Source organism: Mustela lutreola, chromosome 9 (genome assembly GCF_030435805.1).
Source record: "Mustela lutreola isolate mMusLut2 chromosome 9, mMusLut2.pri, whole genome shotgun sequence".
NCBI lineage: Eukaryota > Metazoa > Chordata > Mammalia > Carnivora > Mustelidae > Mustela > Mustela lutreola.
This window is the reverse complement of record NC_081298.1, coordinates 3,086,229-3,140,025: the sequence shown is the minus strand read 5'-3', so window position 1 is coordinate 3,140,025 and position 53,797 is coordinate 3,086,229. Positions and strand designations below refer to the sequence as shown.

The 53,797-nt window shown below is 51.1% G+C and overlaps 1 protein-coding gene and 1 non-coding gene across 2 annotated transcripts; both read left to right on the top strand.

Moving 5' to 3' along the window:
- Positions 1 to 3,119: 3,119 nt before the first annotated feature.
- Positions 3,120 to 29,799, top strand: CDH26 (cadherin 26). The gene is given in 14 exon segments (XM_059133446.1): positions 3,120 to 3,181; positions 7,596 to 7,636; positions 8,094 to 8,188; positions 9,482 to 9,586; positions 11,175 to 11,336; positions 16,070 to 16,217; positions 17,930 to 17,981; positions 17,983 to 18,092; positions 18,287 to 18,422; positions 20,259 to 20,439; positions 21,732 to 21,989; positions 25,006 to 25,153; positions 26,363 to 26,602; positions 29,600 to 29,799. Coding segments are annotated over 14 exon segments (1,938 nt in total).
- On the top strand, positions 13,849 to 13,954 carry LOC131808716 (U6 spliceosomal RNA). The gene has a single exon (XR_009344919.1). It is a non-coding gene; the product is annotated as a U6 spliceosomal RNA (small nuclear RNA).
- Positions 29,800 to 53,797: the final 23,998 nt, after the last annotated feature.

The window sequence follows — 53,797 nt, the reverse complement described above, 5'->3', positions numbered from 1 at the left end:
AAGACTAAAAGACAAGGGCCACACTTTCTCCTCGGCCCGCGTGGCTACCCCAGCAGCAACGAGGGGCAGACACGATGGTCCCTTAAAGCAAATCAGGAAAGACGCGAGTGAGGAGGGGTGTTATGGTCCCGGGAGACCCACCCTTCAGCCCTCACACAGGTCAGGTATTGGGGTCCAGGGGTTAGGGGCACACCAGGAGGCATGAGGCTCAGGGTGCACTTCATAATAACTTGGGGTTTTCAGTGCTACCGTCAGATTCACTTTCTGACTTTTCCCCATGAACATCATGTTACAAAAATTTTCAAACATCCAGAGAAGTTGGAAGACTTGTACAGTGAACGCCCACACGCTCGCTGTGTAGACGGCAGCGCTCACAGCTTGTTCTCTGCCTTGTCCCCCAACCTGCCTGCCTCCTGCTCCGGGCACCTGCTCCCTCCCGTCCACACCTGTCTTTGCTCCCTCTCTAGCCCTCCTGAGGCCTTGTCCTGCATTTCTTCCGAGGAGGGGTGGTTATTCTGTCTGGCAGGGCCAGGACGGAAGACACAGCCCTGCCCTGGGGCTTCTGTTCTGTTTTGCTCCTTAACTCTGCTTGAGACTATTCTGAGAAATTAAACTTTTCTTGTGACTTCGAAGAAACAGGACCTTGAATTCAGAAACCCTTGCGGGGAAGGTACAGTTTACAGGAGTGGGCAGACATGGACAAGTCTATCCGGGGTGGGGGGCGACCAGGAGCCGTTTAATTTTTCTGGCATGTGAGTTTCCAAGCTGCCGTTTGAATCCCTCCCTTCCCTCGTGGGCGTTTCCCCGAGGTCCCTCAGCTACGGAAGCCGGTCCTGTTCACAGTGGCTCCTGGGGGGGCAGTGGGGGCTTGGCCTCCCACCTGCCCCAGCGCAGAGACGAGGCCGCCTCCGCGTCTCCCTCCCCGGGGCTCTCCTTCCTCCAGCTCCGCCAGGGGAGAGGGAGGACCTGTGTCTCCCGTCTCACAGGCTGCCCACACTTTCACCAAGGGTGGTGCACGCTTGTGCAGAAGGTGTCCAGGGGCCACACCTGCGTCTGCCCCCACCTCCCCGCACGGGGAGGCGGGAAGAGGGGTCACACCACAACAAACCCTTTGACATGTACTTGACCAGCATGGGAAGCTCTGTCTCCCGGCCTGCCGGACGGAGGCAGCGTTGGGCCCTTTTCCTGCACCCTCTCAAGGGCCCTGCTGTCCACCCTGGCACCCAACTCCTTGTGTGGGCCGGTCCACCAGACCACTGTCCAGGCAGAGCCAGAATGAGGCTCCAGGTGCCCAGCCTGGCAGTCACTCCCACTCATTACCCTAGAAAAATCCAACCCACCGACTTCCCAAAATGGAAAGAAAGTTTCCCATTCTTCCCCAGTGTGTGGGGTCAGGGGGTGGGCAGGGCAGCTCCTGCAAGTCAGGGGAACAGAGGATCAGAAAGCAGCCGACCCCGAGCCCCAAGACCCCTTACGTCCATGGCCGCCGTGGCAGAGGGCCAGCTGGGCAAGGGGGTGACAGAACCCATTCCACCATGGCTTGTGGGTCCTGAAGTATCTGGTCTTATTTGCTGGGTCTCATCTTAGAGCGTCCTGCGTGTGACGCTTCTCGTCTTCAGTTAAGGTCCTACTCACCGATGCCTGGGCCAGCAGGAACTTTCTGTGCCGGGTGCTTCTCCCTGCTGAGATGGAGAAGCAGTGCGTTCAAGCTGCCTTTACCCTGAAAAACGACCCTGAGCGGGAGCCTGGCGTGGGCAGGAGCCTGCCCTGTCCTGGATGATGCCTGACAAAGTCAGTCCTTAAAGTCAGTCCTCGGCAGCACTCCCAGTGTGCGTGTTGTGATGGGGAATCCCGGGAGGGGGAGGCGGTCCGGCCAGGTGAGGCTGTGAGTCTGGGGCCTTAGCGCTCATTCCTCCCTTTCCAGTACCTGCACCTGCGTTCCGTCCCTCAGGTCCCGAGCGTCTGGGAGCTGCCACCTTGTGGCTGCGAGGCATCAGTGCGTGTCACTAGACTCTGCAGTCACAGAGGTTCAGGACCCAAGGGGAAGGTGGGCGCCTTCTGGTTCACCCTCCCCTGAGCCATGCCCCGAGGCAGAGGGAGCCCAGCGCCACTCTGTCCCCAGCCAGAGAAGGGCGGCCTTCGGGGAAGCCGACATCTTGCTCGATTACTTTTCAGCGTTTGAGGATGTTGAAAATGGGGCTGTTTCTGATCATGAAAAGACCCAGTTCTTTCAGCGGCAAGAAATGTAGAAGTGGAGCCCCCCACTCGCATCCCCAGCCCCCTCCCGTCTCCGGAGGCGGCGCGCTGCCCTCCCCAGCACGGCCCCGGGACGGCTGCCCTCCCTGCATCTTCCTTTTCCTCCACAACGTTCCCCAGGGGTTAGCTCATCTGATCTGTAAAGCCCGGATGAACGATGCTAACTTGATCAAACTTTCCGTAGACCGCCATGGAATAGAAATACCCAGTTTGAAAACAGGCGTGAAGTTGTCCAATAGATCATTATTATTCCACTTCTATTTGGGCATGAAAAATAGAGACCTTAAAATTACATTGGAAATTACTCTTTCCAATAATAAGCTACTGATTCGGATTACGACGATGATCTCCTCAAACGACAACACCCAGGGGCATCTCACAGAGCCGTGAACGCCCAGGAAGGAAGGCTTCCCTCTCCACTTGCCCAAGAACTCTCCGCTGTGAAACAAGGTGGTGTGGTGACAGGCTATGACGTCCAGGTGGTCAGGTTAACGGGTCTCCGATTTTGTATTAAAGGGCCAGCTGTTGGTCTGGACCGGGCCGCTTAGTATCTGAACCCGGCCAGTCCACCCCCGATGGTGGTCTGGGCTCACCACTGACCTTGGTTCTCAACGTTGGCTTGACGTGGACTCTTCTCAGGAGCTGTCGCACTCCGGAGGCCCGGCCACCTCCCCCAGAGGTTCAGACAGAGCTGATCTGAGGGGCGGCTCTGGCCTTACTGCTTTAACTCATTAAGCCTCACTTGTTAAACCTTATTTTCTTTGCCAGGAAGTGGAGCTGATGTTTGCTCTCCCTGTCCTGGTGAAGGACGAGGGGGGCTTGGCCGGCGTGTCCGTGTGTCGGTGTCCTTCTGGTCTGGCGACATGCCTCTGGTGCCCACGCTGCGCCTGTTCACGGCTCTGGGTCGGATGCAGCGGATGGGACAGTAAACCAAGTGGGGGCACCCTGTGTGTGACCCACATGCTCCCGTGGGGCTCTGCTTCTGACGCGAGGGCCATGCTTGGCAGTCTTGCTTGGCATTGGGAGAGTTTTCTCGGTCCCCTTTGGCACTTCCAGTGGCGAATGTCCTCAGGCGGGCAATACTCTCACTTTATCTCCCAGCCTTGTCCAGTCCTGTCAATAGTCCCTTTTAATACTCAAAGCCTGTCCCCCTACTTCCCTTGCTCCTGCCCTTGCCCCTAACTGGTGCTTGCCAGAACACGCAGGTCGTTTCCTCTTCCCTGTTGGATTAGCAGAGCCCAGCCGGGCAGAGTCGTGTCTGAGGGTGTGCTGAGGGGGGGCCCGCAGTGGGGAGTGGACCGGGGGTGGTTATTTCAGCGTTTGGTGAAAGCAGCTTTAGACTGATTCCAGGGAAGCGAGACAGAGGACAACAGCTCTGGAGTCAGGAATCAGGTGTTTCCAGCTATCCCCGTCCTGGACCCTCAACAGGGCAAAGCGCTTTCTGCCCAGTCTCTTGCTGAAATGGCTCTGAAGAACCCATTCCTTCCCGCTCCTTTTGTTTGGCCACAGAGCTGCCTTACAACCGCCTCTGACATCCAGAACGGGTGCCCACGGGGCCTCCTCTGAGCTCCGCATTTAGCACCAGGCCCCATCCTGCTGGAGTGCTCTTCTATCTACAACAGTTTTCCTCTGAGACCCCACCTCTTTGCCGTCCGGGAGACATAGAGCAAGTGACAAAATTGTGGCTTCCCTTTAGGTTTTCATCTTGGATCCAGATTCGGTGATAGGCCGTGGAAGGGGAGTCCTGCCCTGATCGTAGGGCAATTTCTGGTCCTGAGGATTCCTGAGTCCTCTGCTCTGGGCTGTGGCAGGCTTCCAAGATCAGAGAGGAGGGAGGGTTTGAGACCATGAAATCGGACAGTGAGCAAAGTCTCTTATGTCGTCGTTGCTATTTTTTAACCTGGGAAATTCTAAATCGACTTATTTTTAAAAAACTGTCAGCACCGATGTTCTACCTGGTTAATTTACGAAGCATCCATCCAAGAACAACAGTTAGTGGGGTGCAGAAGGTGAGAGATGGTGTGGTCGGGGGGTGGGGGAGGGCATGGAGCCGGGCACTCGGCGGGGACAGAGCAGGCTGGCTCTGTCCTGAGAGCCCTGGGGACCCAGAGAAATGATGAGGTCTGCACTTCTAAAGATCACCGGAGCTTCTGTATAGAGAACATACCTGGGCAGTTGATTAACCTCCTAGGGCTGCCGTGGCCGAGAGCCACACACTGGATAGCTTGGGACACCGGAAACGCACAGCGTGGCGTCATTGCTCACCATACCACACTGCATACTTGGATGTTGCTGAGAGAGTAGATCTTTAAAGTTTTCATCACAAGAAAACTAAATCTGTAACTTTGTGTGTTGACAGATGTTAAGTAGACTTATTGTGGTTGATCATTTTGCAATTCTGTACACATACCAAATCACGATGTTGCACACCTTACAGCAAATACAATGGCAAACACCAATTATAACTCTATTTCAAAAAATCCTCCTTGAATGAAAATTTGCAATAAAAAATGAAATATTTTCAGGACAGAATTATTTCCATGTGGACCTTGTAGTTCCTTAGCATCTGCTACAGACACAAAGCCCTCCTGGACCTGGGTTATTTCTCTCCAACGACGTCTTGGCTACTCGACCAGGGCAGCCTGCACTGTCCTGGTCCCATGTCCCCACGCCTAGCACTGCCTGTCAGATGATGTGTGCATGACCCTTGCAACCAGATGCCCGCCTGGCCTGTAACATTAGGGGGACACTGCGGTCAGAGACGTCCAGCCGCAAAGAAGTTTTCTCCCCTCACTTTACAGAAACCTTACTACACCGTTTGGATGGCATCCTCTTTGGACCAACTACCTAAACTTGGCAGGGATGGGAAATAAAATAAGCACACTTACAAAGTCATTTTGGCATATATAACCTTTTACTGTTCTACTTGCAACAGCCAGACGTGATTGCCTGATTTGCAAGACGTGCGTGGAGGGGGAGACGTGAAACACACAGAGCGTCAGGTGTGCAAAGCTCGGAACCCGCACTCTCATGTGGCTGTTGGCTGAGCTATTCAGGCGCTGGCAGAGTGAAAGCACAGAAGCTTGTGTGTGGAAAGTGTCCTTGAAGGCCTCATTTACAGAAGGGGAAACTGAGGCCAGCAATGAGGAGAAATCTTGATATATTCCTTGTAGAGGGCTGGGCTCACCTGGGGGAATAGATCTGTGCTGGAAACGGAATGACTTTCTTCATTCTTTTGCAAAAACTGCAATTTTCTCCATTTTAAAATCACATACCTGGTTAGACCCTTTCTTTAAAACCACTGACATGAATCAAAAAGCATTCAATGTCTGAATAAATCGATGTTTGAGATTTTGGAGCTCCAAGACTTTAAAAATTCTTTTCCTTTAAGTGAATAGAGATGTAGCCTGTAGCAGGAAACAAATACCATCACCGTCTTGACGTTAATGAAACAGGACTAGCTGGTGATGTCCACCCCCCACCAGGAGGGTGACGGGCCACAGGGGAAGGACACACGAGGTATGTGTGTTCATTTTCTGTGAAACCGCTAACACCCAGTCCATCGGGCACCGTGTGCCCTACAGCAAGGACGGACCCTTATGGGTGAAAAATGACCAGGACCAAGGGGGGTCCCTCACCCTGTCCCGGAGACTGAGGCCTGGTCCTAGAGTAGCTGGGGTCTGATTGTTTGCTCTCAGCACGCCTTCACACACATCATATCACTGGGAGCCCAAAGAGCTCCTGCTGGCGTGGGATATATTTACTACGAGTTACCAGAAATTAAGACTGGGACGTTGTAAGTTTTTCTCAGTTCGTTAAAGATGATACTGAACCCAGTACATGTGAGTGGATGCCACATGCTTTTATGAGAAATAACCATATTTTTAAAGAAATTCTGTTTAGCGTGTAGAGTGGCACTGTTTTATATTCTCGCAAATCTCTTGTTCTAAAAGAGGAAGGCCGGATTCCGCTCTCCGAGTCTGCTCTCAGTCTGTTGTAAATGTCATTTAGTTAAAGGACGTGAAGAAATTCTGGTCTCACACATGTATGTGTACGGAAAGGGAGGAATATTTGAATGACCTTGAGCAGATACCTGTGGATATCCTTCTTTGATAATACACCAAAGCTTGACAAGTGGCATGTTTGAACAATCTGAACACATCTTCATAAACCTTCCGTGCTCTGTTACATCAAAACCAGCGGCCTGTCTGTCTCGCGTTTTGGATGATCCTTCCCTGTGCATGACTTCGAAACGTCGTGTGTTAATCAGCAGGAAACTCTCGGTTCGTGGAGTTGCACAGATCTTCTAAGTGTTGACAGGTTTCATTCCACAAAATCAGAAAATCACTCATTAATATCTCCACGGATATCACCAGAAACATCTGGAAGTTCTGGGAAGCAGTCAAGCCCATGGTAGCAGACGTAAGTTTTCCAACATTCTAAATTTTGACTAGAAAGTTTCCCTTCTGTCACTGGCAACATGACTCCCCGCACAGTCCCTCTTGAAGCGATAGGCTCACTCGTTTACCGTCGAAGCACCATCTGCAAGTGCCCAATCCTGAGCGACACAGTCCGGCAGTCAGTCTTTCAAGGAAAATGCTGTCCCATAAAAACGTGGGCCGTTCAGCCGGCGACTCCAGCCAGCACCCCGCTGCTTCCGCTGAGACTCTGCCCCAGGGGCCACCTGGGCTTTCACGCGCACGTCTCACCTAGTCCCGCACAGTCCTGCAGACGCGCATCCTGGCGGCACAGGACAGTAACGCTGGTGGCCTTTACTGCTTCATCGGTTCTCAGGGGACGTCAGCAATCGAGTCAGGTCACCCATTACTTCATTCCTAAACGCAACAGGCTTTTCCTTCCCTTCTTCCTGCACCTGTGTGGAGATGAGGACACAGGGATGCCTGCGGCTCTGGCGCTGCTGCCTTCCTTGGGGCTGAGGCCCCAGCCATCTGTCCCATCTGTGCAGATGTCATAGAGGAAAATCAGCACAGGACGCTGGTGTGAGGAGGCAAGCCAGTGGCCTTGCAGACTCTGGTGGCGTCAGGCCTCCCGGCTGACCCCACTCAGAAAGCTGCTGCTCCCCAGAAATTACCTCTCCGCGCGGGGATGTTTGTGACCGCGGCATTTCTGTTTAAGCTAAAACAAAGAACAAGTAATCCAGATAACCAGCCCCCCGGGAGGGGGCGGGGGTGAGTCAAGGAACTGTCCCCTGTCCGGGTGCTGAAAGGCTACCCCCATAGTGAAACGGGAGAACGAGAGCCACAGGCGTCAACACACCCGCACAAGCTCGTTGCGTGTCCTTGTGACACACTCTGCACTGCCTGTCTCTATTCCCACAGTGTCGCCGTGTCCGTGCGGCTGTCCTGGGGCGTGTTGAGACGTAAATAATACATAATTCTCGATGTAGATCACCATGTAAGTGAAAAGTACTGAGTTTTATTGTTTTATTGATTATGATACGATAAAATCTAAAAATAAGGAAAAAATAAAAGAGGAAACGGGAAAAAAAGCCCAGTTGCTTCTCTCCACCAGTTAACGCCCGGTGCTATTCCGCACTTGCCGTAAGCTCACCGTGCTCACGGCCGGCACAGTCTGCTCTCCCCCTGTGCTGCGTACAGTTGAGTTAGGTGTCCCTGATGTCGGCCAGACTCTGTGAGAATTCTTTTGGTTAGTTCTCCTGCAGACGCTCAGGAAAAGCAGTAAGTGTGACCTGAGATGTCAAGAGCAAGAAGTTATATTTATCCATTAAGGTTTTCTCTCTCTCTCTCTCTCTCTCTCTCTTTTCTCATTGGAGAAGATTTTGTGTCTTCAGGCAGTTTCTACATGAGTCTGATAAGTGTATCCCTTACTAATTCATGCCCTTTGTATTTTTAAGGTCAACAGCGTCAACAGCGTCCAACAGGAAGAGGGTGATCTTACAGATGGAAGAAATGTGGGGTTTGGAAGTCACCGTCTTCATAAACTAAGTGAGATCACACTTGACTCAGAGATTTGATCGCAGTTTCAAGGTTTTTAGTTCTTGGTCGATGTTCAGTTTGCAGAAAATAAATTAGTAACCAGATGTGGCCTTTTGGAATCTTGAGGGACTGCTAGGGAGTTGTAGTGGATGCTTTTATGGCTCCTAGAATATGAAGAATCTGCGAACATCAGACACCAGCTGCACGGCACTGTCCCAGAGCTTCCTCCTCACTGTTTTCCTCTTTATGGAGTTAAAATATATGGGATTGACATCATCCAGTGTGTGGACTTTGGACAGGCCAGGGGGACAACCATGTTTGTTAGGAGCTCAGGCCACCTTACGAATACTTCCTTCCTGTGGTTCTTATCAGCAACTCATTTTCTAATTAAATACAGTTGACCTTTGAACAACATGGGTTCAAAGTGCGTGGTCCACTCATATGCTGATTTATTATAGGACAGGGCTAGTGCGTGAATGTATTTTCTATCCTTATGGACTTTCTTAACGACGTTGTCTTTTTTGTAGCTGACGTTATGCTAAGAATACGGTATATAATACACAAACGTACAGAGCATGTGCTAACCAACCGCTCGTGTTATCGGTAAGGCTTCAGGTCAACAGTAGGCTGTTAGTTAAGTTTGGGGAGAGTCAAAGTTTCTACGATGATTTTTGGGTACCCCTGGGGGCAGTGCCCCAGCCCCGCATTGTTTCAAGAGTCAACTACAATTTTTGAAAAGGCTCACATGTTTGTAGATAAAAATTAATATGTAGATTAAAATTTAATTTTAAATTAAAATTAAAGCAGCTTTGCTTGCAGTGAGTAGTCAGTTAAACCCTGTGGTCCCTCCCCTGACAGTCTCTGAGCCCAACGTCTGAGTCTGAGTCTCTCCCTGTTGGAAGGGAGAGTAGTTGATGAAGAGACGTTGAAGGCCTATCACCCCTGAACAGAGACGTCCCCAGTGACTATTTCGGAAAGACAGAGGGCAAAAGGAGGGAGGGCCTTGCTCGTCCATTCAGCGGCTGAGGGCGTGTCTGCCATTGGGCAGGCGCTGGCACACGGCAGGCAATGAGTTTAAATGTGATCTTTAATACGATCTCAGGATCCGTGTAAAATCAGGGGGTGGCCCACAGTCTAGAAACGCCTCCACGGTTGTCAAGAGAACCGGCATTTTAAATTTCTAAGCATTGGAGGCGGCTGTGAGGACGCCCGTCTGTGCTTGTCACATCACCTCGCCGTCATCCTCATGGTCGTCACTGTAATTTTAGGGAGAGAGCCACCGGCCCCTACGGCGATCCAAGAGAAGACGGATTATTACCACCCTGGAGCTGGACGAGGAAGATCAAGGACCCTTTCCCAAACTTGTTGCGGAGGTGAGGAGGGCCCCCCGCCCCCTCTGTAGGCATGCCTCCCCTTGTCAGGAGGAACGAGTGTTGAAGAGCTACGTGCGAGGGAGGCTGGGGAGTGCAGTGGGCAGAGGAAGGCCGCACTGGCTTCTAGAACCTGCTCTACCTCCACCCGGCCGGGGCGCTTCGGGCAGGTCCCCGCATGTGAGCGTGCGCTAGCGCATCAGTCCCGTGGGACGAGGGCTGCTTCCCTCCAGCCTGCCGGCCTGCTTTCTTTGGCCCACGCCAATGTATTATTTAAAAATAAGGAGCCCGCAGTGACCAGAGACTGGGAGGTGGTGGGAAAAGGGAGATTTGAGAAACTAAAGAGAAAGCAAAACGCCGTGACTGCCAGGGCCTTTGGTAAGATGACGAGCGCTCCGGACGCGGATGGTGGCGGCCACGCGACAGCATGAGTGCGCTTGGTCCCGCCCGACTGCGTGCTTCAGGATGATGAAGGTGGAAAATACCATGTTGTGTGTATTTTACCACAATGACATGGAACTGGTAGGAAGATTGTACTAGAAATTCTGTACTTCGAGAGGCTTTCCGACAGTCCGAAGGTCTGCCCACAGGGAGCCTACGCTCCACACGGCAGCGACGGGATGGGCTTGAGTTTCCCACGGTCCCCCCGCTCCCTGCTGTCTCCCTCCGTCTGAGGTCGAAGCCATCATGCGACCATCTTGGGATGCCAGAATATTCGCACGTGGCCCATGTCATTCTTGCCGTGACACGCCTGACCCTGTGGACCCGTGAATTACACGCTGAGTGACTCGGTCCCGACAGCACTGACATCCTACGATTTCTGGAGAAAGAAATTAAAATAACTCCTATTTTTGCAGCATTTATAAAAATAGTAGATGCCTGCTATAAAAAAAAAAAAAAAAGAATGTTTTCAAGACTCAATGGCTCAGACTCTCCACTCCCAAGAGTTCAGGGGACGCTGTGGGCTCATACCGCAGGCGCCCCACACCCCTGCTGCGGGAGCCCCACCTCCTCGCTCTTTCTCACCGTGCGGTCAACGAGAGGACCTACCTTGTGGGGCTGTTTTAAGGATTAAACAGGCGAGGGCACGAAAGGCACAGAGTCTGCTGGCTCATTCTAAGCCCTTTCTCCATGTTAGCCACACGAGTGCTCCCCCCTCCCTGAAAGAATCACTCCTGTTAACCCCTTCCAGAGAGTTCTCTAGAGTCACACTGAGGGGAGTCCACCTTGACAAGACGGGATCGCTCTATGTGTATCACTCTGCAACTTGTCCTTCTGGTTTACCCGTGAGACACAGCCCCCTTTCTGGGGCAGAGTGTTAAGTCCTGACGGCTGGGGGCCCTGCCCCGTGGAGGGGTTACTGCGCTGGGATTCTTCCCTAGGGAGGGACACGTGCGTTCTTCCCACTGGCCCACTGTGACAAACCTCACGCCTGCCTCTTCGCACGTCTCTCTGTTTCCTTCAGATAAACTCTCAGGTGAGCAATTTCGAGGCGTGGGGCTTACCAGATGCCTGAGTCCCGGCCTTCGTAGTTGGTGTGCCTTGTGGTTTTTTCTCATTCTCTTTTCTCCCATTACTTTTTCCCTTGCAGCTGTTCAACGATATGTCATACATCATGTCATTACTGTATTTAATCAGTGGACCTGGTGTGGACGTGCACCCGGAGATTGGTTTGTTCTCTATAGAAGATCACAGGAACAGAAAAGTGTACGTTCACCGCCCTGTCGACTGGGAGACTACGCCGTATTTCAAGGTACCTGACATCTGATACATTCTCAGCTTGGGCTTACGGTAAAGCTGTGGCAGGACCGGTATACTCGGCAGGCCTTAGTTAAGCCGCCCATGGGCCATGTCACGGGAGCCTGCCCATGATGCCATGGCCGCTTTACAGCACGGATGGGCCGAACAGGCTGATTTTGCAACGTCCTTTTAAAGTTCTGGACGCTGGGATGAGGTATGGGAACTGACCCAGATCTTCCTTCTAATGACTGGATTCCCAGCACGATCAGACTCGCAAGGAAGACAGAAAAACAGGCTGATGAGCAGAGTTGCTGGCTGCGAAGAGTGGGCTAAGTGGGGGTCATGGAGACACCACCCAGGCCAGGCCCTCCAGCTCAGCCACCTGCCTCTGCAGAAGGATGCTTGCTACCGGCTCTCGGCCGTGCGTAAAGCCAGCGTGTATTAGAAGCGAAGTCGGCCCAAGGGTGGGCAAAAGGGCCTTCCCAGTAGCACTGCTGTGCTCCTGGGGCACAAGAATGAGCCAAAACACAAAAAGCTTGTGTTTGGGAGGTGGGGGTGGGGCGGGGAGGGGCTCACTTCTTGATAATTCCGTAAGCCTGTGAGAACGCCGCGCCGGCCTCCAAGCACTGCCGCAAGATGCGACGCGGCCGGAAGAGGGGGGAGTCTGAGTCGCTGGGCACAATCTCACCCGTTTATATCAGAACATGCTCAGTTTCTTCGGATACAAACACACGCAGCTAAATCTTCCATATTCCTCGAGATCCCCGGCGGCGCTTCACACTGACACACTCCTCGCCGCCTCCTTGCTCCGACACGTACAAGGGGCCTCGTCCAGTGTGTTTGCCTGTTCTCCTGTGTGCTCATCTGTGGCCAAGAGCACCTGACCTGCCCTGTCATATTGGTGGTCGTACGCCCCGCCTGCGCCCCCCCAACGCCACCACACTGCGGTGTATGTATGGCGCTACATCCCAGGATGTAAATCTTAAGTCTGTAACAAATGCTGAAAACCCTTTCCAAGTGCAGACGACGTCCGTGACCTTTCCTTTCCCCGCTGCAATTCTGAGTCCCCGGAAATTCTGAGCGTCTTGTCAAAGAATAAACAGCACTTGGGCCTCCCAGGCGTCCCAGAGAACTGACGGTCTCCGATGTGGCTTTTAGGATCATAAATGGACTATAAGATAATAAACACAAAACAAACAGGCGGCACTTATTTTTCAGTGGAAGCCTTGCAGCTGGCACCGTGTCAGAGCCAGAAGTCCACGTGATTCTGGAGCCGAGTTGCCAGCGCGGCCATAAATTATACAGGAGCCTGCGGAGATGGTGTGCAAGAAGCCAATTTGCTTGCACAGAAATTTAAAAATGTATGTTGCATTCCCTGGAACAGACCAGTTCAGTGGTCTTGAGGGGACAGGAGACAGCTAACCGCGGAGAGCCTGGGGTCCCGGCCACTGTTGCAGGAGAGCTGTGGGGACCACCATGGTGGAGGCTGATGAGGGGAAGCCAACAAGTCTGCAGGAAAGAGGCCCAGGGAGGTCGGTGCGGCAGAGACCCCGTGGGCTCTGGGGAAAGGGGCAGGCTGCTGCCTGAGGCTGGTGGGGCCGAGACCCCCGGCACCTGAAGCTGCCTGCTCTGGGCTCTGGGTGGCTGTGGACTTGATGCAGCCAAGTCCACAGCTACTTGGACTTGAATCTGGACTGCGCCGAGTGTGGACACCCATGGAACCTCCCCATGGCACGCAGTAGGGCGCCAACAATGCCTCCCTCCGGGGCTTTTACAAGGAAGGGAGGAAGGGGTTGGCGGAGGAGCTCGGTCCTGGGCTTCACTGAAGCTGCTTCCCTGGAATAAACCCCATGCTTGCTCCGTGTCCCCTAGCAGACAGCCCTCGAGGAAGCACTGTTCCCAGAGCAGACCGTCCTCCACCTGGAGAATGACTCCGCGTGCGTGGTGTCCCTCTTGCTCATTCCTTTTTCTGGGACTCTGAATTCCGGCCTCAGCGCTGACCCCCCACAGTCTTTTCACCTTTCTATAAATAAAACCACTGTTAATCCGAGAGCAGCAGAGACTCAGCGGCAAGTCGCATCAGATTTACTTTAGCATGTAAACCACATGTATTATGTATGTTCTATCATATATCACATATTTTGTGTATATATTATTATGTATTTATATTATATTATGTGTATGTATGATATATAATGTGCATAACACATGTAATATATAATGTACATAATATATGTAATATATAATACAGATATTGTGGTGACAACATATAACAATTATGGAGGGTCCCAATATATAATATGTAACATCTGTTATATATACCGGGTGGCTCAGTGGGTGAAGAGTCTGACTCCTGATTTTGGCTCAGGTCGTGATCTCGGGGTCCTGGGATGGAGCCCTGCGCGGGCTCCGCTCTCAGTGGGGCATCTACTTGAGGCATTTCTTCTTCTCCCTTTGCCTCTCCCTGCCTGGCTCTCTCTCTCTCAAATAAATAGATAAATCATTTTTTGGAAAATATATATATGGTGCTCACTTCGGTGGCACGTAGACTAGAACTGGAATGGTCCAGAGAAGATTACCATCGCCCCTTGGAAGGATGGCAGGCAAATTTGCGAGGTGTTCCTTATTTAGAAAAACAAAAATAAATCATACATATGGTTGCCCCCTTTTTATTTTATAAGTAGGGACTTTTTAAAATTAATACTTTCTTTTTAGAGCTGTTTTGGGTTGCCGGAAGAGGAGAGTGGAGAGTACAGAGCACCTGCTCCCCCTCTGCCGCACCCCACAGGTCCCCTTCTCACTAACGTGGCGCATCGCTGCTGTACTTTTACAACACATATCACACATATCACATATATTTACGATACACTCCCATTAGGGCTCACTTCCGGTGCCGCCCACGCTATGCATTTGGACAAATTGTATATGACACATATACACCCTTATAGTACAACACAGAGTATTTTCACTGCCCTCACAGTTCCCCCAGCCTCTCCATTATCCATCCACCCCTCTTTCCCGCGCCCCCGGCAACCCTGATCCTTTTGCTGTCTCCCTATTTTGCCTTGTCCAGGATGTCACATGGTTGGAGTCACACGGGGTGTATACAGCCTGCTCAGACCTGCTTCCCTCACTTAGCAGGGTGCACTGAAGAGTCCCGCAGGTCCTGTTAGGGCGGGATAACGCTCCACCATCTGGAGGCTCGGCAGCTTGTCCAGTCACCAACTGAAGGACATCTCGGTTGCCTCCGTGTTTGATGATTATGCATAAAGCCACTTTAGACATCTGTGTGCGGGTTTTTGTGTGGTCGTAAGTTTTCAACGCTTTTGCATAAATATCAAGGAACATGATTGCTGGTTTGCACGGTTAGAGGATGTTTTGTTTTGTAAGAAACCGCCAAAGGAATAAGGAATTATTTGCCATCTGTATATCTTTGGGAAAAAAGATTTTTGTCTGTTCAAATCCTTTGCCTATTTTTAACATTTGAAAATCAATTTTAGCAAGGTCCCAGGAAATAAAGTTAATATATAAAAATCAATTGTATTTGTATATACCAGTGACAAATAATTGGAAGTCAATGTTTTAAAAACAGTATCATTTATAATATCACCAAAACAAATGAAGTGCTTAGACCTAAATCTAAAATCTGTGTAGGATCTGTTTACTCAAAGCTATAAAACACAAATGAAAGAAACCAAGGAAGACCTAGTTGAATGAAAAAACAGACTGTATTTATGGATTGAAAGATTGAGTAATAAAGGCATAATTCTTCCCAAATTTATCTGTAAGTTCTCTAGACTACTCGAAAGACTAGCAGACCTTTGCATCGATCTCAACAAGCTGATACCAAACTGTATATGGGAAGGCAACCAGCTTTTGGTTGTGTTGACTTTGTTTTGCTCTTCTGAATCTTACTGATATCTGTGTTCATCTTTATTATTTCCTTCTTTCTATTTGAGTCTAATTCGCTCCTTTTAAAACGATTTATTTATTTATTTTAGAGAGAGAGACAAAGAGACAGAGAGACAGGAGGGGCAGAGAGAGAGAGAATCCCAAGCAGACTCCCGGCTGTGCACGAGCCCCACACAGGGCTGGGTGCCTTGACCCTGAGATCTCGACCTGAGCCAAAATCAAGAGTCTGATGCCTAACCGACTGAGTCACCCAGGCGACCCAATTTCCTCTTTTTTTTTTTTTTTTCTTTTTAAGTTCGTAAGAAACCGAAGTGAGAAGCCCATAGTGTAGCTTTGAGACCTTTTGAGAGGAAAGACTTCTCAAGGCATGTTTGAGACAAGTGGACCCTCCTTCTTCAAGCCCAGAAGTGACATCACTAACCACTCCACAACCCACCATATGTCAACAGCTGGGCTGGTTCCTTTCAGTTCCCTTTCCCCAGAAGTTCTAATGTCTGCTCGCCACGGCGTCTCTGCAGTATTGTTCAGTGTCTGTACTTCTCACCACGGCACCAACAGCAGAAACTGAGGCTCCTGAACAAGGTGGTTATGTTTACCTGGGTAGAAAGACTGAGATTAGAACCCGATCACAACTAATATTTCCTGAGCGCCTCGTCCGTGCCAGCACTGTGCTCAGTCCCCGGGGTCATGTGGTGAGGGACAGCAGTGAGGTCTCTGGCCCCAGAAACTTTGCAGCTCGTGCAGGAGAGGACGCAGAACATGTGAGGACATTAACACGTACCGGGCCATCAAGTAAACGATCCCACAGCATCAATTCCGCTCTCTGCTTCCCAGGTTTACTTTGACGTTGTGGATCACCTTACAGGAAAGCTCTTGGATAACTCCTTGGTTTTCAACATTAGGATCCGTGATGTGAATGATCACGCAGCCCAGTTCTCTGAGAAGGAATTCAACATCAGTGTGAAGGAGAATCACATGGCAGGTGCGTGAGACCAGACGCGAGGGCTTCCTCTCCCCGAGGGTCCTCTCTGGTCCCCCTGCGTCGATGCTGGTGTGGTGCCCGATCTTCCTTGTCTTTTGGGAGAAATGTCACTGTTCAGAACACATCCCAAAGGTGGCAGGCTCTGGTTTTGAGCAGAATGCTTGGAGGTCTGTAAGAGTTGTATTGTATTGGCAATAAAATGAGATGGAAATTGTGTCTGTTGCAAGAGCTGGTATGTGAAGGCTGGTCTCAAATAAGTCAGATGCACTGAGGGAGAAAGGCAGAGTGGAACGGTGCCTTCCTGGACAGCTCTGTAAACTTCTCTCCTGGAAAATGGCAATGAGATGACATCTCAAGTTTCTGAGCTGCAGAGTCTGTGAGTCTTTAAATCCAAACCAGTCTCACTAGAATGTGCATCTACTTTCATAACAGAAAAGCATTATTTATTTCACAAAAGAGGCTTCAGAAAATTTGGAAAAATTCCAAGAAATTAAGACAGAACTAGAGAGCATATTTAATACTTCCAATTAGAGGTAAGTCCCATCCATGTTTTAGTTTATATTCTTTCAGTATTTTTCTTTGAATTTTATATGTGTGTGTGTGTACACACACTATATATTTATCTACGTGTATATATTCTCTGATTTTAGATATAATTAATTATGCATTTTTCATCTTTATCATAGTGCAAAATGTATATGAATATATATGAAATATTTACAAATGTGCGGATGTTTTTTCATACTTGTATAGTTACGAATTTTCTTTTCTAAACAGGCAAATTTACTGTTTGTAACCTAACCGTGTACCCCCTCGGCATCTGATTATGTAATATTTTATTTCATGGATGTGCTTAAGGTTTTTTAACTAATCTCCTGTTGTTAGACATGGATGCACTATTTCCACTTTTTGTTATCTTCACGAAATATGCTTTAGTGAACATCTTTGAGCTAAATCTGTGTCCACTGAAGCATGATTCACTGGCCATAATTTAGAGGAGTAGAGTGGCTGGTTCTGACTGCGCACACAATTTCAGGGTTCCGCTTTCCTCGCCCACCAGCAACATCTGAGGGCACCTGGCACACGGCTCGTCTTTGGTCATTAAATGCTCGCACGTTTATCCACTTCTGTTTGGGTGCTTGTCATTTTTCTTCTTGATTTTAACCTTCTCATTCGGTATTAAAAGTGTTTATGTCTGCCATATATATTTTAAATATGTTTTCCTGGTTTATCATTTTGTCTACATAGTTCTTTTTGGCACAGACTTTAAAATCTGTCAATGCTCTCCCTATGTCTTCTGCATTTGCAATCATAATTAGAAGGTTCTTGTGACTACTTAGGGGCGCCCGGGTGGCTCAGTCGGGGAAGCGTCTGCTTTCAGCTCAGGTCATGATCCCAGGGACCTGGGTCTGAGTCCCATGTTGGGCTCCCTGCTCAGCTGGGGTCTGCTTCTCCCTCTCCCTCTATGTGCACTCTTTCTCTCTCTCTCTCTCTCAAGTAAATAAACAAAATCTTTTAAAAAAGAGAAAGTTCTTTTGACTATTCGAATATCCCTCTTTATTTTTTTATAGCATATCCACAGTTTGATTTTATATTTAAATATTTAACCCATTCTGGGGGATGTCTCAATGTCATTTAGCGAAGAAGCATCATTCCATTGGTTTGTCAGGCTGCTTTTGGTCGATAGTAAACGTTAAAACAATTCTTTCCAGGTCAACCTACCTTCAAGATGTTAACAGTTGATTCGGATGAAGAAAATACTCCACTCTCAAGTCCATTACTTCCTTATTTCTCAAACGCCGTCGCTGAAAGAAAGCAGCTTCCAGACTGACCCGATTGGCAGAGAAATGCAGCTGTCAGGGTGCTGAGATTATGAGCTTATGTGGAATTTGTGATTTTGGAAAAATGAGATGTGTTCTTGATCTTGGAGCCTGGGTTTAAGATTTATGTTTATAGTGGAAAACCCTCTGTGGCTGGCGTTGCTATTGAATCTGCGATACTGCATTATTACTTCGTTAATAGCTCCCTTTGCTGTAGTGCGGGCTGCCCTGTTCCTGTCCTTCCCACCTAGACTGCTTCGCGGTTTACACTGCGTGTTGGAGCGAAGGATTCGGGAGAACCTCCCTTGACGTCCACGGCCACGGTTCACGTGAACGTGCAAGAAGGCAGCAACCACCAGCCCACGTTCACCCGGGAGAACATACGGTACCTGGACGGCCCAAGATGCCAGATCCCCGACCCCGAGTCCCCGGCTCAGCTCCGCTGAGGGAATTCTCCGTAGCCCCCAGGATACAGGTCGCTCTCCAAGATCACTCAAACTAGACGGAGGCGTCCCCCATCCCGATAGAGAATCATTGAGTAACGGACTTGTGAGCTCACGTGTCCTTTTACTGTTTTGAGCCGAACGCTGTGCTTGGAGCGGTCCCGTGCGTGCTTTTGTCTGGGACTGCCGGGATTTGCACGCGGTGTCTGTCTTACAGACGGGGACGCCGAGGCACCGGGGAGAGAAGGACTCCGTGCTCGCGTGGCAGGGAAGTCTCTCAGGTCCGCACTACTGACCGGGGACGGGGAGTTCATGGTCGCGGGGTCAGGGTCGGCTGCCCGGAGCTCTGCAGGACGTTGGGCAGCAACCCTGCCCTCTGCCCACGAGACACGAGATGCCGGGGGCACCTCCCAGGCACAAGAGCCCAGAATGTCTGCTGCCATTGCCCGGCATCCCCTGGAGGGCAGGCCTGCCGCTGGGGTGAGAAGCTAGACCTGAGCTTTTCATACAACATCTGGAGTTCTGGAATAGTGAAGATTTTTATATCAGGCTCCACACGGGATTTCGCATGCTGCCAATCCCCGTGTGTGAAGAAAGCACTGGAACCCATTGTTGCAGATCATTTGGAAATGCTGCATCCCTTGAGATAGGCAAGATTGCTAAAAACACTCAGGACTGGTTTCCTAGTTCATGTTTTTTGCTCTTTCATTTGCATTTTTTAAAAGAAAAATATCCATTTTACTTCTTTCTCCTGACCTCTCTCAGTGAGACCTTTCCCAACGACCGAGTTCAGTCTCTAACGCAACATCCCACTCACAGTCCCCACCCAATGCACGCACGCGAACGCGCGCGCACACACACACACACACACACACACTCATCTGCTCCCTGGGGATGGAGTTTTGAGGATCCCGCTCACACACCTAAGATAGAATCTGGCACGTTGGAGCCTTTGTTGAATATTGATAAATGCTACCAACAATTATTTTCAAAAAGTATCATTTGAAAAAACATGTAAAATCTGTACACCCCACCCATGGGGTGCCTTGGTGGCTCAGTCAGTTAAGGGTCCAACTCATAATCTCAGTTCATGTCTTGATCTCAGGGTCGTGAGTTTGAGCCCCACACGGGGCTCCATGCTGGGTGTGGAGCTTACTTTAAAAAAAATAAAATCTTAAAAAAATTATACAGAAAAGCTGAAACGTTTTCAAATGAAAACACTTTGCCAAGCACTTACAGAATAACTGAAACATATTGAAACTTGTTTTGAAATCCTTCTCTGGCTTAGTAAAAAGCTCTGCTCTCAAGACCGAGGGTGGGGAAAACAAGCCCTGTTTCCACGTATGTGTCAACGAGAAATTATCTTGTCACCGAGAGGACTAACAAACTACAGATCTACATATGTTAGAAAAATGACTGTCCTCATCTAAGCCACCATCAGAGTTCTATTTGAGAAGAGCTAGGTTTTTTTAGCAGCATAAACTTGGGTGTCTGTGATGATGTTAAAGATTCTTGGGAAAACTGCATCGAGTTGGAGTTCAGAGGACTTTGAAAGCTGCTCAGCTACAGACACGAGTCACCGGGAGAAGGAAGAGAGGCTTGTGGTGTGGGCGAGATCAGGTGGCGCTTCAGATCGCTCGAGATCAAGTTCCAGAGCAAGGGAAGTAACATTTCCACGTTCCTGGGCGGAGGGCTTACGTTTTCTTTCCTGCTTCCTTTTTCAATTGTGTGTCTCTGCCTCCACGGTGCAGGCATGGTGGTAGCCTCCCCCAGTACAGGATTCAGATTTCCGAAGGCCGCACAAGCCCGAGTGTGTTACGTCCCCCGGTCCGAGATGGGGACTTGCTGTTTATGTCAGCCTGGAGAGGAAGATGTCACATACTGAATGGCAACGAAGAGGGACATTTTGACATTCTGACTGACCCCGAGATCAATGAAGGGATCTTAAATGTGATCAAGGTAAGGCCGTCGGGGGTTGATGGGGGGGGCGCCCCTGCCAGGCAGCTGCAGTGCCGGGGCCCGTCTTCGCAGGAGTCCCGGGAGCGAGGTGGGAGCTGGTGCTGGGGGACGCCTGCTGGGTGCCAAGCACGTGAGCTGGGGAGTGCTGTGTATGAGGTGGCGCCCAGTGAGGAGGGCAGGCTGGGTCCGGACCACCAGCTGCTCCAGGCCCTTCGTGGCTCCTCTCACCAAAATAATACCAATACTGAAAATGACTTTTGACACAGTGCCAAGTTCTTCAACATTTAATTTTTTCTGTTTGAGGCAAAATGGATATATATATATATATATATATATATATATATATATATTTAAGTAGGCAAAATAGATATATATAGATTCAAATAAAAAATTTTAAGACACTTTCTCTCATCCAGAGAGTTCATGTTTTTCCTTTGGAGTCTAAAAGTCCTTACAAGGTATACTTGGGCCCCTACAAGTCCTGTGGGCTCCTGGCGCTTTGCCTGGTGTGCCTGAGGACAAGCTGGCCCCTCAGAAAAGTAGTATTTTCTCCTTTCACCAACAAGGAACCAAAGCCCAGAGAGGTTGGGTTGTTTTCACAAAGTCACACAGCTGGAGGAGGTGTTCTGACTAAGGTAGTCACTCCACTGCTCTTAGTTAGACCCTGGAGTGACCGGTGCTCCTGGGTTGGGTGGGCGAGTCAACCTGGGATCAGGTTCAAAGACAGGCCTGGGTCAGAGGGTCAGGGGCGAGGTCTGGGCTCCTGCCTGTCGGAGGAACAGGGTGCTGGGCGACGCCCGTGGACCCCAACAGTGCTGTGAACAGCAAGGCTCAGGGGAGCTCCGTGCCAGATGCCGGGACGGAATATCTCACATATTCTTAGCTGTTCAGTCCTTTTAAGTCACTGCCCCCTCTGCACCCTGAGCAACTGTGATCATTAATTTCTGTATTTCCTTAAGCTCCTGTGGTTTTTTTTTTTTTCTTTTTTTTTGCAGCCGAGTTGCCACATTAATGTTTCATTAGGTTATGGTTTTTGTTGCATTTTTCATTACTCTCTGATGGATGGTGGCTCTTTTCAACCCAGAGAGGGGGAGGAAAATAAAACCCCAAAAAACAGAACTCTGTAAGTGATTTGAAAATGGGCCGGCAACTGCCTTTTGATCATTACCAGAGACAGCGTCAATAATACATGAAACGCAAAGCCACAAGCTTGAGTGTGCGCGGCCCCGTGCGGAGCGCCCTCCCCAGGGAAGCAGCAGGTGCTCACCAAACCCTGTCTCTGGGTCCCGCAGCCCTTGGATTATGAAACACGCCCTGCACGAAGCCTCGTCATCGCCGTGGAGAACGAGGAGCTGCTTTTCCCCCGCGAGGGGGCCGGGTCTGGGGGCCCGGGGTGGGGGGTGGCGGCCAGCACCACTGTGAGCATGCAGGTGACGGACGCCAACGACCCGCCAGCCTTTCACCCCCGGAGCTTTGTCATCGGTGAGGTCGATGGCGCCGGGCCTGGAATTCAGCGGGGAGTTTTCAATGCTGCAGATCCAGACAGGGCGGCCGGCCCGGTAAGGTGAGAAGAGAGGAATGAGGAGGGGGTCGTTTCAGTGGAACCAGCCAGGTACCTGCGGGCGTTCCTGATGGACGCCTGCCCTGTGGCGGGTGGGTAAGGTTGACGCCACCAGTTATGAAAACACCAGAAGCCACCAGGAGAAGGCCCGCTGGCCCACGTTCAGAGCCTCCTTCCTTCTGTAGCTGCCTCTGATCCCTGCCCCCCACACAGGGGAGCTCATGCATTCATGTCCCCTTGCACTTAGCACATATTGCTTTTATATGGTTTCCTTGTACTAAAATAATTTATGTGTTTCTAGGTCCCTTTTTACCAAAGGGCAGCCACCTGGCTTCTGGACAACAGAAGTTTTGTTTTCTTTCTTTCTGTCTGTCTTCTTCTTCTTTTTTTTTTTTTTTTAAATTTAATTGTGGTAAAATATATTTAACAAAAAGTTTACCATTCTAGCCATTTTTAAGTGTATAGTTCAGGGGCGTTAAGCACATTCATATTGTGCAGTCATTCCCACTGTCTGTCTCCAGAACTTCTTGGTCTTATAAAACTGAAACTGTCCCCATGAAACAAGACCCCCCCCATTTCTCTTCCCCAGGCATTGGCAACCACCATGCTCGTTTCTGTCTCTGTCGACCTGATTACTCGAAGTGCTTTGCAGAAGAGAACCGTACAGTATTTGTCTTTCTGTGATCATGTATTTCACTGAGCGTGGCGTCCTCCAGGCTCGTCCACGTGGTAGTGTGCTACAGACGCAGACCTTCCTTCCTTTTCAAGGCTGAATAATATGCCGTGGTCTGCACAGCCCGCACTGTGCTCACCCCCTCACCTGAGGGCGCACACCTGGGTTGCACTGTGTTTTGCCACAGACTTGCCATAATCCCTAGGAAGACAGCAGAGTGGGAAGCACCAGGACTGTCTCTCCACTCAGACCACTGCACTGGAAGAATCTGTCTCACGTACCTAGTTTGCAACTCTGGAGTCTGTTGAAGGCTTGCAGCTGCCAGAGAAACGCTTGGATGGTAAATTGCAGTTAATTTTGGTCAATTATGGCTCTGAGCACAATAGTAGCAATGCATCCCTACCCTCAGCTGGTGGCCGGCAGCTGTGCACCTGTTCCTGGAATGGCCCAACGTAGTTTGCAGGAGCCAGAGTGGGCAAAAACCCTCCGTCCTGAAATACCAGGGATGTGTGCACTGCTCACTGTCTGCTGCTTTCATTCCCAGAGGTGCAAAGAGGAAGGCAGCCATTGGTTGCGCCCCTCCCCCAATGTGGCAGACCCCCTCCCCCACCAGCTGAAGTGTCTTCAGGGATTGGGCGGACAGGTGCCATCACTTTCCTCTCTCCCTTGTTTGCTTTCTCCTATTTCGGGAGCCAGACACTGAAATCTTGGACATTCCACAACCACCACATGTATGAGGAAAATCAGAGAGTGGCCAGCGTGCCCAGGGAAAGGGTCAGGAAAGGCCTGAGAGGACACTGAGTTGAGAGGCTGATCCTCAGCGCAGAGACATCTTGTGATGGTCCAATGAACAAACAAAAATAAAATAAAAACGATAAGGAAAAACAAAAAACCCTGGGAAGGGGGAGAATCTGATCCTCAGTGGTCCCACATGAGAGCCAAATGCCCAGTGTTCAAGGAAAAAAACAACCCAAAAACCACAAGGCACACAACGAAACAGGAAAGTAAAGCCCATTCAAAGGAAAAACAAGAGATCATCAGAAACCGTCCCTGAAAAATACATGATGGCAGATCGGTTAGATGAAGGCTTTCAAACAACAGCCTTAAAAATGCTCAAAGACCTAAAGGGGGATGTGAAGAAAGCCCGGAAATGGTGTGTGAATGAAACGGAAAAGCAGTAAGGAGACAGAACACCTAACAAGAAAGGAGAAGGGTGATGAAGGGTTCACTGTCAGAATTACTTCACACGTAAATGGATTAAACTCTTTAATCAAAAGACAGAGACTGGCAGGATTTTATACATTCCAATCTATGCCTTCTGCAAGAGACTCACTTGAAGATCCAAATACACAAACAGGTCACCTGACACCATATGCAAAAACGAGCTCAAAACGGACCCAACTGTAAGACCAAAACCATTAAACCATTTGAGGGAAGCACAGGGCAACGGCGTCATGACACGGGGCTTGGCAATGAGTTCCTGGATGTGGCACCAAAGACAGACAATGAAGGACAAAAATGTCAAATTGGATCTCATGAAAATCCAAACATTTTGTGCATGAAAAGACACTTTTATGGAGTACAAAAGCAACCCATAGGATGGGAGAAAATATTTGCAAGTCCTATAACTGAGAAGGGGCTAATTCCGGAATATATCGAGAGCTCCTGAGAGTGGACACAGAACACAGGACTTGAACAGACGCTTCTCCAACCAGCACACGAGAGATGCGCAACAGCACTAGGCAGCAGGGAGATGCAAATCAAAGTCCAGCTCACACCCATTTAGGACGGAGACTACCAAAAAACTGGAAATCAAGTGTGGGCAAGGATGTGGAGAGGCTGGAACCGCTGCTCATGGTTGGCGGGGATATAAGTTGGTGCAGCCACTGTGGGAAACAGTATGGTAGTTCCTCAAAAAAATTCAAGGTAGGACACCCTGAGATCCATCATGTCCGCTGCTGGGTATGGACACGCCCAAAGAAGTGAAAGCAGGGGCTCAGAGAGATAGTTGTACGCCCCTGTTCTAGCTGCATTATTCCCGATAGCTATAATGCCAAAGCCACCTAAGCGTCCACCGAAGGATGAACGGATAAGCCCAACGTGGTATAAACGTGTGACAGAATGTTATTCAGCCCTGAAAAGCGAGGACGGTCTTCAGTACGCCACAACGGGGTTGAGCCTGTAGGCGTTGTGCTAAGTGAAATAAGCCGGCCGCAGAAAGACAAATTCTGTATGATTTCACTTACAATTTCCCATTTTGCTTATGATAGGATCTGTGTCTGCTGTGATACATTGCAATTTGCCTTTTGATGTGACTTTTTAATTTTAAAAGTTGCATGTGTTTCCTTCTTACGACCCAGCCAGTTGGGTGACCGTTGATGAGCTCTCGGGAACAGTTACCACCACGCAGCAAATCCACCGAGAACCCCCTAATGTAAATCACAGCTTTTACATAATCATCGTGCAGGCTGTTGACGATGGTAAGTGTTTACCCCAAATCAGGGGAGGCGGACGTGTGTTTCCTTGCTTCCCGAGGGGAGATGACACTAGTGAGAGTCTTTCCCCACAACGGGGAAAAATAAATAAAATAAACCTTTTTAGCACTATGCATCCATCCTGGCAACTACTCTTCATGATCATTTTTGAAATGGCAAAGCAAGGACCAGTGCCCTGGGGAGAGGGGCAGGATGCATTCAGAAGAGACGATGTAGGCAGCCAGGAAGCTGCCAGCAGACCCGATGTCCGTTTCATCCCTCCATAAAACAACTTTGTAGCTCTTCCTCAAAGTTGGTTAGCACAGTTTCCCTGTCCTTGGAATGGCTGATCAGCTCTGGTCAATGTGACTGTGTGGGACAAATTTGTCGTAAACCGGGGTGCGCAGCGCTCTGAGCGGGTTACAACCCTTTTCTTTATGATCTCCCAAGGCTGGACTTCGAAAGCTGCCCAAGCACAGAGTTGAATAAACTGCGACTCTCAAATAACTTTAATCATTGTGTTTAAGGAGTCTCTGAGTTGCAGCCCAGGGTTTAAGGGAAATGTCGGTGTAGGTCCATTTGCATGAGGTTGTGGATGACGTGTGTAGGTGGTGTACACGGATATATATAGATGATGTGGTAGATGCTGCAGCAGAATGTTGGTTAGGAAGATGCGAAGTCTGTGTTCCTAATCAGTCTGAGGTAGGCAGACGGCAAGGGGGTGTCCATCTTCCAGGGACCAGAAGGAGCAATGTGGTGGGGGTCCAGAGGACCCACTGCCCAGTGTCCCCTAATGGTTAACACATTGCAAGACTGTAGTGTCTGCTGACAACAGGGACTCAGACATGGACACAGCCAAAAGCCAAACATCTCCATCTCCATGTCACACCCATTTCCCTCCTGCCCCGCTCCCTTCTTTACAGCCGGCACGACTCACCGGGAAACACGAATGAGTCCATTTTCTACCTGGTTCTACAAATGATCTGAGGTGGCAAGTGTTTTGTTAAGGGACCCTTCCCAGATACTCTGAATTTTCAGAAAAGCAGGAGAACAGAGCAAGCACCTAGGGGAGAGCCTATGACCTTGAAAAGGAAGTGGTTTCAGTGCAATGGCTCCTTTCCTGGGAGGATGACGTTGCCCATTCTCCGGGGGCATGTGCGCATCGAGAGGTCTCTCTAAATTAACAAGCAACCCCTCCTGGAATTCCATTTCCAGGCCTCCCGCCGCAGACCGGGACGGGGACCCAGATGCTTTTCCTGTCTGCCGTCTGCGACAACGGCCCCGCTCTCCATCCCCATTCCCGATACGTGGAGGTCTGCGAGTCTGCGCTGAGTGAGACCCTCCTTCTCCAGGCCGAGGAAGCCGACCTGGAGCCCTATGCCGACCCCTTTACGTTTGAATTGGACAATTCGTGGGAAAGAGCAGGAGACACATGGAAGCTGGGGGAAAATCGGGGTGAGTATTTGTATTGGTTGGGGATAAAGCACTGAAAATAACCTGACTCAAACCGACCCAGGAAAGGAATAATGATGATAACAACAACAACAACAACAATAATAATAAATCAGCTTTTGTAACTGACGGAGATGCCAGCCAAGCCTGTGTTCTCTCAGAGCTGGGCCTGGGTGCTCGAGGAATGTCCCTGGAAGATGTTTGTCCTGTGGCTCTGCCTTTCCCTGGGTCCCTTCATTTCCAGGCAGGCTCTCCTCTGGGTGGCAGGTGGCTTCTGGGAGTCCCCGGGACTCACCCGAGTGTGTGGCAAAGGTATTTATATCACTGTGTGGCTTTGGTCAGCTGCCCCATCAGTTATTGTGGGTTGGGGTTGGGAAGGCAGATCTGCTGATTGGCTGCTTCTTGTTGGGCTCTGGGCTTCGCATGTCCTGACCTGCATGGGCTGAGAGTTCAGGAACTGGGGGCTCTCCCAAAGAAGACCTGGGGTGCTGTTCCCAGGAGCAGCCAAGGGCATCTGCTGTCAACATTCTCCTTGGAGCCGCTATCAGTGTGTCCGTAGAATGTACCTTATTTTGTAGATGGAACTGTGAGCTCCTGTTTACAGCTCCCAGACCCAGAGTGTGTCGTAAACCATTGAACTTTGCCCCAAACAAGCTCTGACCTTTGCCCTCAGCTTCTGGAAGATGAGCTCTAGGCCTTTGGGATGTCTTGCCTGAAAGGAATGCCTCCGTTTACCTTGGGCTTGTGCCCACCAGATACAGACATAATTTAGGGTGGGGGCTCTGGGTCCTGTGGGCAGCCACAGATCTCCAGCAACACTGGGGACCGAGGTCAGCCGTTGCATGGCCAGGCAGATTCACACGACCGAGTCTGGCTGAAGACCCTGCACGCAAGGCTCAGGGGAGCTCCCCTGGCTGGCAGCGCTCCACGCGTGCGGTCACTCACTGACCTGGGAGGTCCGTCCTGACTGCTGGAGAACGGAGAGCTCAGAGTCTGGTGCTGCTCTGGATTCTGCCCCACGTGCTTCTTCCCTTGGCCAGTTTTAATCCATATCCTGTTGCTGTGCTGGATCATAACTGGGACCACACAGCCTTCAGGGAGTCCTATGGTCCTTCCAGAGCACTTTCAAACCTGAGCACAGTCTTGAGAACCCGTGGACTAGGAGCTGGTCTCAGGCATACATGAGGGTGGTGTTGGTGCCTTTTCCCTCCAACTTTGGACTCGGCTAACTTCTGTACAGAGCCGTGGCGCTCGGGAGGGACTTAGTCCATCTCTGTTGAGTAGATAAGCAAGTGAGCAAATCAACTCGCGCAGCATCCACTTCCCTTCTGTGGGTCGGTCCGTGGAACTTTAAATGTTGAGAAGCCTCCTGCCCGGTAATTACTCAGTTCATCAGAGACAAGCAGGGACTTTCCAGAAGCCGACTGTCCATGCAAGGGTCTGTTCCTGTCCCGGCAGAGGCACGTATGTGGAGCCCTCAGTTGTGGTCACAGGAACTGGGCTCCTCATGGGCGCCCTGGCCCCTGCCTGTGCCGCGCTCATGATGCTGGCGGGTCAGGGGTCTGTGGGTGCTGGCCTGGGGATGCGGCTCCTCTCCCCAGCCTCCCAGCAGAGCACAGTCCTCTGGGGCAGGGAGCCGGCATGGCAGAGACCAGTGGGACACCTCGAGAATGACCCCTCGGCTCAGCAGAGTCTCAGACTCAGATCAGACGTCCCCAACCTGGTCGGACACACTGACTGCCTGGTGAAAGCAGCTTCTAGGAATTTAGTAGGTAGCAGTTTACTGAATGAATGAATGAATGAACCAACCCAGGAAAATAATAATAATAATAATAGTAATAATAATAATAAATTGGCTTTTGTAACTGAGGGAGATGCCAGCTAAGCCTGTGTTCTAGCAGAGCTGGGTCTCAGTGCTCAAGGGACGTCCCTTGAATAAGCCCCATGAATGAACACTGTGGTTTGTAGAAATAGTGGGGGCAGTGATGGACAGATACCTGGACTCCTGGACTTGGAGGACACGAATGAGCAAGCTCGGTTCTCAAAGAAATGACAGGATTTTATCGGTCATGTGGTATTGATTAATTCAACCAATAGTTACCCGGCGCTGACGTCTGCCCCAACCCTCACTGTCATATAGTTACGGAGATGACCACCACCCACTTGACATTGTCTGTTCATGGCTGAGCTCCGAGTCATCAGAACAAGGTCCTGTTCACACCCATGTTGAGCACGAGATGCCCGGTTCATTTTCCTGCTCTGTCCCATTGTAGCCACTCTGCTGTGCCCGCTGTGATGCTGTTTTGTGTCCGAAGTCAGGTCTGGAAGCTCCGAGGATGGCCAGCAGACTCTGATCACGTATAATGATGAGAGCAAACCCATTTCAACGCTGGTAGTGGAAACCAGCGCGTTGTGTTTCCGGACGGTGATGTCTGTCAACCCCGGGCCTGTTTTTCCACCCGCCGAGCCCCCGTTACTTCGTCATACTCCCTCATATTCGAGTAGCAAACAGGAAAAAGATCCCCATGAAAACTGTCCAACTCAACTGAACTGAACTGTTATTTTAGGTCATAATGAGGGCGTGATTCTGCCCCCGCCCAGGCGATGTTTGGCAATGTCTAGAGACCGTTTGGGTGGAGGCTTGGCTGGGGTGGGAAGACACTGCTTTGGCTTCCAGTGGAAGCAGAGAGGCTCAGGGAGCTGCCGAGAGCCCCACTGTGCCCGGGGCGGCCGCACCACAGAGAAGGGTCTGGCCCAATGTGCCCAGAGTGCTAAGGGGGGAAGCCTTGCTTAGGAGGAGATGGTGCCCACCAGCGGACTTGCTCTAGATGGACGCGTGTCAGGCTCGCTAAGGAAATGCGGAGCCCGCCCCACCTCCCTTGGCCGGCGGAGGCTGGACACAGAGCTCGCTGGTCGGGCAGGGACAAGACCCAGACTCTGCTGCCCATTAGCTTCCTCTTTTTGAGCGAGTCTCACCCCGACATCCTGACCTGCCCCCAGAGAGGATAAAACTCAGCCAGCAGATGGGCTGTGCACCAAAGACGACGCGCCCAGGGAAGCTCCCGCCCTCCTCCGGACACAAGGTGGTCAGTGGGTACCTGAAGGCTGTCAGGCCGCTCCTGCTGACGCTGACCTTGCCACGTGTCCTCACGGCAGCCCTGGGCTGGGGTCAGCCGGGCAACCAGAGGCAGGCACCGTGAGCTCTCCTGCTGTCTTCACCCGGAACCAAGCGTAGCTGGTTCAAACACTGAAAGCCAAAGAAATGTCCAAAGGGAGCACCGTCTTTCCTGCACGGAGGGTGCAGGGCCCACCTTGCTGCTGCCTTAGATCTCGAGCCACGATTTTCTCCCCGAAGGACGAGATATGTTGTTCTAAGATGCCTTTGAGAAGAGACAGTGCAGTTGGTGTGGTGTTAGGCTGCAGTAGGCAGACAGGGAGGTCCTCTAGAGAGTGCCCGCGGATGGGAGACGCCAGGGGTTGATGACACCCTTGGGTCCTTCTCGCATTTTCTCTTTCTTCCTGGCACGACGGAAGGGAAGTGACCGCCTTGGGCCACGGTAGGGGCGTGCGTGCCTGTGCGCCCACGCAGGCCTGCGTGGAGCCCTCCCCGGTGTGGGGTCGAGGAGGCAGGAGGTCTGGTCCGAACTCTCCAGACTGCTGGACCCCCAGAAGAAGCCCCATCCCCGCAGTGACAGCCGCACTTCACTGTTCTGATTCGTTTGTGTCGTTCTGAGGAGACCGTCTGGACAGACTGTCTGGACAAACAGCCGCGCTCCGTGAGCCCTGGGAAGCTTCACTCTGCTCAGACGCTCAGTCATCCAGGGACAGGGACAAGGCACCTGGGCCCGGGCTGAGCTCAGCCTCCTGTGTGGGGTCGTGGTTGAGGCAGCCGAGCCTGGAGGAACCCACTGGGGACATGGCCTCCCTGAGCAGCGTCCGTGGGCACAGCTGCAGCAGAAGAGGTCGTGAGGATGCCCGGTGCTGTTCTCGTCGTCCAGGCACCCACTGGCTGTGTCCTGGGGCCGAGGGTGTGGAAGGGAAGCCTGGTCCTTGCAGGGTGAGGGCCAGCAGGCTGGGGGCCCCTGTCAAGATCAAGGACCAGCAGTCAGAGGGACAAGACAGCCTTCCCGTGTCCCCTCCTTGTCCCAAAATGTCCCCTTGTCTCCTACTCGTAGCTCAGGACGTGTCCCTGCTTCTACCATCATATCTTTGGGGCTCTGAGACCTGGGATCCAGAAAACCTGGGTTTGGACTCCAAAACTGTGGCTTATCAGACAGAGAAGCTAACAAACCCTTGGTTTTCACATATAAAGAGAGCTTAATAATGCACGTGCTCTCTCTGTCAGGTTTACTGGACAATTTAATCAACTAATACGAAATCTTTAGCACAGGCAAGGGCATTGCCAGGCACAGAGTGAACGTGGCTGCCGATATTACTGTTATTAATGATACTTACTAGTTTATGTCTTTGGAGCCACGGGTAAGTCAGGCCATTTCCAAGTGTACACGCCTCTGCAGGCATCCGTCTCACGTGAACACTCCACGCGCACACACACGCACACCCAGGGGCCTTCTGCGCTTGTGGCAGGACTCACCTCCTCCAAGATGCTGCTGCTGACCCCACCACTCTGTCGTGTCCACGAGACAGCATAGACGACCCCTCGGAGAAGAGGAACCCAGCCCCAGCAACGCCTGGGCCCTCGGGGATGTGTGCTCACTGAGGAATGAACAAGACAGTACACAGCACCGCCCGACCCCGGGGGCCCGCGAAAGCGTGGCCCCAGCCTCGGCAGCTGTTGAGCCGTAGATTCTGAGACCCTCTCAAGAGCGGGGTCTTGTCCCCATCACATCCATGGGACACGGAACGAGAAACTCCACCTCCTGACCAGCGGTGCCAAAGGAGCCCAGATTCTGGGCGGAATAGGTGTATTTTCCCGGCTGTGGATGTTTTCTGTGATGGTGTGGAGACCTGTGATGTCATTTCTTGGTCTCTGCTTTCATTTCTGCTGTCTGTGATTTCAACTTGGTCATTATTCTTTCCGTGTGTGTCCCACAGGGAAGGCCAGATGTCAAGGACCAGGCACCAGTCCTGGTGCTCGATGCCACATGAGGCCGGGGCCGAGCTGGGCACTAAGGTGAGCACGGCCTGTTTGCTGCTTGGGTTTAGACAGAAAGGTGGCTTTGTGAGGGGGTTCCCACAGCAGAGAACAGCACCCCCCAACGCACACGAGGTTCCTGGGCAAGCCCGCTCCGCGCCTGCCTGCGCCCAGCCTCACCTGCTGAGCTGTGAGCCCCATGACTCCGTGTAGCCCAAAAGGACAACAGCATCGGATGCCCCGGGACCCCAATCTCAGCCTGGCCGGTCACTGTCGTGACTTTCTACTGTGTGCTATGTCCCCAGGGCTAGGGTACTTTTTACAGTATCTCTTTCTCTAAATCAACCTCAGTCCAAATAAAGTACATTTCTTTAGATAGGGCATTCTGTATTTCAACAGCAAACAAACAAACAAACAAAAAACAGTTTTGGGGCACCTGGGCGGCTCAGTGGGTTAAAGCCTCTGCCTTCGGCTCAGGTTGTGGTCTTGGGGTCCTGGGATCAAGCCCCGCACTCTCTGCTCGGCAGGGAGCCTGCTTGCTCCCCCCTCTCTCTGTCTGCCTGCTGCTCTGCCTACCTGTGATCTCTGTCTGTCAAATAAATAAATAAAATCTTAAAAAAAAAAAGTTTCACTGGTATGAAGAGCAGAGAGGGAAGAGAAAAACAGACACAAGAGAAATAAAGCCCAGGAGCTCTGGCTAGGGAAAGCCACCTGCCACAGGCACAGGGTCCCGGAGGAAGGCAGAGATAGGAAAGCCATGCTGGTTCAGACGCCCGGGCCCCCGTGCCCTCAGCATGTGGGTGAGGAGTCGGAAGGGGAGTCATTTTCTTACCATGCAATTTAGTGCCATTTAAGCCTGTGTTCCCAAACTGGTTAAACCTTCCCTTCTCTACGGGCAAGATGACCCCGCTGCGGAAAACAGCGACTTAATCCAGGGCTGCCATAAATTACAGAGCAGGTGCCTGGCCGGGGGTGAGCCGGGGCAGGTCCCGCAGGCATTCCGCCCACCAATCCGTGCTGGAGGAGGGCCGCCCTTTCTCTCCAGTGAGGACACGGTGTGCGCTGGGCTGGGGGTACTTCCTCTCTGGCTGGTCTGTCAGCCTCCAGAGGCCCGAACAATCGCTCCCGAGAAGCATGCGAACAGCTCTGCTTTACTGAGTGTGTCCTGGGGGTGTGCACCCCGCAAGGACCATCCCGCGGACACTTCACCAGAGCCCCTGGGGGATGGTAGTCCGCTTTCTCCATCTCCATCTGCGGGGGATGAAGCCAAGGCCTCGGTTCCCGTCTCTCCGGGCGTCTGTTCCCTGCGCTGTGCCCCGCTCGCAGAAATTGCTCCGGTGGCTCCTGGTTAGCCATGCCCCCACGGCGCATCCCCCCCAAGTGAGGGCGGCCTGCCTTACTGGCTAACCTGTTTTAAAACCTGCTCGAAGCATGGAGTCTCTTCAACCGTGGTTAAAATCTGTTGCCTGCTTTATTCTCTTTGAAATTCTGCTTCGTTATCGAAAGGCCTCATAAACTAGGACACCCGAAGCAGAAATGGCCGATAGCCCCATCCTTCACTCGTCTGCTCACTGGCCTGGTCTCACGCACGCGCTACCCCGTGCTCAGACTTCTACAGTGTGGCAGGGGGGGTCGCTGGAGCCTCCTCCTACAGTCACTGCTGGCCACGCGCTTTGTTTCCAGAGTCTCCGGGTGCATCTCCCCGCCTCCCCTCTTCCACTCGCATTCTCCCTCCCGTCTTTAGCGCCAGCGTCGATGGGCAGAGGAGCGTAGGGCAAGGGGAAGGGGCAGAAGGACACACACACATTATCTTCTGAGTAAGTCAGCATCTTCCCCAGGATCTACAGGACACGCTACCACCGGCAGCGAGAGCACTGGACCAGGAGTACTTGGTCTCAGGGACCCCAGGGCATTACAGAAGTTCACTTTCTCTTGCCATAAGCCCCCTAATGGTTGACAGTTGGTTCCCTTGAGGAGTGGCCCTTCTAGAAGATTCTGTGATACCAGTAGAACAAATACGAGTCAATGAAAACCTCATTTATCTAATTAGCTAAGGTTATTGTTGGTTGTTAAAACGTTATTTGACAGTCCCGATCACATATGGTGCTTTTTAGAACGCCCACGAATGAATACATTTTTCATGTCCATCTGAGGGTGTCTGGGTCATCTGGAAGGTTCCAAGCACATTGCTTTGGCCCCGCATTTCAGTCCCATCTTTGGTCGCAAAAGCCCAGTAAGGTCCACTTGGTGCCGTGGGCAACCCTGAGCCCTGACGCCCTCCTGCATCATGTCTTCATACACTCTTTGCACAAATTCTAGAACTATCGCTATGCTTTTAAAAGTGATTTTTCTGGGGGATGCCTGACTGACTCTGTCGGTAACGCGTGAGACTCTTGATCTCAGGACCACGTTCAGTTCCTACGTTGGCTGTGGATCTTACTTTAAAAAGTAAAATAAAACAAAATCTTTAAAAAGTAAAATGATTTTTTTCTGAAATAATTTGGCTTGTAAGAAGTTGTAAAAATAGGTCAGACTCCCTGTGTACCCTTCACACAGCTCCCCCCGAGGATAACGTAACCATAACACTTGATCAAAACCAGAAAACCCACTTTGGTGTAACACAATTAAGAGAGGTTTCAAATAGAGACATTATTTGTACTGCCCCAGAATAAGCAGGTACTACTTTAGCAAAAAATGTACTTTTTGGGGACAACTACTAAAAGAGATATTCAAGGTTCAAAAAAAGCTACAATGTTTGTGATGAAACCTCTAAAAAAGAATTCAAGATCTCTATAATTTCATTACCTTTCGTCGGGCTGTGTTTGAGCTAAGATAAAAATGTGGTGTTCTTTTCTGCACAAAGATGATGTCATGAACCCACCTTTGAAAGGGTTTGTGCATTCATAAATGTGTCCCTTTGGCCCTGGTAGGGCCGCCGTTGTGGGCACAGATAGACCCGGGCAGTCACATGGGGCCCTGTGCTGGTTTACAGCTCTGTGGTCACCGTCTTGAAAGTCTTAATATTTGGGCAAGTGGTCTCACATGTTTAAATTTTGCTCTGGGTCCTGCAAATTATGTTGCTGGTTTTGGGTCCTAGGGATCACGAATGTACCTCATTCACAAATGTTGAGGCTGTGCCCATGGCACCAAGTGAGCCTTACTGGGCTTTTGGGACCAAAGATGGGACTTGAAAATCTCCTATTTTCAAACTCCATCCCCATCAAGCAACCGAAAAGCTTTCCCATGGATTTTTTTCTACGGTTGGCTATGCTCACTAGAATCATGATTCCTTTAGTGCAGAAATTAAAAGCACTATGATGGCAAGAATTTCTAGTCATATGTCTGCATCCTTGGGTGATTTATATAAAACCCATAGCATTTCTATCCTTATTACTTTGTTTTACTTATTTATGTATTTTTCATCCTCTTTAAATTAACGGGTTGTGACATGCTTTTTGGGCCAAGAGGAGTGAGAAACAAGTATTCTACTCTTGTAAGTACAGATGAAGGTGTTACTATGGAAAGGGTTGCCCTACCCTGCTAACAACTGTGGGAAGCCCTGAAAATTAGAAATTTGAAAAAATATGCCCAACATAAAAATAAAGTAAAAGGAGGCGTGAGTGTGGAAAAATGAATGATAAGTCATTCGAAACCACACATCTAGACTTGGAAGCAGAGGGTTTTTAGTCCCTCGCAAATTCCTTTTGCTGCTGAGTCACTAAGAACTTGGCCAAGGCCTGAACAGTCCTCAGTGTTCTTCGCAAGTTTACAGGAGTTTGGAGCTAACGGGGCCCCAGAGACCCTCTGGTCCATTTTGTTCCTCAACCTTTTTTAGTAGCCAGATTCTTCTGTCACATGAGATCCTGGGAAGAGCGCCATTATAAGTACAACAATAAGAGCTGCTTCTTATTAGTATCTGTTTTGAGCCCAGAGACATAATATACACCCACCACCAAAGCCCTCAGTAGAATCAGGGGTTCCCCTGGAAATAAAACAGAAGTCGATGTGGTGGATGCAGTTCGCAAAATCATTTTATCTTAGCACCTAATCCCCTGCCACACATTGTTGTAAATCGGTTGTTAAAATATCAAGAAAATTCGGATTTCTGCCAAGGAACAGTTTCAAATGTGAAATTTTTAGGTAGCTCCACTTATAATACCAAGATTTCCTTTGATTTAGCAAACAGGAGATGGAAAATTCCTTGAATTCATTTCATAAAAGCAAATTATGAAGTTTTTCCTGCTATTAACAAGTTGGGGGGGACTCAATTAAAAAGATGTAAACCATTTTCCACTATATTAAAAGCCTGCTGGCTGGTTCCACTCTGCCTCCCTTCACCCCCAAAAGTCACGGCAATGAAAGGTCCGGCGATGACACTTGCAGGGCCTCCCCCTCTCCCAACACACACACAGGAGAGGTGTGCACACGGTCCTTGGCCTGACTCCTCCCCTGCACGGCTCTGTCGGGAGGCAGCAAGGGTACGGACCTGGGGAGCCGGAAGGGGGCTCCTCAGTGGTGCTGGCACTTGGCTTATTTGCTTCGCAGGTTTTCTAGGACACTGTGGTGCCCAGATGATGCCTGGACTCCAGGGCCCGGAAGGTGGCAGAAACCCTGGGTCAGGGGGGAAGGGCATCCCTTTGCCCATGCGTCAGCTGTGGGTTCGGCTCCTGCCTCTGACTTGAGGCTCCCTGACCCTGTTCTGTGAGGTCCGGGTCAGGTGGTCCTTCTGCTGGCCCTTCCCCTTGGCTGTTAGAATGATGCCCCACATGGCACCGTGGCCCCAGGAACGCGAGCCTGGCCCTCTGCAGTCACAGCCTGGGGCCTCCCCCGTGTCAGGCCCCAGAGTGGGGGCTGCAGGTCTCCATGAGGGCCCGAGGCCGCAGGGAGTCCGGTCGCTCCCCAGCCCTGCAGACAAGAGCACAGACACTCTCCAAGTCTAGAGGCAAAGCCACACTGTCCAGCCCCTTGTGGGAAGCGCCCCCCCAACCCTGCAGCCTGTGGCCGCAGAGCAGTGTCTGCCCGTTTCTCCCTAAGCTGACGCAGCGCTGAGGGCAAGGTCGTGTCACCCGACTGTGCGACACGTGGCGGCGGAAAACCGGCCGCCAGAGCAGGGAACGTGGGCTCAGGGTCGTTGCTCCAGGTGGTCAGCGACAAGGACGGAGACCCAAGGCCGGGCTTGGCGCGCTCATGGCGGACCCCGGCTCCTCGAACGCCCAGCCCCATCTCGGAAGGACACGTAGACCCCCTCGACCCCCCCACTGGTGAAGGAGCCCTGAACAGCGCGCTGCCCGCCAGGGCACCGACGCATGGAGCAGCCGCGCAGATAGCGCCGACCCGCGCTCACACGGGGCTGCGCCGCGCGGACTGTGTGGACGCGGACGAGGGCCCACACCCAGCGGGGAAGCCCTGTCCCCCTCCACCCGCCTGCCCGAGGAGAAAAGCGCAGAGGAAAGGCCCGGCTCTTTGTCCCCCGAGACTTCCAGCGTCGGGGCGGGGGCCTGTGCTGGGCCCCGGACCTCCCGCCTCTGGAGTCGCTGACTCTGTGGTCGGCCTCGGGGGTCTGCAGCCGAGCCCACAGCCGCAGCTCGGCGCTTCCCCCCAGCTCCGCGCGCCCCGGGTCCCTCGGGGATCACGGACTCGGCTGGGGCGGAGGCACCTGTGGGTCCCGTAGGGCCGCGGCCAGAGCCCGCGCGCGACCTCTCCTCCTCCCGCCCGCACCCCTGCGTCCCCGCCCGCACCCCCTGCGTCCCCGACACGCGGTAAGCGCAGCTCCCGAGCGAGCAGACGCCCGCGGGGCCTACCTGTGTACACGCAGGGCTCAACGCCGAGCTTCGGAGGGCCTCCTGGGGTCCGAGGAAGCTGGGGACAGCGGGCGGGGAGCTCGGCGACACGGGTGCTCCCCAGGGCTCCTCCACTTTGGCCTTTGGCCGACTTTCCGCCATCTCCCTCCTCCTGGCTCTCTGGGCCCTCCGGTTCTGCTCGTCCTCGGGCCCTCGGTGAGCTCAGCCCCTTGGGATGGCCGGTGGGCGACAGCCGGGAACGCTCTGGCCATGCCCGCCCCACCAATGCTTCCTGCGTCCCTCAGACCAGAAAAAGCCAGAAAAGTCCTCACGGAGAAATGACCTGGGTCCTGAAGGATGAGCAGGAGTTTGCTCAGAGGAGGCTGGCAGGTGGCGGCGGTCATTCGAGGGGAAGGGACAGCGGGTGCACGTGCCAGGAGGGGACACGCCAGGGCGGGGTGAGGGAGGGGTCACCCGTGAGCACCACAGGCGGGAGAGGGCGGGAGCAGGGCGAGGTGGCCGTCCTCCCTCCCAGAAAGCAGCTGCCAGGTCGAGGTCGGGGCTGTCTCCCCTCAGCTGGGGGCCCTTCGTTTCTGGTAGAAACGTCTGTGACAGCAGGGACGGTGACAGCGGGGGACGGAAAACGGCCGCCTTACACCGCATTGGGGGTCGCACCAGTGGGGCCTGGAGAGGATGGGTCTGGTGTGGAAGGACCCAGCACTTCCTCCTCTTTCCCTGGCTTTTCTTCAGAAGCTCCGTGGCCTGGACGCGCTCGCAGGTGACACTGGGGACGCGCCGCACATCTACGCTGAGCAGGGAGAGTGTGAAGGAGCAGAAAGCCTCAGCTCTCTTGCCTTCTCAGAGCCCGACTGGGACCCCTGGGCTTCACAGGCTGCTGCACGTAAGGAAACGCATTCTGAGTCAGGCGGTCCTTCCTAAAAAAGCGTATTTGGGGGAAGTGGACTAATTCGTGGAAGGTAATCACTGTTCAAGGACCTTCTTCTCCCCCACCCTCCTCTTTCTCCTTCTTAAATCCCTCCTCGCCCTAACACAAGGGCCTGGATTAAGTGCTCTGATAGTTTCAGATAGGTCATGCTTTTTTTTTTAATGTGAATTTGTAGAGAAATCTTTATTTAATACTTTAATTTAATACTTTGTTTCTATTAGCAGCCCTGCTCTGAGGGGAAATAAAATGATAACTTATAGATTACACAGCAATTTGGTAACAACAGGTAATACTGGGGAAAATGAAAATGGATTACTTTTAGTAATTATGTACATTTCTCTAATTATGATTCTGCTTCAGTTTAAGTAAGAAAATAGATGCATAGGGAAATGTCTTTTGTAATATTTGTAATCAGTTTTTTAGTAGTTGTCAAGAAATAAATATTGATTCCTTTTCACTTTTGAGTAAATAAATATAAGACAAATTATAATGTGTAACACTTTATTTTATTTTATTTTATTTTATTTATTTGACACAGAGAGAGAGATCACAAGCAGGCAGAGCAGCAGGCAGAGAGAGAGGGGGAAGCAGGCTCCCTGATGAGCAGAGAGCCCAAAGCGGGTCCTGATTCCAGGACCCCAAGATCATGGCCGGAGCTGAAGGCAGAAGCCCAACCCACTGAGCCACCCAGGCTCAGTGTTACACCCAATGTGTAACACTTTAAAAGTAATACACACTGTAACACACGAATGGACACAATGTAACTTGTATTTATTATGAACATGAAAGAATTTAGTAACCATTTAATGAATAAATTCCAATTAGATTTTATCTTTAAACAAAACCCAAACTTTAACCAGGTTTTTACTTATACCCACTTACTGCTAGTTTAAGTCTGTGTGTGGTGGGGAGAGGAGCTTCTTTTAAATTTTTTTTAGGACGCCTGGGTGGCTCAGTTGTTATGCGTCTGCCTTCGGCTCAGGTCATGATCCAAGGGTCCTGGGATCGAGACCCACATCCGGCTCCCTGCTCAGCAGAAGCCTGCTTCTCCCTCTCTCACTCCCCCTGCTTATGTTCCCTCTCTCTCTGTGTCTCTCTGTAAAATAAATAAATAAATAATCTTAAAGAAAAATAATTTTAAAAAATTTAAATAGTGGGACATATACTCTATAAATAGTTTTCCTGTCTGCGTAAAAGATGCGGGACACAGGACAAGAGAGCTGCAGGTTCCTGCTACCACGAGTCTCTGTGGGTCCGATCCCCCAACCACCTTATTTTGGACTCAAAATCAGAGAGGTTTAAATACATCTTGTTTAAGCCACTGCTCTTTTGGATTGTCTGCCACCCATGGGCAAATCTAATCTTAACTGATCTGAAAGAAAGGATCACGAGGGGCGCCACAAGGAGAGGAACAGTGACACAATAAGATAATGACAGCGATGGATAGTAATAAAAACAGAGTTTTCTTCTCCGAGTCATTTTACTTAGTAAGTGGCTAAGCAAAATTTTAAGTGCTGTCAGGACACTTGAATAAATACGTTAGATATCTAAACGTCTCCGGCCAGATTCTAAAAATGTATATAATGGATGGGCATCATCTTTGGTGAGAGCCTTCTCACACCCCAGGATCGATCAGGAGGAAAACACCTTTGCTGTCTGATCGGTGAAGTATTACATCACGTCGTTTTAGCTGACTCAGGGTGACAACTTGCCCTTCTTTCTGAAGAAGCTGTGCAGATACTCACGTGTTTGCACATCATTACTTCACTCATCACTGAGTGCTCTGGGGAACTGAAAAGGAAGAAAAGCCATCTCCGAAGCACTGGGACATCAACCTGACACTGAGGTAGAGAACAGCTGTGCAAATGCTGGAGTGATCCAGAAGAAAGTCTGGGGCATTTTCTGGGTAATTTGGGATAAAAGTCAATTTTTAGAGAACTATACTTTTTGAGACTGAATTGTTCACAGGGATCAGTAAGTGGTCATTAGACCTTCCTGGGTCTGAAGCAATGGTCAGAAAACATAGCAGTGCAGCCAGTAGGTATGGCCTGTAGGGGCCTACTTAGCCAGAGTGACTCCATCTCGGTTAAACAGCCATTTTGTTGTTTATGCAGTAAAACTTAAACTGACCCTCTACCCCCCCCCCAGGGGACCTTACTTAAAAGCCTGGGAAACCAGTAAAATATGGTCGACCAGTCCCTGATACCAGAGCCCAGAATGCAAAGATGAGTCAGGCCAGGTGGAGACATCCAATCAGTAAAGCACACATACTAACTCCCTAACCACCAAACAATGTAACCTTGCCTTTTGGGCGCCACACTAGGGCACCAATTCTGACCAGAGTGATAGGCTAGTTCAAACAGCTACTATAGGGTAAATTGTAATTCAATTGGCCACCTGTGTGTGAACTAACATGACTATGCAACTTTCTCTGTGTTACAATCTCATTGGCCAGGCTCAACCACATGGCCTTTGCGCTATAAAAGCTAGTCTGTGAGGCTGGGGGTCGTCACTCTCTCTGTAAGAGACGGACCCGGCTGGTCGGTTTGATTCTAGGTGCTGGCACGAAATAAAGCTTTGCTTGACCTTTGCTTTGTATCAGTCTCGCTCCTTTGATCACGGACCTCATCGTGGCCCACTGTCTGATTTTAAATAAAGTTTTATTGGCACATAGCTATGTTTACATTGTCTACATGCCATCAGTGACTGGTTTTGTGCTGTTACAGCAGAGCCATAGGGCCCACCCCACAAAGCCAAACATAATTACTTTCAAGCCTTTAACAGAAAAAAGTATGCCAATCCCTTATTTAAGGCTTTTTTTTTTTTTAAACTCCATATTGCATCAAATGTTAAAGAAACGTATCTATAACCTGGGTTAAAAACAGACACCTTGCCATACAAATTTTGAAAGGTTTTTAAGCCAGCTTGCTTTCAGCGATGGGCAGCTTGTTTCATTTACTACTGGTTATGAAACTTGGCCATTGTGAACATTTGTGAATTCTTGCATCATGAGATGCTCTGCAACTAATTATTTTCAAAAGTAATAAAATACTGATGAAAAATTCATGAACACTGAATTTAACAATTAACAAGGAGAACAAAGTATTATATTTTGTAGGTACTTAACTAGACATTTATTAATTTTAATTTTGTTGCTCCCTTAGTGAATTTTGAAGACCATCTATATGTCTATAGATATAAATATATGGATATATAGATTTCAGATCTTGATCATTTTCATAGGTCTCAAGCTTTGGAGTTATAGTGTCCAGTGGAGAAAAAGGCCCCATTAGCATGTGTATGAACACACCTGGTGCATAGACTTTCCCTTTAGGATGTCGGTCTGTATTATATATCATCACTTTCCCCAACTGACATCTATAGGGAAAGTTCATGGATGTTCTTCCCCACAAGTTCGTTCTCAAGTCTATGTACATGCTTTAAAAAGTTTCCATTAGAAACATCAGCCTCAGGAGGTTTTGGTGAAAATGTTGCCTCCAGTGGATTTACATACATTTGTGAACTAAATCAAGTCTCATTAATGGCAATGAAGTAGGCAGTAAAACAGAAATAGTAAATATTTTCAGGGAAAATGTGATTTTATTAAGAACATTAGCCTCGGAATTACTTAGCAGCCCAAAGATAGCTGCCGTCTGGGAAGTTAAATATTTATTTTGCATTTCATCAATTTTGGTTTCCCATTTGCATTAACAATCTCATTGGTTTTATGGTGCTTTTCATTGGAGGTGTTTGTTTTGCTTACTTTTATGATTTACTGAACATGGAAGCTCTCTCGGTCTGTAAAACCTCCTCAAGTGGAACACTAGCCTGAGAACCCTCCCTTCTTGTCCCGGCAAGAGAGGTGTAGCAACAGCCCCGTCCTCAAGGAAGGCTTGGGGGGGAGACCGCACACCTTGTCTGGTCGTTGTCTCCCCAGAAACGTGCATGTCATAGGCCAAATAACTCTGCCATAGTAAGGAGGATAGAGAACCCCGGAGCTAGGGGAACCGGAGAGACACTGGCACTGAAATATCTGTCACCTCTCCTTCCTCAATAAAAGAATCTTGACTTTTCTGCCATCCGGACAGGGGCTGATTTCTCCATCTTCCGCGGAGCCAGATCTGGCCATGTGGCTAAGTTCTGGCCAATGGAAGGCAACTTGCAGGAAGTGTCCTTGATGAGCGGAGACGTGCCTGTCTCTTCCCCGCCTTCTTCTCCTGGCTGTGGGGAGGATATGACGGCTGGTGGGGAGACAGCCATGTAGGACATTGCCATTAGAGCTGATATGCGGTACAACAACAGGATCGGACACGTGTGGGTCCCTGCTGCCACGGAGCCCCACTGGACCCCTCCATGGACTATCTTCCTCTGGGCTGAAAAGGAGGGAGGATTAAATGTCTTGCTTCAGCCACTGCTCCTTTGGGTTTTCCATATCTGTCACTCATGGGCGAATCTGGTCTTAACTGCGAACAAAACGAAGGACTCAGAGCAGTGAGTGGCGAGCAGCAGAGCTGAGGCATTTGGCACCGGCTCGCTGGCCGCGGTCAGGTGGCAGGGACTCGGTATTGTGGGCTGCAGGCCTGACGATGGTGACTGTGGAGAAATGGAGCATTTCAGAGCAGCTGGTCCCTACTGGTTTTTGAAAAGCAGCCCATGTTCTGAACGAGGATTGAGGTAGGAAGTGAAGGAGAAACCCATCATGTAGAAATGTTGGTAACCGCTTCTCACTGCTGCTAGCAAAGCTTTACAAGAGAGACGTGGGCCGCGGCTCCTGGCGGCTGGAGGAGTGGAAGGAGCAGGATGCAGCCGTGCTAATGGCGACGCGCTCTGCCTGCAGTCTGCAATCGAAGTTGACCGAGAGCTTGGTAATTTGGAGCCTTGCAGGGTTGAAAAAGCAACTGCTGTGTCTCTCAGATGACATCAGTAACAGGGATCGTTTTCTGCCAAGCAGCACACTTAGTGGAAAATAATACCAGGGCCCCGTCCTACCAATTTGAGAAGCTTGCAGCCAAAGCCCATTGCTTTGGAGGCTCAGGGCGGTCAGGACACCGTGCTTGGGGACAGGAGGAGCCAGCCCAGGCCAGCAAGCAAAGGCCAGATGCTTCAGGGTTAGAAACTGCCTTGATAGAGCTGAATGGAAACAAATACATCAGAAGAGTCTATACGTTTTCGAATAAATGCTCTGCCACAGAAAGCACAGCCCGGTCTGGGAGAATCTGCGATTGTCCAACCCCAATGCAGTCCTTGGAACCACCGATCTGAAGGCCACAAAGCAAAGTGTGGCAACTGTGCACGGGTATGTGGGCGACCAAAGGGTAGGCGGTAGCTGAGACTACTCCCCTGGGCCCTGTCCCTTCTTTCCTTCCTCCTAAGGAATCAAGTCTGCGAGGTTCACCTACAGCAGGACTCCTCCAGATGAAAACCTTCCCCAGCCCCTCCTTGAACTAGACACGACCAGGTGACCAAGTTCTGGGGTACAGATAGAAAAGTGGACTTTTGGGGAGACACAGGGACATAGGACGCTTTGCACCGTGCCGCATGCATACGGAGGAGTCTGGACCCTCTCCCCAGCAGGCCTCCGGAACCTGGATCGGCACGCTTTAACAAAAACAAACACGGGTCACTGTTACTTGGGGGACTGTGTCTGCTATTTGCAGCCAAAGCAAATGTCAAGCAGCCCAGACTAGATGACGCAACAAACACACCCACGTATAGAAAACAGCCCGGCGCACTACCGTGTGTGATGCGTCAGTGTAGTTACCTCAGTTCATTCGTTCAATTCATGGCACAGATTTTTTTTTTCATTGTGTTTAAATCTTTGTGCAATGACTGTTTTGTATTTACAATGTGCGGCATTTTTGCTTACTACATTTTCGAAGCTCTTTTACAAATGTCACTGTCCGGTGGCCGAGCCTTAAAAATACCGTCTTCTCTGGCTACGCTGTGTATTTTGACATTGGATTTGGTGTCTGACTGCCCAAAGTCATTCAGGACCCTTTGGGGTAAGCAGGTGATTCTGTTTTGAACTGGAAGTAGGTGCGAAGGTGCGTGGACCAGGCAGACCATGGGTCCTGTCAGACGCTGGAGCCGGGGACATCCCCGGGCAGTGGCTCAAGGTGGGCTGACCGTGCCGGCCTGTCCTCTGCGTTCTCGCTCTGCCTGTGTTAAGGCCACTGGTTTCATTCTGCACTTGTCGCTTGTGATGCTCACTGCCAGGCCCAGCGCGTGGCTGAGGGAGCACGGGCACCTGGGGAGCGAGTGTTACCTCTGCTTTAACCAACAGGAAATTTCCCGAGGATGCTACATTGTGCGGGTGGAGACTTAAAAAGCCACACACACATGTGAGCCCAGGAAGGAACCCTCTTTGGGGAAAGGTTGGTGAGCAGATCCCAGGTCTTTGGAACCACATCACTGAGGCCACCGTTCCCGTTTCCAGACCCTGCAGGCTCCGTTTTTAACCTCCAGCTGAGGGAAAAGAAAGAAGAATGATTTTTGTTGCTCCGCTCATTCATGTTGCCTTAGCGCGGGCCCCTCCGACAGCTCAGATCCACTCTAAGCCTGCCAGCATCTGGGGAGAAGCCTGGCTTGGAGAACGTTAGGGTCGGCCTCTGCTGAGAGCTCTGGGGGTTGCTCTGTAGGACTGTGGTTCTAGCCGGGATGACCTGCCTCGAGGGATATGGGGACTTGTCTGCAGACACTGCTGTCGTTATGACATGGGGTGGGGGGAGGAGGGGGCGCTGGCACTGAGCAGGCCGAGGCAGGCGTGGGGCTGAGCATCCCACCTGCACAAGGATGTGAGCAGTGCTGGGGTGGAGAGACCCTGCCACCGACCCGCACAGAGCCCCTGAGAAATCCGGTTTGGAGGGCAAGAAGCTAATGACCTCAGCTGAAAACATAACAAAACAAACGCGCTGTCCTGGACGAGCTGGGAGCCCGACTATGAAGCCTCAGAGTGAAATGCAAATGCGGAGCGTTAACTCCGGGCGGGACCGCCACTCTCCAGTGCCGGCCGGACAGCCACCTCCCTGACCGTTAATGGAAGCAGTCTTGAGCTCAGCGGGGGCTGAAAGTAGAACAAAGATAATCAGACACGAGCGGCTTGCCCCCATCCGAACAAGCCGGAGCTGCTGGAACACCGGGTCCGCTGCGCCCGCCGGCAGGACGAGCTACCGCTCAGCACCACGGTCAGCGCACAGGACCCGGCGCCAGCGGAGCCCAGCGCGCTCAGGGGGCGGCGAGGGACGCGAGGCCCACGGGAGGGCCCAGCTCACGGCTGGGTGGGGCTCGGCCACCCCGTTGCTGGGACTTCCCAGGTGGGGGCCTCGGCGTGCGGGCGCACGACTGAGCGGTGCTTTCACGGATCCCGCAGCCTCGGTTTCCGCGACGGTGTCCGCTCCGGAGTCCATCGCGGCGGAGCTCGGGTGTGCAGGCTGCGAGCCCCCTGCCTTCGCACCTGCTGCCCCTCACTTCTGAGAAAGCCCGGGGGGCCCCGGTTGTAGGATCCTGAGGCCTGAAGGTTGAGCCAAGCTGGGGGCCGCTTCGGGCACCGCCGGCCGAGTCAGCGGTGGGGTCGGGACCACGCGGCGGGGGAGCTGGAAACACCCGCTGCCGGCCTAGCTGCCCCTTTGGAGAAGAGTTTGATGACCAGGGAGGTCATCAAGAGTCTGTATTGGTCAGTATGGGAGCCGGTACCTCATTTCTCCTCCTCAGATTCCAGTGCCTGAAATTCAACTTGGGGATTAATTGAATTAAATTATTTGTAACAACTTCTTCAGGTTCGTTAGATGAAAGGGGTGTCATATTCATGAAATTCTGTCTGTAATTTCCAGCAGTTGATACGATTCTGCTGCCTTTTTGGAACTGCTTTAAGGGGCACAGAAAGTTCTTTGTAAGAAAGGTGGACAGAGCGGGAAGGGGCCCGGGAGAGAGTGTGGCTTACGGCCCCTCCCTCTGGGCTTTTGCTGGGTATTTATCCGGAGCTGACTGGTGACAGGGGTCTTTTTTTTTTCCACTTTCTGGATTTGATTTCTGAGACTTTTGTCTCCCTACTTTGGAAGCATATTGACTTAACCTACCACGTGATTTGTAAGTCGGGAGCCCGACGGGAGCCGTCTGCTTCTCTAAGCTTCAGTAGCCTTGGTGATGTTGCTTGTTAAGACCTGCCTCTTCCCGAAAGTCAGTTTTTAATATGGGGCAAGACTGAGTTCTTCCTCCTGAGCCAAAGAGGCCGGGACTAATAAGAAAAGAAATAATAATACACACAGTATCATAATTCAATACCCATCATTATTAAAATGCCACCGTAAAGCTCCGAGCTTTGCAATGGATGGCAGAATTTGGAGAAATAAACCCTGAGATGAATCTGTCAGTCAGGGAGGCCCATGTGGGTTCCCTCAAGCAGACACACCTGCAAGTTCTCTTAACCAGGGCAGGCTGGTTTCTCATGAAGGCAAGGACCGGTCACTGAACAAAGTGGACCTCCAAGCTCACGGTGACAGAGCAGACACGAAGGAGGCACAGTGGCTCTCGGATTCTGTCGGCCAGCTCTGGCCGCACGGCCGCAATCTGTCTTCAAGGGGGTCAGTGGGCAGAGGAGGGCCCGTCCGTATTAAAGCCCTTCACCGTCCCTGATGGATTTCTGCTCTGTGCTCCTTCGTCAGAGATTAAAGTCAAGATCCCGATTTAGACAGTGGGATTACGGAGACTTGAATGTGGCCCTAACCTGGAGTCACGCCTCCGGCCCCAGCGGCCCGCAGACCATGAGAACGCAGCGTGTGAAGATACACGTCGGTGTCTGGAACACCAGCTTTGCTTCAGGAGGGAGCCAGGACTTAGACTCCACCACTTTCCTCCTGCAGCCAGCCCTCCACCTTGAGCCTCCGTTGCTTTGTCTGTGAAGTGAGGACAACAGTAATGCCTCTCGCACGGGTTTTCTGAGAATCTTCAGCGTTTCTCTCCTCCTCCCATTGCCATCAGCACCAGGGGCACCGGCAGCAGCAACAATGTCAACACACCTGGCTTTTTAGCATCGTGAATAGAGTAGCCACATTCCTGCGGCTCGGTCTCCAAGAGCTAACTGGCCCCTCCCGTTGGCCTGGTGTCGGGAGAAGCTGCCTAAGCCATGAGGTCAGGGGACAACGTGACTTCATGTCCGTGCAGCTGTCGGCCGGTTCTCAGGGGCCATTCAGAGCACCGTCCCTGTGGCAGGTTCTACACAATCCCGTGGAGAACCTGCATGAGGACAGATGCAGGCCTGACGTGGGAAGTCGGCCTGGAGTCAGAAGACCCGTGATTTTAGTAGATTTTCAGCTGCTCTTCAGCGAGCCGTGCATTACTGCGTAAGCTCTGTCTTGTATGCAGACGGCGCTCATTCATGCACACACTGAGTGTTTATCGAGCCCTTACGGAGTGCCCAGCTATGTCAAGTCTCTTGCCTCTATATCCAATTCTCACGCTCTGTCATCACCCCATTCTGTAGAGGAGGACGGTGGAGCTTGGGGAAAGCACACGGGTGACCTGTCCAAGGTCACAGCTGGCAAGAGGGTCCAGAGCTCCTATTCCTAATACCTCTTTGCAAAAAAAGGTCTTTTCAGGAGCTGACAGAGGACAGCAGGCAGGCGACCACAATGGTGGGGCTGTGTCAGGGCTATGGCCGGGGTGGGGGGATGAGGTAGGGGCAAGTGCTTGTTCTTGGAGGCTTGACAGTTAGGGCCTGGGACAGTTCTCTCTGGAGGTTAGGTCAGCCATCCAGGAGGACAAAGGGTGTGTGTGTGTGTGTGTGTGTGTGTGTGTGTGTGAGAGAGAGAGAGAGAGAGAGAGAGAGAGAATGTGGCAGAAGTCATGACATGTGCATTGGCCTGGCAGTTCCCAGCTCCTCTGCCGTCTGGGATGGGCCATGGGCCGACACACCTCAGTCGTGACTCCCTCTCGGCTGGTTTCATCACAGTTTATCAAACGCACACAGAAGACTTTCTTTCCCTCCTCCTTTCTTCTGCACATTTTAATAGAATTTTCTCTGAGATGTACCAGAAAAGGAGGGGGCGCCGTGTCAAGCTCATGGTGCACCGGCCGGCATTCACCGTTCAGACGCCGCTGCCGTGAACCACAGGCTGAGACAGTGAATCCACGCACACGACATCGCAGAGCACAAGAGGCATTCCGAGCCTGGTGAGGGCCGCAAGCCCCGGGGGAGCCGCAGATCCGGGGCCCCGGGCTAGAGTGTGTGACTCTCTGCTCAGCCCAGAAGCTCCACTCTCCATGTCTGCGCGTGAACGGCTCCGACTATCTAAAGAGTCGCCGTTCCAGGCGGGGGTAACGGCGCCCCTCTGCTGCTGGGCAAAGTCACATGCTCAGATTAGCCTCTGCAGGGCCCCGTTCTGTCCTGGGACTGCTCGGGAAGAGCTGTGCCCTCTGGGGGAAGGGTCACAAGGGAAGCCATGCAAGTTCTAAATTAGCCATGGGACCTTGCCCAGCCCAGAGCAGTGACCCGAGATTCAAGAATGTTCTCTGGCCCTGGCCTGGAAGTCCCTGCTCAGAGCCTCGGAGCAGCGGCTACCACAGAGAGTGGCTAAAAATACCCTGGTGATGGGTCTACAAGATCACATTTAGCAAATTGCTTTCAGAGGCAGCCTCGGGTGAGCGCCGACCATAACTTGGGCACCAGGCGGGCCGCCCTGCTGCAAAGGGCAGCTGGCCCCTGGGACCTGCAGATCTGAGCCCCTCCGGGCCGGTCTTCGTGCTCAGGCTCCCATGAAATGCCACCTGCAGCTCCTCTGCTTCCGAGATTTTCAGAGCCAAAAGCAGCCGAAGACCTCCCTGTTTTTCTATCTTCACAGCAAGTCTGTGGGTGCGGCGGGGAGTGATCAGGCCGGGCTCTACCCCGAGGTCGCCTCTGAAATGCTCGTGCAGTCCCTCGGGGCCGACTCTGCTTCCGACCGCTGCCAGCCGCAAGACGGACTCAGGGCCTGGGGTGCGGCCTCAGGCTCTCCTGTCCGGGCTTCCGAGGAGGGACAGACACGGGCAGAAACTGACTCGCTTCTTCCCAGTGGGAGGCTGTGGGCAGGTCCTGTCCCACTTCCTTCCCATCGGCCCGGAGGTGGGGGCGATGAATGCCATGGCCATGAGGCAGGAGGGCTCCGGACTCTGGGAAACCACACAGACACGCACAGCTGTCCTGTAACTAGCCCACCCACAAGTGCTGTCTCTTCAAGGGACAGTAAGTCACAAGGGGCAGAACTGAGCCGAGTGTCGCTTGAACAAGACTCCTCACGGCAGCTCCCGACTGAAGATTCGCTGTGCTGGGCGCTGGGCGCCGTCTGGTTTCGTCCTTACTAAAGGACTTACAAAAGCAAGTGCCCCGGGCAGGGCCACCACCGTCTCTGCTCTGCCCGCGAGGACGCTGGAGCTGGGGGCCACGGTGGGCTGCGGAGGCTAATCCGGCTGGTCGGGGGACAGTGGGCATTTGGCCCCGACTCCTGGGACACTCCAGGCACCTGCCTGGGCTCATCCTCCCAGGACTGAGCAGGAACGTAGGCCTTGCCCAGTGGACTCAGTGCTCGTGGCACCAGCTCTCTGGGCCAGGATCCTGGAAGCGGTTATTTTTGAGTAGGATTTGGCCGGGATCCTGGGGCTGAAACAGAAGCCACACTTTGATCCCCTTGGGGAGCTCTCCAGGGCTCCTGGTGACCTTTGTCCTAGAAGAGAAACCGCACTCCCCCACCGGAGCCGCAGTTCTCAAAGTGGGTGCCCTGGATAGCAACATCGGCCTCGTCCGGGAGCTTGTTGGAATGCACATTCCCGGGCTCAGCCCCAGAGCTGCGGAATCAGAAACTGGGTGGAGACCAGCACATGGTCTCAGGAAGCTGTCCTGAGGGTCTGGATGCTCGGGAAAGCTGGGAACCGTGGCCCAGGGAGATGGCAGGCACCCTCGTGTCCTGTTCCATCCCCCTGAGACAGCTGCACTGACAGTCAGGGTTGAGTTGGGCCAGTGAGGGGCTCCCAGTGGCGAGGCATTCCTCAAGCGAAGAGAGGGGCCGGGTGCTGGGGTCAGGGGCCGGGTGTGCGACTAAGCCACATGCCAGGCGGCGACCCTTGAGAAAGCTAAGCAGGTAGCTCCGTTCAAGACAACCAGGGGTCTTCCCTTCCCTGGAGCAGGCTGTCTTTTTCCGGCCCCAACAGTGCTGAGAGATGGGGCTCCTGAAGCTCTTAACACCTGGTTGGCGGTCCCGCTAGTAGAGGAATAAGGTAGGTAGCGAGGTTTGAGAATGATAGACAGCTTCCTTCTACCTTTCTACCCTATACAGTTCTCTCTGGCAGGATCCCAGTGCCTGAAATCCTGCCTTTATTCCTGTTACAGTGTCGCATCCTTGTGGGAGTCATTTACACTTTAGTGTGAAATAGACTTTCAACAGCATTTCTAAATCATGGCTGCTGAGAGTCAAGTTATTCCGCTGAGAGTTAGTAGGGTTAGAAGTCGTATGGAAGGCTGATGGAGGTGCTAAGCACCAGCGGGGAAGGGGATGCCCGTGAAGAAGAGTAGATATGGTAAGCGCATGGTCAAACTTGAACAGTCTGAAAGAACAAACTGTAAAGAGGCAGTTTCTTTCCCCTGCAAGAGTCCAGTCCCTTGGTTCTCCTTCCCGGAGTGGTTATGATTCGTTATATCTTCTGACTAGGTCTGTGTATCAATTCTTTAATTGTAATAGGTGCGTGCAAACTGTCCCAAACCTTATCTGTTCACCTAACCCTCCGCCTCAAGTACTGCAGATTATCAACACACGCATTGTCTCACTTTCTAGAGATGGGTTTCATACCACTCTCTTGTATGATTATACTGTGATTTATATAAACACTTTCTTGCTAAGATTATTCTGGTGATGTCCAGCCTTCTGCTGCAACAAACAACACTGCTGACAGCGTTTTTTTTTTTTTTTTTAATAAGATTTTATTTATTTGGCAGAGAGAGATCACAAGTAGGCAGAGAGGCAGGCAGAGAGACGGGGGAAGCAGGCTTCCTGCTGAGCAGAGAGCTTGGTGCGGGGCTCGATCCCAGGACCCTGAGATCGTGACCAGAGCCGAAGGCAGAGGCTTAACCCACTGAGCCCCCCAGGGGCCCTGCTGACAGCATTCTTAATCACATTTCTCTATACACATGCGAAGATATATTGTTCAGGTAAAACTCTCAAAGTGAAATTCCTAAGTCAATGGGATGGACAGATTAAATTTTAATACGTATTGGCAAATTGTCCTCCAGCACTCCCACCAGTAGTGTTTACCATTAATTTTTAATCTTTACTAGTCTAAGTAAAAATTTTAAAAAGTTTTTGTAACGGCACTTTTAATGTTCATGTCTTTCATTATAACTGAAATGAGCTGAGCATATGAAAATATTTATGAGCCATGGACTTTCCTATGAACTTCCTGGTTTTTTTCTCTGCCCATTTTTCTAATGAGTTCATGGTCCTTTTTATTTAGTTATAAGAGGTCTTTATATATGAGGATATCTGTTACTCATATGTGTTACAAATATTTTCCCAGTATGTCATGTCTTGGTATTTTTTTCCATGTGGAAATTTGAAGCATCTTGAAAGAAGTTGCTGTGGCCAATGTCAAAGAGGTTACTGCCTGTGCTCTCCTCTAGGATTTTGATGGATTCCTGTCTCACATTGAGATCTTTCATCCATTTGAGTCTTTGTGTCCGGTTTGAGAGAACGGTCTAGTTCATTCTTCTGCTTGTGACTGTCCAATTTTCTGGGCACCGTTTATTGAAGAGACTGTCTTTTTTCCATTGGACATTTTTACCTGACTTGTCAAAGACTAGTTGGCCATACAGTTGAGGGTCCATTTCTTGAGACTCTATTTTGTTCCACTGATCTATGTGTCTGTTTTTGTGCCAATACCATACTGTCCTGGTGATCACAGCTTTGTAATGTAGCTTGAAGTCAAGCAACGCAATGCTGCCAGCTTTGTTTTTCTTTTTCAATATTCCCCTGGTGATTCAGGATCTTTTCTGGCTCCATACAAATTTTAGGATTGTTTGCTCCAGCTCTTTGAAAAATGCCAATGGTACTTTAATAGGGATGGCACTGAAAGTGTAGATTGCTCTGGGAAGCACAGACATTTTAACAATGTTTATTATTCTGATCTATGAGCTGAAATGTTTTTCCATCTTTTTGTGCCTTCCTCGATTTCTTTCATGAGTGTTCTGTAGTTTCTAGAGTATAGATCCTTTACCTCTTTTGTTGGATTTATTCCTAGGTATCTGAAGGTCTTTGGTGCAGTTAGAATGACAAAAATTAACAAGTCAGGAAATGGCAGGTGTTGGCAAGGATGCAGAGAATGGGGAACCCTCCTGCAATGTTGGTGGGAATGTAAGCTGGTGCAGCCACTCTGGAAAACAGATGGAGGGTCTTCCAGCTGTTAACAATAGAGCAGCAATTGTACTACTGGGTATTTGCCCCAAAGATACAGATGTAGTGAAAAGAAGGGGCACATGTACCCCAGCGTTCATAGCAGCGATGGCCACAAGAACCAAACTGTGAAGGAGCCAAGATGCCCTTCAGCAGAAGAAGATGTGGTTCATATATACAATGGAGTATGATGCGTCTATCAGAAAGGATGAACACCCAACTTTTGCATCAACATGGACGGGACTGGAGGAGATCATGCTGAGTGAAATAAATCGATCAGAGAAAGACAATTATCATACGGTTTCAGTCATATTGGACCATAAGGAATGGCACAGAGGTCATCAGGAGAAGGAAGGGAAAACTGAAGGGGAGGATCTGAGGGGGAGACGGACCAGGAGAGACTGCGGACTCCGGGAAAAGATCTGAGGGTTTCAGAGAGGGTGAGGGAAGGGAGCAAGGGTAGCAAGGTGGTGGGTGTTAGGGAGGCCGCAGGCGGTGTTCTACGCAACTAATGAATCATTGAACATCACATCGAAACTAATGATGTACAGTACGGTGGCCAGCTTAACATAATAAATAAATAAATACAATTTAAAGCATCATGTAGCCAGATCCCCAGTGGTTCTCGGTAACCCACTGAAACCCAACGCCAGGGACGTCAAAGGGAGTGGAAACAATGATCTCTGTTCTAGAGCAGCGGAGTGACTTGGAGTGACAAGAATTAATCAGACAACGTCACACGCACACACACACACACACCCCTGCGGCTGTGGTCCTTGCTGAGAGGGAGGGTGTGATGACAGGGTGTTTGACCTCATCTGGGGGGTGCGACAGCCCCAGTAGGTCCTGCTGAGCCTCGCAGTGACCCGGAGGGAGGCGGTGCCACAGGCTGAGAGGGCAGCATGGCTGGCGGGGCCGTGAGGCTGGGAGTGGGCTGGGACGGTGCGCAGCCATCCTGCTTCCGGTTGA